The sequence below is a fragment of the Hetaerina americana genome, unplaced genomic scaffold (assembly GCF_022747635.1).
Source record: "Hetaerina americana unplaced genomic scaffold, ioHetAmer1.1.p SCAF_15, whole genome shotgun sequence".
In the NCBI taxonomy this organism is placed as follows: Eukaryota; Metazoa; Arthropoda; class Insecta; order Odonata; family Calopterygidae; genus Hetaerina; species Hetaerina americana.
The window spans coordinates 15,659,428-15,731,516 of NW_027286625.1; positions in this window are offsets into that span (position 1 = coordinate 15,659,428).

The window sequence follows — 72,089 nt, forward strand, 5'->3', positions numbered from 1 at the left end:
GAATGTACCAAGCAAGAGTATACGTATCGCACCTACCCACGAAAATTCAAAATTCGCGATACTTTTTGAACAGACCTCGTCTGACGCAGGGTTAGCACACAGCTACAGTTGTTCTCAGGATGATTAACACAAGGATAGAGAGCAGGAAAAATGATTGCTTAGGTGATGATCAGTCTGGATTTAGGAAGGGAAGATGCATTCCTGATGCCATCGCAGTAATGAGAATATTAATCGAGAGGAATATAGAACACAACCAGTCAATATTTAAAATGAGTATAAAATACAATCTGGGCATATTTTCCTGTTTCGTTGATTTCAAAAAGGCGTTTGATATAGTGAAGTGGGAAAAATAATGAGTATATTGCATAAAATAGGAATAGATTGGAGGGAAAGGAGGCTAATCCGCAACCTGTACATGCCTCAGACTGCTCAGGTGCGGGTGGGAAACGGGGAGTCAGGATGGGCAGTGTTAGGAAGGGGTGTAAGGCAGGGTTGCCCATTATCACCGTTGCTGTTCAACCTGTATGCAGAGGAAATGATCAAAGAGGCATGGGAAGAACTGGAGGTAGGAATGAAGGTGGGCGGGGAATTCGTAAAATCAGTTAGGTTTGCTGATGACCAGGCTTTAGTTTGTCGGTCGGCCAAGGGGCTGCAAGTATTGCTGAGTGAATTGGAAATTTAGTGCGACAGGTACGGGATGAGAATGAATATTAATAAAACAAAGGTTATGCGATTTTCTAGAAAGAAAAAGACCAAGCTTAACATTAAAATAGGAGGGCAAAAACTAGAGCAGGTAGAACAGTTTACGTATCTCGGAAGTGTTCTGGACCAACATCAGCGTCTTAAAATACTAGATAAAGAAACCCATATAAATTTAATGTTGACACAGGAAATAATTTTAGGGACAAACTACGCTAGTAGGTGTGACAAATGGGACTTAACTTCCGGAAATACTGATAAATGGAATTATTTTTCTATAGGCAACATTCGTAGTCATAAGTGCAGAAAATATCACCTAGATCAATTCGAACTACCTCATAGAATTCAATAAATATTAACAATCACCTGTTTCCCTGATGGTTGGTTACCTAGCAATCTCCGCCATATGTCCTTGTTGCAGTTCGCAGGGTAAGATTCAGATACAAAATGATTTTGTCCCAGAAAATATATTGGTAAACCTGGCTCCGTGAATTAAAAAACCCGCCTTATTTAATCAAATAAGAATGGAATTCACGATCATAGTAGGTATTCCGTTTATATTAAATTGCTTAACCCTAATAATACACAATGTTAATTAAATTTTAATATTTACTGCGATTATGTAAAATTATTTCCATGAATATGCATACATTTGAAATAAATTAATAAATTCAATGCTCTCAGTTTGAAAGTAATTGATTAATGCCATGGAAAATACAGAAAATGCAAGTTTAGGTATTTATTCATTAGTAAAAATAATTAAAGTAGTTAGTAATTGGCTTGTGCTGTAGTGTCAGTACTTCCATAGTGGTGGAGCAAGGTGGAGTCAATCAGCGAAAAATATAGTTGAAGCGAAGCATCTTTCTACTGTGGCATCATAAAGCAAATGGAACAATTTGCGGGGAATTATGGACTCATTAATCAGCGGGAAACGATCGTCTGCTAGATTTGGCAATCATTCTTCATTTAATTTTAAAATCGACGATGAATTAGGAAAACATATTTTTGATTTAATTCACGTTTATTTTACAGTGCGCTTTATTATTTTCTTTTCAGCGAATAAACAGTTTATTAACTAATTAAACAGACATTTAGTAATTACAAGGAAAGAAATTATTAGCTCCATTAAATTTTAACTTCACCTATACATGAAATTGGCAGAGGTATTGAGAATAATCATTAAAACGCCTCTGTATTCACTAGGGTATTAAAAATTTCCCTTAAGGTCCCCAGAATAGGTTTTTGATCGTTTCCATGACTGTATGTGATTTGGTTTCTGTCACATAATACGTACCAACATTTCTATTGTTACTGAATGAAAAATTCATTTTGAACATGAATAGTGAGGATAGAACAGTTTACCTTTTGTGAAAAGTGATAATAAATATCATTAGTAATTAAATGCTATCAGTAAACATAGTTATCAACCCCATGTGACTGGATCCAAGGGGGAGGGAACGCAATCCCCACTTACTCTTGACTAATTGTTTTGGTTTCATTGAAATTCCAAATGAATATTGCTTATTTGCCCGTTACTACTTTTAGATTTACTACCCCCCCTCCACGTGCAATAAATCGTTCAAGAGGCGGAATCAAAACCAAAGGATGCGTTGAAGTCTCCAAACTACTGTCATTATTTTCGGCTTTATCGTTATTTTTAACCATCTTTTTGGAAAAGGACTATAAAATTATTTTGTTAAAATATGTCTTTTAGAGTTTAACTTGATTCCGTAATCCTTCAATATGCCGCTGAACCTTAATATCTGGAAATCCATAGTAGGTTTTATTTGTAAAATACCATACATTTCATTTTAATTTTTACCAGTGAGTTTTGAAGTGGCCCCTCGAATTTTATTAATGTATCAGGGGAAATAGGAAATTTATAAAAAAAAATTAATTTTGATTGGTTTTTTCTATGCTGAAATCAATAAGAAGTGACTACGCTTAATGCGAGGGGTACATGAATTGCAATAGCGTGGCTAATTGCTACACCCCCAAGGTAGATACCCGAAAATTACGAAATTCGCCAGAAATAATCTCCGAATAGTCCTTTACAGGGTTCGTCCGGAAAATAAGTGTACTTAGCTCAGGAAAAAAAATTTATTACACTTTTACATATCTTAAGCTAATATTCCTCAAAATAGGACCCTTGTGAGTCGATACACTTGTTCCAGCGGCGTTCCCATTCCTGGAACGCTCCCGCGAAGGCATCATCGGGAACCTCTCGAAGACACGTCGTCGACCTCTTCTCTGCCCTCCACGAACATCTTGTGCCACCGAAAGATCATATTTCTGGAAATGGCTGACTCCCCGTAAGCCTGGTTAATCATACCGACAGTTTCGGTAGACGATTTCCCAAGCTTTACCGCAAATTTGATGGAATAACGCTGCTTCGGCATCGCGTTCCGTGACGTGGGTCGAGCGTGGAGGTTCGCGTTAACAGAGCTCCTCACTACACCACAGCTCAGAGCCGACTGCCTTTTTCAGCGTCGCTTGCCAACATACCCGCCTCCAATCGCAGCCCGTCAGAGCGGTGCTGGGCGTGCCTGGAGCGGCGGGAAAAAATCAGTACACTTATTTTCCGGACGAACCCTGTATGTATATGTATGTATTTATATATGTATATGTATGTATGTATGAATGCATGAATGCATGGGCGCGCCTGGAGCGGCGCGCCCAGCCCAGGAGTCAGTACACTTATTTTCCGGACGAACCCTGTATATCCCTCCGGTCAACTTTCAAGATGGACGATGTGTTGCCATGTGAAATCATAAGTAGAAAGTGACTCCTTGTGAAATTTGATGACCTGCATTTCACCTGAAAAATTCACCTTTAACGCGATGCCAATCAGATGCAACGAAACCATTTGTTATCACTTTTTTCGTCAGTTTGCATCCCATTATCATGTCAATGAGCATCCCGTAAAAACATTTTTTTTTACTTTAAACATGAAACTTAGGATTTAAAATATTTTCTTGTCTAAATTTTGTAAGTAATTGAGATTTTTTGGCCGATTTCACTTTATTTTTTTGCTCTTTAATGACCGCGATTTCCAGCATCGCAATCGCCATCGTCATTTCGAATTCGACCTGGAGACTTGGCCTATCAATAAAAGACCAGTAGGAGCCCGTCACAACACCTCGACACGGTCGAAATACCCGCTCAATAACTGTCATGAACCGTCGGCGCAGAATCTGTCATGATAACCGAGTTTAATTCATATGAATGAACTACTCGGTACGGCGGCGTAATGATTTCTTCAGGGTAAGACCATTTGGTCTCTGCCTGAAAAGTTCGGGGTGATTCAAATGATAGCTAAATAGGTAAACAAGTACCCAGATATGCAGCGATTTCATCACTATTGAGATATTTATTAGGAATTAATGCAGTTATTTGATGTGCTTAGCAACAAAGGAGACACTAGCGGGAAAGTTGTCATGAAAGTTCGAATTTCAGACAAGAAAGAATTCAAGACGAAGTGAGCTATGCCTCTCACTTGATGAACGGACTTTCGGTTAATGAGTGTGGTGTCATTTGGTTAAATATTTTTTTCAGTAGAAACGACTCTTCATAACGCATAAATGCAATTAAAGCATTCTTCCATATTATTGAATTGATTTACAAAGTTTACCTTAGTATTCACTACCCTTTCAAGCAAATTCCTGGCGTTCAGCAACTGTTTACCGGCCGCTTTCTGATCCCATTACCATTTACGGTTCACCAATGAGACATAAAAAATATTCAATATCGCATCGTGCGTTGACGTTACTGACAACCAAAAATCAACCACTCGGAGATTTATTAAATACTACTTCTATGTGATATGATTCTGATGAAAATTAATCAATTTGATAATTAATAGAAAGCCGCTGATCAAGAGGTAGTGGATGGAAAACGTTTTGGCAGAACCGGGTACTGTTATGTGAAATAATGTGCTATTGACTTGAATATCTTACTGAAAATATTTCCAAATTCCATTCCTCTTGCATTAGTGCGCATATTTACGCTTATACTATTTGAATTTTTTTTATTTTCTCCATTTGGATTATTTTCAAGAAATTTGCCTTTTAGGGGAGTGCGGCACTTTACCCAAAAGGAAAAGGCTGACCACAGATGAGAAGGAACCAGTCTCCAAAATGAGATAATACGGATGGTAAAAATTTACGAGAAGGCTTCAAATAATTGAATTGGAAGAAAATATCCTCATACATGATCTTGCTATATACAATATGTAGTTATAGGTATGAATGTCGCTGGGTCAGAAGGCTGTTTCGCATTAATGTTCTAGGCTAAAATGTCTCAATGGCGAACCCTTGGTTATAAGTTACATTCAAGCCACTATTTTTTTAAATGTAGGAAACGGCATAAACAAAATCGTTAAATTTTATTTTTCCTCTAAATACGCAGATAAAATCTATGAAACTGAATGGATTACATCGCTGTGAATGAGAATATTAACCGGGAATGGAAATACGGGGATTCTCAAGGGTTTTTCAAAGATTCACATCTACAAGAGGAATTAAGAGAATATATTTTGGACTTTTTAAATAAATACTTTTGCTCGATTTCAGTAAATGGTTAGTCCTTCGATTATCGCAAATATCCCTCAAGTTCGGTGCTACCATTACCAAATATTCAATACTTTTTTTTCAAAATAAAGTATTTTTAAAGTGAGAAAAGGTATTTGAAAGCATTTTTTTTTATTTTACTTGATTTTGTAACCTTTAATGGTCAAATACCATTGAATTTTTTTGTTTTCTCACATTTAGCCAGTTTTTATGATAACAAAGATTATATATAAGACGATAAATTTCCTTGAATTTTCTAAAAAAACTACCTTATAACCAACACTTCAATAAACTCTTCTTCAATTGCACCAACTTCCTTCCACCCTTTATTCTGTCCAACATACCTATCGTTTTCCTACCCCTTCCTCACTTGCCTGTCTCCCTATCATCACATTCTCCAACATTGCATGGCCAATCAAAATGTTGTGCATCCATCAATCCTGCTCCTTTGAATTTCGGACAAAAATCCTGTCTCCTTCCCCACCATGTTTATCATTCCTTCGTTTGTTTTCCTTTCTCTCCATGTTACCTTTCCATCCAACTCTACTCCCACATTTCAAAAGCCTCCAATCTACGTCTTTCATCATGTTCCAACAACCACGTTTCTGCTCTGTGAAAAAACACGTTCTATATCAAAGTTTTCCCAGGCAGATTCATTTTCTTGACATCCTTCCTCAACATCCCTGCATCAGTTCTCTACTTGAGGAAAATACTCAGTCTAACACAATTCTTCATCAAATGTCGCAACTACTTTGGCCATCTTGGTCCAAAAAACTGCCGAGATAGGTAAACTGCTCCACCTGTCCTAGGTTTATCTCTATTATTTTCACGTTTAGGTTGGCCTTCCACTTTCTTGCTAGCCTGGTAATCTTTGTCTCGTTTACACTAATTCTCATACCATATCCACACCTTGATTTTTCAATGCGATCAGTAAAGATTTTGACATCTTGGCTGACTCACTACCAAAAATTTGATCAACCGTGGACCTGACTTTATGCATTCCCCACCGGTATCTATTCCTGTATCCAAATTCTCTTCATATCTGTTTTACCATTTCTTCTACAAATATGTTAAAAACCTCCAGTGATTGTGGGCATCCATGTCTTTGCTCTCTTATTAATTTGTCTAATAATATTCCTAATTATTTATTCCTCTTTCACACTGCCCATCACGGCTCTCCCTCCATTCGCCACTAGCACCGGAGCAACCTGAGACGCGCAGATTGCGGATAAGTGGCTTCAATCAAAACCTTTCCTATTTTCTGCAGCACATTCATCCATTCAACCCAATTTACTATATAGAACGCGTTTCATAATCTAGGAAAGAAATAAATTATGATTTAACTCTTTCTCCTACATATCTCTAATGCTTGTGTAATATTTTAGACCAATTTAAGGTTTTAATATCAGCAGTATTTAAACTGATTCATTCTGTGCAATTTCGGAGGATGAAACCCCAAAACTATAATGCAAAATTTTTCATCGAACCACAGTGGCCTATATGACACCCATCTTTCTTGAATAGATTGGATATTTTACTCATTTCTAGCCATTAAAAACTATTCGATTGTAATGTGGGCATTTAGTTCCGACATAAATTAATTAATGTTTAAGAAATTAAAATAAAAAAGGAAGCTAATATGATAAATTTAAATAATCCTCACTCAGTAATCATACGACATGGTGCTCGTCGATAATGTGACTGCGAAACGAGCTCACAATACATCAGAGATTTTTATGGATATCTTACGTATCTTTGAACTAACATATATTATGTTTTTGATGTTAATCAGTTAATATAAATCAAAATTGTCTTATAATTTGACCGTATTATCAATTTTCGCGTAACATTGACCATTAGGATTATCACATTTTTATATAAATGCGGATTTTGACATGAAAAATTAGAAAATAATGCCAATAGGTCATAATAAGTGTTTTGGTACCATAGGAATCACACCGGTGTGATTTTTTTCAAAGTGGCTTGAAATTTATTTCCCCTTTTTGGAAACTGAGGAAGGATGAATGTGTAATATATAATATGCATAATATGCATTGCGCTATTTTTCAAAAGGTGATGAGTGAGCTGAGGAATAGTAGTGTAACCGGTCGCTGTCGATGGCGTTGCTATATGTTAGGCTTATCATTCTTACCTGTAGTTCACTATATTTTAAGTTTAGATGTTCAGTTCACTATATTTTAAATTCAATGGAGCGACGTCGCCGGAGAAGGTAAGTAAAACCCTGAAAATTATGTTGCAAATTCTGTATTATAAGAGGTGCTTTGAAAAATTAGGGATGAAATAGCTTGTTACCGATTAGCGCAAACGCCTGAGCTTTGTGCAAATCGTTTAAGGATTCCAATCCAGAGAATTCAAAAAGAAATTGATGGAGGCTCTCGTGTCGTACGTTTGGAGAAGGTTGAATAAAGTAAATGCAGAGATAAAGCATATTCTGGGGCGGGAGGAAAGGTAGCTAATGTGTTGAATTGATGCTACACCATTATTGAAATGGGAAAATTATTGGTTGGTAAGAGCCAGCCGGCTCACATAATTTCAGAATGTCACAATAGTGCACTTTAGGATATTTCTTCCGAATCCATTTGAATAGCCATAAGTTCAATCATAAATCAAGTGAGCTTATCATATGACATTTAAAAATATCCGTTTCCATTAATATTAAGGAAATAAAAACTCGCAAGTGAGATCTAATTGTATGTCTACACGTGTTAAAAGGTTACCCGCATGCTGCAAGGCTGGTGGAAGCCATGCTATCGGAGGTGATAATTGAGATCACTCGATATTAAAAAAATCGGCTGATGAAAATTGCTTCGAAATTTTCTTTATGAGCGTCTAAAAACTTAAATGCCTGAGATATTAATGCTACCTGACCATCAGCCTTAATTACCGTACCGTATTTGCTGTTCCGTAGAAAGACTGAGCTTGGTATTCACTGGCCTATTTTCATCCGCAACGCTATCTATTGGTCTGCGAGGAACATCAAGAAAATCCTCGATTTTTTATTCTCCCATTTGTAATCTGCGCCCTTGAATGATAAATTCTCATCATACAGAGTATCTCTACTCCACACGTGACTACGCCTACCAGACATTTCTAGCAGTAAAATGCAATTTGTCAACATAATTTTCTCAAACTCACTTCGAACTATAACTTAATTTCCCTCTAAATAACAGGTGTTCGAGGTTTTTATTAATATTAATAGATACCTTTACATTTTGGGAATCGATTTTTTCTCTACGAAGCTTAAGTATTATAGCAATGCGTTTACCTTTTCAATTACGGATTCGCTAGAGGAAAGAGGAATCAGCCGAAGAGACATGATACTCGAAGAGAGCAGGTAAGGCCGCCTATTAGAAAGTTGGAGGACCCCTGAATTTTCCCGCGGTACAGAGGGAATTTTTATGGTAACATATTATAAGTGTAGATTCTACCACCGCAAGGAATGTTAATACAACAAATTTGAGCTGAGCAGTCCGGAAAAAAATACATTACCTTAAATACAAGAATTTGATGAATTGTTCAAACCGATCAATTATTGTATAATGTACATACTCAGGTATGTGCCCGAGAAATTTTGTACTTGAATTGAATTATTATTAATTCATGTTCATATACCTATAGACTAATGATTATTTGTGAGTGGCAGGTAATCTAGCACCCCCAATACGCCCTTTTGGGTGCGTAAGGGGTTTTATGGAAACTAAATAATTAGTATTTCTTCAGGAAACGGATTGGCATATTGTCTTTTCAGATATTATAATAACTGGAGTGTTGCGGTTTGATTTTAGTGCTCAACTATTTTACTACACCTATTTTTATACTTCGAAGAAAAAGAACAAATGTGAGTAATGCTGGGGAATTTATCATGTCATAAAGGAATGTGAACTCTATCTGTTCGCTGTGAAACAAACTCTCCAAATTAATAATTGGTCATATCATGCAATTTCGCGTCATTCATCGGGAAGCGTTTTGACTCATAATATAAACGATACCAAAATTCTTATTCCCTAAAAATTTACCCAATATATCGTACGAACAATGGTTGGCCGATTTTCAGGGCATGGTGTACTCAAGTACGACTCATTTGTAACTTAAGTATCTTATTACTCTTATTCAGAGCGATAGGCGAAATATAGGTTAATATTTGTTAGATATTTCGAGGAACATACTATTATTGCACTTTCATCCAGTATCATACTTGTTTTTTTCTTTGATATAGAATTATAACTATTGTTATCGTATTACAAGGAAAATCAGAGTTACGCAAATAGCATGTGCGTCAATTTACCAAGTATTGTATAGGGAAGGCAGAAGTAACAGGTTGAAATTTCTCTATCTAATAAAAGTAAGAAAGGCTTACACTTACTAAATAAAATGGAGACTATGGTAAATTACTTTTCATTAATTACTCATTGATTGCAGAATTCCGTCGTATTATCATTTTGCAACTCAATTCCTTTACTTTTCTGCTTGGAGATTGCATAAAAAAATAAGCGATTTTACTATCACTATATTCCATATTGGTTGTTAAAAGTTACTGAATGTATCATCCGGCGCACAAAGGTGGGTCTACGACGACGCACAGGAAGAATTACGGTACCCAAGGAGAGTGAGTAAACATAACGAACAAGTATTTGTGGACATCAAACGGAAGTTGACGGAGGGTATGCAGGTATATCTATCCTTCTGAAAATTAAAAGGGAGCACAAAGAAATTCGGTGAAGACACCATTGCGTGTCGGATGATTGTCGGTAGTAAAATGCGGGAAAGCTGCGGCACTCCAAATAGAGAGAAAGTTGGGGCAGTGGATTCGGTGTAGGAGAACTCAGTAGACTGACAGCATTCTCGTAAAATTTTCTGAAGTTCTTCTATAGACCGAGAAACGGGAAGGGATACTATATTCTCGAAAAAATATGCAACGCATATATTTACCCTCTCGAATACGTATAACTTTCGAGCGATAAACCAATCTTCCATTCCTATCTGTCATTAGGAATTACAAGGTTTTACTGAAACGTAGAACAAACATTGAAGTGAGATCTATAGGTCATTTATGTCTTGCGTTGAAACCTGGGTCGTGATCAAATAAAATTTTTGTATGGAATGAAGTGCATGGAATTCTTAGGGAAAGTTTACTTTGAGAAGAAATTAAATAAAGAAAAATTGATTAACAAGAAAATGTACATGGCGTTTTCAATGAAACCGCCTTTTTTATTGAAGTCATCTTTAAGCAGAAGGGATGGATATACGAGAATTTTAGACCCAAAATAATGGCGAGCAATTAACCCAGTAACAAAAGCAGAAGAGACAAGACGAATGTTTTGGGAAAAAATAGCCCTCCTATGCAAGTATATACTCCTGCCTGAATATATTTCCCGTAGAATATAAATAAGCTGCAAAATTCCCTTCACCAGGTCCAATTTTATTTTAATAGAATCAAAGATGAAAGACCAGAATGACTAAGCCCTGAGAGTTGTCGCAGAGAAAAAAATGAAAATTTACCAATCGAATTTCATTTCCCATATGGATTTGGGAAGACTTTGTGAGATCAGCTTTAGTTCCTATTCCGAAAAAGGTATAGGGTTCATTATGCGAGGACTACAAGACGATAAGTTTGATATCCCACGCAGCTAAAGTTGTTCTCAGGATCATTAACAAAAGGATAGAGAGTAGGGCAAATGATTACTTAGGGGATGGTCAGTTTGGGTTTAGGAAGGGGAGAGGTACGCGAGATGCCATTGCAGTAATGAGATTATTAATCGAGAGGAATATAGAACACAACCAGGAGGTATTTGCCTGTTTCGTAGATTTCGAAAAAGCTTTTGATAGAGTGAACTGGGGAAAACTAATGAGTATATTGCAGAAAATAGGAATAGATTGGAGAAAAAGGAAGCTAATCCGCAACCTGTACATGTCTCAGACTGCTCAGGTGCGGGTGGGGAACGGGGAGTCCGGATGGGTAGTGTTAGGAAGAGGTGTAAGGCAGGGTTGCCCATTATCACCGTTGCCGTTCAACCTGTATGCAGGGGATGTGATCAAAGAGGCATGGGAAGAACTGGAGGTAGGAATGAAGGTGGGCGGGGAATTCGTAAAATCAGTTAAGTTTGCTGATGACCAAGCTTTAGTTTGTCAGTCAGCCAAGGGGCTGCAAGCATTGCTTAGTGAATTGGAAATTCAGTGCGACAGGTATGGGATGAGAATGAATATTAATAAAAAAAAGGTTATGCGATTTTCTAGAAAGAAAAAGGCTAAGCTGAACATTAAAATAGTAGGTCAAAAACTAGAGCAGGTAGAACAGTTTACGTATCTCGGTAGTGTTTTGTACCAACACGGTCAAGAAAGTAGGGACGTAAGGAGAAGAATTGCGCTAGGTAAAGAGGCTTTCACAAGGAGGAGGTCGTTGATGACAGAGACGCTGAGTAAGAATCGTAAAAACTTTGATATGGAGCGTAGCTATGTACGGTGCTGAAACGTGGTAATTGAAGCAGGAGGATAGACGTAGATTGGAGGCGTTTGAAATGTGGGTGTGGAGAAGAATGGAGAAGGTGAAATGGACAGAGAAGAAAACAAATGAGGAAGTACTTGGTATGGTGGGCGAAGAGAGGGGTTTGTTGGGTGAAATCCTATGGAGGCAGGAAAAGTGGATGAAGGGGAGTGTTGCCGGCAGTGAGTTGTTGAAGACTGTAGTTGAGGGGAGAATGTTAGGCAAACGAGGAAAGGGAAGGAACAGGATAGGGATGTTGGACGGGATGAAGGGAGGAAGAAAGTACTCAGAGCTGAAGAGGGACCTGATATAGAGTAGGATGATGGATTTTGTGTTTTGTTAGGAGTAGTAATATATTTGTTTGGTAGTTGTGTCCATCCAAAAACCTACCTTAACCGGTAGATTAACTTACCTTATTGTACCATGTATCATTATATTACAGATAAAGTAAGGGCATGTCAAAAAGAAAAATCACATTTTCTTTTTCTATTTTCAGACATGGGCATGGCACTCAACGGATGAGTGGAACAGTTAATAGGGAATATACTTAAGCCGTGTACTGACTCTAATACTCCTACATAGTGTTATAATAAATACTTTCTTTCATAGGGCTTTCTATTATTCCATTTTTATAAAAACAAGAAATCGTATATTTTTGAAATAAGTATAGAGTTGTAAAAAAAACGCAATACATTTACGCCTCTATGGAATGGATATTATAATTTTTATTTCGGTGCTTTAACCCTTTCATCGAGTTAAACATCAAGGTAGGTGGAATAAACTAGACAAGTTCACGTATTTGAACAGTATTTTATAGGAAAATGGGTGATGTAAGGGGGATATTTGGAGAATAATTCCGTTAGCAAGGGAAAGTACGAGATAAAGATAATGGATGACAGGTTAGCTAAGTAAAGATGTGAAACAATTAAATTTCAGAGTTTAAGAGGACGCCTCGGTAGCTTAAGTGGCTAAAGCACTCGACCGGATATTGAGGGATCTGGGTTCGAGTCCCAGTCAAGGCGAATGATTTTTACGCTCTGAAATTGTTGCATGTGAAACAATGATTAGTACTGATGTTGCTTAGCGTTTTAAGGATTTTAAACCGACCTATAAGTGTAGATTGGAGCCTTTTGAAGAAATGGGTAAAGCGTAGAAATGGAGAAATAATTGGGACAGAGAGGAAGATGAATACCGAGGTCTTAAGTCTCCTCGTCCACCGTTTGGTGGGCTAGGAGACGAAGCTGCCGGGGAAAATCTAAAAAAGTAGAGAAATAACGTGGAGAAAATGTTGAGTGGAAGTGGGTATTAAAATCCCATGGTAGAGGAAGCAATTTTGGGCTAGCGGGTAAGAGAAAGGAAGAGAGGACGCTTTCTACACAGCGTGAAGGCAGGTAAAAATTATGAAAGAATGAAGAAGGATATTGTAGAATAAACAAATTGAAGTTCTAATAGTACATAGGTGGCCGGGGGCAGACCAGAGGTAGACTGTGTAGCCTAAGGTCGTTGGATCGATTCCGGCGAAAATTTCTTATCTTAGAAAAAATTTGTTCATGGTTTTTGGGAACGAGACAACCACACATTAACAGAAAAAACCCAGCAATGGTATTTCGGAGCATGGCAACGAGAAAAATAGACTCCTACTAAAAAACTACCCTGTACCCATGATGAAATGCAGCAGTTTCACCATTAGGCACTGGTGACGAAGACCGAGTGGGTCGGCCCGGCACCAGCTACCACAGCTACGGGCGAGAGTTACAGGGTTCGTCCGGAAAATAAGTGTACTGACTCCTGGGCTGGGCGCGCCTCTCCAGGCGCGCCCAGCACCGCTCTGACGGGCTGCGATTGGAGGGGGGTATGTTGGCAAGCGACGCTGAAAAAGGCAGTTGGCTCTGAGCCATGGTGTAGTGAGGAGCTCTGTTAACGCGAACCTCCACGCTCGACCCACGTCACGGAACGCGATGCCGAAGCAGCGTTATTCCATCAAATTTGCGGTAAAGCCTGGGAAATCGTCTACCGAAACTGTCGGTATGATTAACCAGGCTTACGGGGAGTCAGCCATGTCCAGAAATATGATCTTTCGGTGGCACAAGATGTTCGTGGAGGGCAGAGAAGAGGTCGACGACGAGTCTTCGAGAGGTTCCCGATGATGCCTTCGCGGGAGCGTTCCAGGAATGGGAACGCCGCTGGAACAAGTGTATCGACTCACAAGGGTCCTATTTTGAGGAATATTAGCTTAAGATATGTAAAAGTGTAATAAATTTTTTTTCCTGAGCTCAGTACACTTATTTTCCGGACGAACCCTGTAAGTATCGGCCGGAGTACTGCGATGTGGGAGGCAACTGGAAACCACCACATTATTCTCCCTAGAATATGCAGCCTTGCATTTAAAAATAGTAGAATGGAGGGCCGCAGTAAACCAATCCCAGGATTGAAATACTGAAGATGATTATAGTACATAGAACATATTAGTCATTTGGATCGTCCATATCCTGCCCTCGATATCAGAATACCTTGAATTAAACGCTCTCATCGGTCATCTTTTTCCTTGGGCAAATATCCTTTTTATTGACACAACTGAAATAGACCCCGGGGCGTTTGGAATGATCGGTATTGACGTTACTCTGGTGGGGTTCGATAGATGTTCTCCCCCGAGGTCCAATTAAAATAGGTGGCGAGGGAATTGTCCGCCATGCATGTAATTATGCACACATTCTGGGGGGGGGGGGAAACTTCCCCCTTTATAGAGGAAGGATTGAACGCATAATTCCGCCCCGAGCCGAGAAAAAGTTACCGCTCCCTCTTTCCAGAATATAATCACCGTCGTTAAAGAGTTTTTTTTACACCGTCTCTAGCTCGTCATGGAACGTCCATTCGACACGCAAGGGAAAGTTAAAGAAGGAATAAAATAAATAAAGCAAACTTTTGGCTATTTAGTGGTCACGTAAATATCCAATAAAATGGCGAAGATCGTTCGGCCATAAAGCCGAAGGATGGATTAATTCCAAATGATACTGGCACTAGGCTCAAGCTGTGTAATTTTCGGGGTGCCGAACTTTTCGTGAATCCGCGGGCGGTTTAGGTAAAAGGAATCGGCGGCCCCTAACTACCTCGAATTCCTTGTGCCTTAGGGCTTCGCGCGAGGTGAGCTCTACGCTCATCTATCGGAGCAACAACCTTCCGATTGATGACTGTGGTTATGGAAAAATAAGAGAAACGTTTCGACGGTGGATAGGGGACAGCTAAGTGCTCCATTCCGGTCTCTGAAGGTTCCAATCCGGATGCAGTGTAAATGGGTTGCGGGAAACGATTTACGATGAATGCCATTGTTCTCGTCTATTTTTCCATCTCGCTCATTGTGGAGCAAGTCCTATTCTCAGACTCCATGACGCCGATTCCGCCAAGGTACATATGTGAGCTATTCGGACGTGGCTTTGGATCGAAGGAATAGAGCACGTTTTGAAATGAGGATCCAGATTTTGATCCTTGTGATGCGAGTTTTAATATCATTCCAGTTCCTCGCTACACGGGTGTGCTGCGGAGATCGCTAAGAGTGTCGAACGCCTACCATCCATCGTTAAACTATTAAACCCCAATGGGCGTGACTTTGTGCTCTTCGTGGAGACTATTGTTAAGCGGGCGCCGGGTGGTTTCTCTCCTCCGTATGCAGCATTTTGTAAAAATCCCTATAATCCATATTACCAAAACTCCTGAACTAAGCTTCATGAAAAATGATCCCAAAAATCTTAAAATAAATACCATAGGTTCCTAGTAATCATGACATAATATAGGCTCGTGTTTTCAAAAATAATTTATTTTGTCTAGCTATGATATTTGTGACATAACAAAGTGCATTTTCATTTTGTAACGTGATGAACATAGATTTTAAAACATATTTTCAAGGAAGACTAGTTTAAATTGGGTAAATGCGTCCGCTACACTCATAACTACTAAAACCTGTGCATAATGATCTATGCATCTATGAATAAGAAGAATAAATTGAAAGCAGGAAAAAATCAGTTAGTTTTGCGAAAAATTAAGCTCTACTCGTTTAAGATTTACCATGGCTAGAGGTAGGAGTGAAGGTGGGGAAGAATCTATAAAATCACTAAATTTGCGGATGAGCAAGCTTTAATTAGTTTTTTGTATAATTAGAATTACAGAATCAGAATAAATGTTAGATAAATCAGGTTTTTGAGGTTTATTGAGGAACAGAAATTATGAGTCATAATAAATAAATCTTGTAAACGCAAAAGTATCCGTTTTTGCATTTTCGGTGGCCCGACCAACTTCCTCAACGAAAGGAAAAAAACTTAGGATCCAAGGATAATATATGAGGGACATGTGGCCATTTTGAAAATCTGGCCAAAAACCTCAACATTGTGTCATGCGATACGGCCTACCATTTCCATTACCACCCATCAATTCAGCGTGGATTTTCGGGGCACTATAACCTCTCAAATGAGGAAAATTAATCACACTACGAACCTCTTTATGTTCTTCATACAACAAGTTGCTTCAATCCACGCATTTCTAAAGCAAAACGGATCAAAATTAATGGCTGCAACTTATAGTATTGTCTGCACAAGGCTCAATTAATCTGCAGAATAAATGTTATCCAAATATATTGGTCATTTTTTAGTAATAATTACTTACAAATGATTCCCACTCGTGTGTGTGTATATAGATTTAATAAATAAATAAACACACACACACACACACACACACATATATATATATATATATTATATATTTATATATATTTATATTTGTATATATTATTTATAAACACATCTGAGGATGACTGTCGTGCCGTCGAAACGTCAAAACTATATACATATGTGAGTGACTTTCTTTTTGTTTCTATGTTTTAAAAATCTACGCCTGTGTTTATATATATATATATATATATATATATATATATATATATATATATATATATATATATATATATATATATATGTCGTAATTTATGTTTTTACGCACGGAATATTACCACCTTACGCGTACATAAAAATGACTTTAATACGAATAAAATCCAGTTATGGCTGTGCTGAATTATTGGTCCATAAATATATGCATATACATTTATAGCAGCAATGCAAGACTTTGACGGACCAATAAGTCAGTACAGCTACATCTGGATTTCATTTGAATTATTGGCCTTTTTATGTACGTGTTTAAGGTGACAATATTCCGGGCGTAAAAATATAAATAACTCTTAATAAATAATTGCTTTCATTGATTATTTTGAAATACTGCTATGGTGACAAACATTAACCCATGTAATTTGATTATTACTCTAATAAATTTTTACTTACGACATAATTTGACCTTAATAGGAATACATGCATGATTTAATATTGCCAGAAATAATAAATACTGAATTTTAAATACCTTACCGATGCTCTTCAAGATTGAACCCTTCAAGAAATAATTATTCTTCTTGGTGATGTTCCGGTTATTCACTGGGGCATATTCTTCGCCTTCCTAGATCAATGCGATCTGCCAAGTCAACTTCTCTCGATCTCGAGATCTCTTCTACGTGTTCTCTTGGCGTCTCTTGGCTGTGAACTATTTCATCTCTGCTGAGACCATCGAGTTTTTTTAGTAATTTACCAAAACAATTTTGCACTTTTAAACTTTATCATTTAAGGATATATCTGATGATATTGAATTGTTCAGCAACCCTTTAAAATGGCAGCATACAAACGTTTGTAATTGATGTTACGAATGGAGACTGGATGCGATAGTTGGTCTCTCATCGTCGAAGTGAATGGATTTAAATCTAAATTCTGAGTGAAATATGTGCAGCCATCTTTGCGTGAAAATATTTTTTTTGCAAAAAATTGAGTTATCATTCTCAATAATTTCTAAAGAAGTATAAATATCCAAATCGGACCTAGCCTACGTTACTTTTCGTATTTTTACCCTATATTTGCCAAAACAATAGAATCCCTTACTCCATATCTTCTTGGAGTCTCCAAGTAAAAAATAAATAAATTTTCAGATTTAGATGTCATTTTAATAGACGCGTCTAGTTTGGCATAAATAATTCACCAAAAGCTTGTGAGATATTGCATGATGAATAAATAAAGAGGCAACGATTAATCTTCCATTTTTACGATTACAACATACATATTCAACCTTAGTATACTGTACATTTTTACCATTACCATGTTCTATATATACCATCACGTAAATAGATGACAGCTAATGTCGCAAAATAATCACATTATCATTACAACAGGGGCTCCTCTATATTATAGAGTTTGAAAGAAGATTTGCTCTTAACTTTTTGAATCCGCATGCAGTACATTGATGTGGGAGTTTACACTATCAATAATTTTCCTTATACCCAGTTTATATCCCCACAAACTTTATTATTTTCATATATCAAGGGCTGATGCTTATAATAGAATATCAAACGTACTCTATTACGTAGGAACAACGCCAAATAACAAAACTTGTTTCCTGGCAAATCGAAGTGTCCATGTGTTGTCTCTCAAGATTATATCGAATAATTTAGTCGACACACAGCGACATCCGGCATGAAGGAAGCGCCCCTAGGAAGAGTCCTATGAAGACATGAGAGACAGCTAGTTGTGGAACTACGCAACAGCCGTCCTGTGCTCCTACATCGTCCAGGCTAACGGAACCGCTGCGCGATACCTTTAGAATATCAACTATGGTCGAAACAAAGGAATGACTCAACAAGCAATATTTCCATCCAGTTCAATGACACTCATTGGCTAAGAGGGCTTTCACATTCCCGAGTTCTATTCGGCTATTCCCACTGAGTATAAAATTGTTATCATCAGCACCTTTGGAGCCGCATTGAAAAAACACGTGCGTGAAATTACAATTGCTCAGATAAAAAGGGCAGGATCTTTTATCGAAAGCAAGGACTCATAAAACCATAAATGAACTATTAATTCCTGCATTGCTAATACCCAGACAAGTCAGCAAATGAGGACTTGTAATATGGAACCATGTTTATCCTTAATTCCCTCCCCTGCCGGCCTGCTCATGACCTGACGCTTGGGATTTGGAGCCCGTACATCTCACGACTACGAGGTTAGGCCGGGAACAACCTAAATCTAAAAAGGCCTTTTGTTATATCAGTCCAAAGTATTTTGTGCTATTGTGAGACAAAGTGTATTGGAAACATGCTTCTGAATGAAACTGAAACATTGTTTTATACAATCAAACAACGACACACGGTTATACACGATCACATTTGATGAAATATTTAAGCATGTTACAAGACCCACGTACACAATGCTTTAGCCACTAGGCTCTTTAGAGGCCGTGGTTTTTTTATTCATTTTCAAAAATAAATCCTCATTATAAAACATATTTCAACATAGAAAAAATATAGTTTAACTTTATGGAGTAAATATTAAGTATTATTTGTATTCAAGGTATCTTTACGAAGGATAAAGACTGAAAGTTGAAATATTTCCTTGCGTTTCTAAACAAATTATGAAAATATACGCCTCGGTGGTTGTGAATTGTCAGAAATTGGTTAGTTTACGTAGCATGTGATTTTCTTCGGTCTTACGGGTGGCCTAAGAAATACAATTAAATTAAGTGACTAACAGATTAAATAAACTAAACTAAATTACAGATTGAATCTCCGGCATAAATTTATATGGAATATCTTTAGCAGTGATCTCTTTTATTCCTTCTTTACTTAACAACATTGACTCAGTAGTCTCTAGTAAGATACGCTTATTTGCCGATGATGTTGTGGTTTACCGTGATATCCCTGATCCTGAGGACACAGCAGCTTGGTCAGATGACTTTAATGCCATACAACGCTGGTGCGCCACTTGTCAATTAGAATTAAACTTAAAAAAGTGTACAGTCGTACAGTTTTGGAAAAAGAGCAATTCCCACCCGAACGCCTACTGCATTGGGAACACCGAAATGGAATGTGTAGACTCCATCAAATATATGAAATATATATTGGTTACTATAAGTTTGATATCCCACGCAGCTAAAGTTGTTCTCAGGATCATAAACAAAAGGATAGAGAGTAGGGTCAATGATTACTTAGGGGATGATCAGTTTGGGTTTATGAAGGGAAGAGGTACGCGAGATGCCATTGCAGTAATGAGATTATTAATCGAGAGGAATATAGAACACAACCAGGAGGTATATGCCTGGCATGGGAAGAACTCGAGGTAGATATGAAATTGGGCGGGGAATTCGTAAAATCAGTTAAGTTTGCTGATGACCAAGCTTTAGTTAGTCAGTCAGCCAAGGGGTTGCAAGCATTGCTGAGTGAATTAAAAGTTCAGTGCGACAAGTATGCGATGAGAATGAATATTAATAAAACTAAGGTTATGCGATTTTCTAGAAAGAAAAAGGCTAAGCTGAACATTAAAATAGGAGGGCAAAAACTAGAGCAGGTAGAACAGTTTACGTATCTCGGTGGTGTTTTGGACCAACACGGTCAAAGTAGCAGGGACGTAAGGAGAAGAATTACGCTAGGCAAAGAGGCTTTCACAAGGAGGAGGGAGTTGATGACAGGGACGCTGAGTAAGGATATTAAGAAAAGACTCGTAAAAACTTTGATATGGAGCATAGCTATGTACGGCGCGGAAACGTGGTCATGGAAGCAGGAGGATAGACGTAGACTGGAGGCTTTTGAAATGTGGGTGTGGAGAAGAATGGAGAAGGTGAAATGGACAGAGAAGAAAACAAACGAGGAAGTACTTGGTATGGTGGGCGAAGAGAGGGGTTTGTTGGGAGAAATCCTATGGAGGCAGGAAAAGTGGCTGAAGGGGGTATTGACCGGCAGTGGGACTGTGATTGAGGGGAGAATGTTAGGCAAACGAGGAAAGAGAAGGAACAGGATAGGGGTGTTGGACGGGATAAAGGGAGGAAGAAAGTACTCAGAGATGAAAAGGGACCTGATGTAGAGTGGGACGTTGTGTTTTGCTGGTGGTCACAAATTGTTGAATTAGTAATTTTCTCCATCCAAAAACCTACCTTAACCGGTAGATTACCTAATAATAATAAAATATAGGGGTTACTCTCACTCACGTTCTCTCCTGGGTGGAACACATAACAATGGTCACATTCACAAACACCCAAGCCCTAGGTGGAGGAAAACTCACCCAGGCGGGAATCGAACCCGCGACCCTTGGAATGGTAGACGAAATAATAGGATACACTTTGACCATCGCCGAACTCCGTCCATAATCACGCACTCTTCAATTTCATATGCCGTTCAAAATCACGCACCGCTAATGCATCATTCACTTTTGCATTATATCTTCTCACGCCGTCTACATCACGCACAAGCAATATTTTAATAATTAAGATAATATAATAATTACTGATCAATGAAGTTTTTCCCCCAGTGAATGTTTTACACTTATTCTTGAAACTCCTAAAATTGGATGAAAGTGGCTCAAACAAACCTCCAGGCAGCTGTTTCCATTCAACAATAGTTCTGCTTACGGAAGAGTATTTTTTCTTATTTGTTTTTGCGTTCTTATTTTTATTTTAAAACTGTGGTCGTTTTTTTCCTCAAATTTTTGTTTTCCTATCTCTTTCCATAAATCTTCCCACGCTTCGTCATTTTTAACAATTCTTTTCATCGCACCTAACCGAATCCTTTTTCTTCTTTTTTTCAAACTCTTCTATTTCAGTATATCCAACATTTCTGCGACATTATTTGTTCATTTGTACTTTCCGAGTGCATATCTTGCTGCCCTTCTGTGAGCTTTTTCTATCTTTTTAATAAGTCCCACCTCATATATATCCCATACCATGGACAACTATTCTAGGATAGGGCTAACCAGTACCTTATATGCTTTTTATTTTATAGATACTGTACTTCCTTTTAAATTTCTCATTACTAAATGAAGTTTTTTATTTTAAATGCCTTCCTTGTCATAATATGTACTTGGACTCCCCACCCAAGATCCCTATTTTCTTGTCCTTGATTGATCCCTATTCTCATGTTCAAGGTTCTAATTCTCATGTCCTTTCAAACGTATTTGGATAACGGAGCAATCCCAAATTTCCACCCTACAACGCCCATTTTCATCTTAAATGCTGGCAAATACATGAAATGCTGCACCTATTCTAGTTAATTCCATTACTTCAATATTTAGCCTTATTTCCTGTTGCAAATCATTTTTTTAAAACACTGCAATTCCACAAGTCACAATTTATGGAGATACGACCATGCTTTCGTTGCCACATCGTGTGTTAATAAATTGTTAAAAGAGGAACTTAAGTGTTTTTTTTACCATTCCTTGCAATATGAGAAATTCCATATAGTTGAGCCATAGATAAGCCAGTGTCCTAAATTACCTTTCCCATTTCTCGGGATTCCCATTTAAATTTCGGTTTCTTGTTTTCAATTTTCATCACAAAGTAATGCTTCCGTAAAACAATTAATAATAACTGCAATCCCTTGGCTCCCTGGTTCACTATTGTTTGATCATCTGCAGACCTAATTTTCTTAATCATCCCGCCGCCCACTGTCATTTCCAGCCATAGTCATTCTCATGCTATTTATAACATTTCCTCAGCAGAAACATATATGAAAGAACCATTAATAGTAGAAAACCAACTATCACTCCCCTTTCACTGTCACATTTACCCAATACCTATATATTTATACACCGCAATACTTCAATTAACTCTGCCCACGATCGAAGGCCTTCTGAAAACCCATGTACAAATGCATCCAGATGCACCCAAATTTGCAATGATAAACAAATATATATATATATATATATATATATATATATATATATATATATATATAAACTTACTTTGATATAATTATATATATTAAATACATATGTGTGCATATATGCTTTCGTAGACGTAACACGGAAGTGCCGAATAGTACAATACACAGTAACACACAATATAGAAACACAAAAAAAGAAGAACACTCACACGTATTTTCTTGATATTTCGACGGAAACAATCCGTCTTCATCTGAAGACATAGAAGTAATGATAGTAATGAGTATATATATATATATATATATATATATATATATATATATATATATATATATATATATATATACCCACACACACACACACTCACGTTCAGCGGCTTCGCACATTCTAGGAATGGCGATCAAAATTGACGTAAAGAATTCTTTAGCCTATATTTTCCTTGTAAATTTGTAAATACTCTCTCAGTTCATACTAAGTTCAAATTATTCCTTCCTTTCACATTTCCCGATACCCTTTAGTAATTCTGCTTAGATATTACATGTATCTATGCCTACAGACTTGTTCGACTTCATCTTCAACAACTCTTTTTCTATCTCTATTTCAAAAGAGGCCATCTTAATAAACATTACCTTACCATTACGCTCTTCTTGTATTCCCTCCACTTTCTCTGAATCTCTTCGAGTTCTAGCTCTTTTGGCATTATAAATTCGTTGTAATCTTTTAATGGTTTCTCTTTTCTTGTGCATCCAGCCTTTATCCAATTTAAGCTATAATACCGGTCCCGTTGGGGGGTAACGTTCTCGCCTGACAAACCAATGGTCGTTGGTTCGATTCCCGCCTGGGTGAGTTTTCCTCTCTCTAGGATTTTGGTGTTTGCAATTGTGTCCATTTTTATCGTTTTTTATTAGTCTAATGTAAAGGTGAGAAATATGCGGCTATTGAAGTAATGCTAAATTAATAAAATCTTCTAATTCGGTCATTTGACAGTTGCTGAAATTTCATCATATTCTCGGATTGACCTTTCCCTCAGAGTTATTTGATTTACTAGTTAGATTGCTATTAGTTTCCTAGGTACTTCTTCCTTACTTCTCTGTTTAAGCCTTTAAGATTTCACTTAGTAATTTTCCAGCTCCTCCTTATTCTTTTAAAAATTGAATTGTATTTGATGACAGTTATATTGCCTGACCCTACGTGCCGAGTCCCTAGTTGCCAAAACTCATTTTCATATTAGGTTTCTTCATCATTTCTTAGGATAATAAAATGAGTTTAAACCCCGTTGCCTTCCTCAATAGTGTTTTTACGATGACACCGCTACTAAAATGGGCACTTCACTAGGATCAAAGAGCTTTTGCTGCCGCCTCACTAAGAAATGGACGCTGCGTCAACCACCTTACGTCTGGTTACTACCCTTCGACCTAAAGGGAATGGGTGACTTCCCAAGGGGAATTATTATTGCTCTTGCCAGTATAGCGCTACCTTTCAATGAAACGCACAAGCCCGGCCACCACGTCAATAGCCCATGGGAAGAATAATTATATTAACTTTGTAAATAAAATTCCGGAATGAATTATACTTTTGTTTTTGGCTATTTTTAAGAATAATATTTAATGCAAGTAAAATATAAATACGAGTTATTATCTTCCGTTGCTATTAGGAAGAATGATCGTAGGATATGTTTTTCAAATATGGATTTTAATCTTTTCTTTTTCCCTTTTCTTGGATGAAGACGGCTAGCCCAATCTGAAAATTAAATTTGAGCATTAATTAAAGATGATACTCAAGCGAACAAAGTCTAACCGTCCATGAATAACGTTCAACCTCCCGCAGATATTCCCTTGATAAATGTCTACACAAATGTTAGTACCCTGTATTACATCTACCGTGTGGCCCTCGTAAGCCTTCCAACTGCTGCGAGGCATGGTATCACCGATTTTGCAGAACATGACGTCGAGAGGGTGGCGCGTGCAGGAGAACAATAATAAATGGCTCGCTCGTCTGGGGAAAAGTTGCAGAACGGGTGGCCTCTCCGCGCTTGAGTAGTACCATCCAAGTCAATTATCAGAAGTGTGGGAGGGGGATAGGTCTTGTGGACAGCGGGCACTCACGCTCGAGAGTGGGTGGACCGGTCACGCAACACCACCAACCTGGTACCGCGATCATTCCGGCATTCCTCTCTCGTGATCTCTCATCATCTCGTGGGAGCTTCGCCACAGCTTGATAAGGATTATATAAAAAATTATTTACGTGCAAACACCATATATATGTGAATTAAATAGTGTTCGCTAGTTACGATGCTCACACGCTGATGAGGGTAACTGGGACCACCGAAATGTCAATGAAGTCATTTTTTATTTTGAGTTTATGTATTTTTTCTTTCGTCAGTCGAAATATATATGTAGGCATAGTGCATATTCATCACCAAGGTTTACAACACGAAGATGGGTGAGAGTGGAGCTCACCAATACTAAGCCCACGTGCGTGTGAAATTCACACATCAGGGTAGGGGATCAATTTCCTTCACTGTGCCATCAATGGGTATCCACAAAGAGCAGGTGCTCAAAAACTCACAGCTTGGGTGAAGCTGAGGGTCTCCAGGGGCGTCTTCGATAATCGAGCCCGAGCCCTCCCGTCAGAAGCCTGATGCTCTAATAATTACACTACCATATGTATCGTGCCAGCCAAGTTTCAAATGTGATCACTTCGTGAGTCGAGTGATGCTAGATTATTAGTGTGTATAGCGACCTATATTTCTAACCTATATTTCGCCAATAGAGGAATCGAGAGAATATATTTTGGAGTTTTTAAATAAATATTTTTCTTAGATGCATATTTATTCGGTTTATATCGCAGATTAATTGGAGCTTATATTTCAAACTGCCATATAAAATGTTATTTTGCCTGCATGTCTATCCAAAGGGACAAAATATCCTTAATAATTGCAATGAAACCCCAACTTTTTAGTTGCAGAATGCTATAAACACAACCATATATTCTTTAATATCTTTATTATATAGATTTTTTCTACCACCTTTCGAGAGATTATTGAATGTACTTTAACATTGGGTGATGAAATATATTTGATGTTCGTGAAATTTCAAAATTTTTCAAATATCAACTTCTTAGGAGAGTATAAATTAGCCATTTCGGTCTTAGGGAAGTATATATTAGTCATTAGTCAGAAAATGCGCTCGAAGAAATGTTTGCGTTACCGCAGCTACGTAAGCAAGGGTTCTTTTCAAGTATGTGTTCATGGGAGGACTCATTATCGAAATTACTATCCCTATCACCTCCAGATGTATCGCATTTAGCTGACAAGACAACCTATATATTCGCACTCATACACCTGTGTGTGCGTGCCTGGTATTCGCATATTTTTTATCACAAAAAAGGAATGCCAAAGGCGTCGACGTTGAAATGGAGTTCGAAAAAAAATTATGATCACCCGTATGGGGCGAATGACGCAAGTGGATTTAAAGCTTTCCCAGGCACCCAATGAGGGAGGACGACGGGAACAGGAGTGTGGGGGAGGGAGGGGAGCAGGGTGGGAGGCGAAAAGTTGTACCCTTTTCACGCGGGAGAGGGGATGAGTGAGGGGATGAGGCGGAGGGTGAGGGATGCCAAAGGGCGAAAAGACCGGGCGCCACTGTTAGATATCAAGGACTCACGTAAGACTGTCGCGGACGCGCAGACGCAGGAGGGGTGGGCAATGATGTGATGGTAGCGACGCGAGAGTCGGCTGACGACGATGCACCAGCGACTCAAGAATTTACCATTCCTCCACCCCCCCCCCCCCCCCGTTCCCTCAACCCCAAAGGGTCGATGCTCTAAGCCTGAAGGTCACGCCGCCTAAAGGAAAAAGGGACCCCGGCGTATCTGGTGGAAACACGGAAACTTTGCCAAGAGGAAGGAAACTAGAAAAACAAGGATTCTTTTCTCTCTTCCCCACCGCCATTCGCCAGAAGTGGAATGACGTTGGACGGGAAGGGATTGGCGGGCATTAAATGCCCGGCAGCCCAAGCGTCCAGATGAGATTACTGTTCTTTGTCTGTCGTTTGAGGCCATCCGGAATTTCTGTGTTCGTGTCCCTCTCTCCAACCGCCACAGCCTCCCTCCGATTTAAAATCGAATACTTTTTTATATTTTCAGTATATGCAAGACCATTCTTATCTTATAGCTATGTTCCCATGGCGAGTGCGTCCTCCTATGTGTTGTTATTGGATCCCTCTCTAGATCTATCCAATTAATCGACGGAATTACCAAGGATAATCAACGTATGAGCAGTACCGTTGAGTGAGTGGCGTCAATCGGGAAGATGTGACGGTCCGCCTTCGGGTAAAATAGACTTATCAAAAGAATACAGAGACCTGTGAAGGATTCGTGACTCGGCGTCTAGAATCTGACAGAAAATATGCCTGCAATCATCTGGAGATGGGAGCCGAAGTTCTTCGTACGAATGAAGATTAAAACTGCGGAGGTCAGTACGGCAACACCAATCCAATTACTCGCGTTCATATCGTTTCAAGTATTAAATAAAACAATAAAACAATTCAACTGATATTTACTCTGGCCCGGATCTTCTCCATACCAGCAGCAGTCTAATATTAGAATTAATGGGGATTTGTAACAAGATGGGGATGCAGTGAGGGCGGAGGGAAAGGGGAGATGTTTTGATGTTTGAGGTAAGGAGAGAAATCGTCCTTGGATAAGAGTGGTCAGAAGATGCTTTCGGTTGAAGCGAAAGAATGGATGCTATTGTGCAATGTTTTATTTAAAGCTTGCAAATGTTTATGTAAAGCTCAGAGTGAATTGATACCGCTTTTAGACTTTTTTGCCCATTAGATTTCGTTATATTTTGCCTGATATCAGGCAAAGATCAGATGAGATCAGATCAAAGATAATAAGATCAGATGAAAATGTGGAAAAATTCTTTTCAAGTTTTTTTTTAATTTTCACTTTTATGTCTATATTTTCAATATGTTTCCGAACATTTTTTCATTTTATTTACATATTTATAATCTATTCTAGGCTCGGTTGCCATGTAGATCAATTATCGTCGTGATGTATTCACCCTTACGGAAAATACTAACGCGATTTATTAAAAAAATACACATATGATAATAACCGATCTTTTCCCAAAAATTTAAGGTCACTAATGTACAACAATATGAAATTTAATGGTAGACGTATTTTCTCAGGATAAAAATATATCCGAATCGTCCTGTCATCTACGCAATAGTAAATTAGTGAATATTTGAAGTACGCACGGCATTACTTTGAAAATATTATAGATATATACGGGAAGCATGGCGTTATACATTGATGGGCACAGACAATAACAATAGTGCTAGATTTATATAGCACCTTCCCCCTTACTCTGGATCCCACCTTTGTAAAATCGTTTTTCAAACGTGAAATTCGGCTGTCCATATAGTTGTCCTTTTGTCTCGGCCGAAGGTACGCTTCCTCGGACACGTATACCTGGGCCATAAATTTCAAACTGGAAAAAAGGTTGGCACGGTCAATGGCCATATCAGTGCTATCACCGGAAATGACTTGCGCATGTGAAATTTTTGTTCATCGGCTTTAAAATGTTTTTAAATAGAAAAAATAAATAAATAAAGAAACAAACTTAACACCATTCGATCACTAGGGTGTGTAACTTTGTTTTTACCTCACCCTTTAAACAAACCTAGTGCCAATCAAGTTTAGCAATGTATGTTGGAGTGCGAATAATTTGTGAGACCTAGGCGCTGAAACATGTAGCTCTGAATTTGTTTAGTAAGTTTAACCTGGCATCGAATCGTCTTTCTTCCAATGATTCTGACTCCAGCTCCAGAAGTATTTCAGCTGCCCGGCGTTGAACCTTTTCAATTTCCCGAATGAGGCCTTTTTCGCTCAGATCCCATGCACTACATGCGTATTCTAAATGAGGCCTTACGAGAGCGAGGTAACCACATTCCTTGGAGTCACTTCTGCCGACAGTGCGTCTAATAAATCCCAATCTATTATACGCTTGCCCGCAGATTTTACGTATGTGGGACCCACAAGTTAAGTCTTTAGTGAATGTAACACCTAGGTATTTTACCGTCAATTCTAGGTCAACTCTAGCTGATTTGTTAACAAATCCCTTTGGTCCTCTAAAGAGATTTACCACCGATAACTTATTAAGGTTTGATGACAATCCCCATTTTGAACACCAATTAGTAATACAATCTAGATCCTGCGCTAGAATTAAATGATCCTCATCTCCAGATATCTCGCGATAAATCACCGTGTCATCCGCAAACATCCTCATTTTACTTTTCACTGTGCGGTTCAAATAGTTAACAAAAATCATGAAAAGCAACGGCCCGATTACACTTCCCTGAGGTATCCCGGAGGTCGCTCGTAGGCTGTTGGAACCAGCACCGTCAAGTACTACCTTCTGTTCCCGCTCTGACAGAAAGTCTTCAACCGAATATATTGCATCTTTATTTATGCTTGAAAACTACAGTTTATGCATTAATTTACTATGGAGAGCCTTATCAAATGCCTTTTGAAAATCCAAAAAGATCCAATCCACTTGCCTACAACTTTCACCCGATGAAATTAAGTCATGTGTGAATAATCCTAATTGGATCTCGCGTGAGCAGGTTTTCCTGAACCCGTGTAGATTGTTACTTAAAAAGTTAATGTTATGAAGGTATCTCATTATGGAACTGACAATAATGTTCTCTAAAGTTTTAAAAAAAATACACCTTGCAATAGACTGAGAGCTATTAGAAGTACAAGGGCGGTTCAATAAGTACCCGTGTTTGACGACGAAGGGCGTTCCTGAGGGAAGTTTATGTTATCATCGTGTGCTGCCATCTATCAAACGACGGTGAAATAAATTTCAGACTGATTAAAATGTTAGTTTGGATATGGCAGCCATTCGAGTAAGACGTGTTTCGTGATTTTCGCTAGGATGGAAAAAGAGCAGTATCGTTCGGTAATTCGCTTTTTGTTTTTGGATGGGAAGAAATGTGAGGAGAAAAAAGCAAATTGGATGCTGTTTATGGGGACACTTCGCTATCTATGACCCCAGTTAGATATTGGTTCAACGAATTTAAACGTGGGCGAACATCTGTTTATGATGAGGAGCGATCAGGACGCCCGGCAGACGTTGTTACCGAGGAAATCATTCAAAAAGTCAACGCTGATACTTGCTGATCGACGAACGAAAGTGCGCTAAGTAGCAGAGGCCGTGGGTGTGCCGACCGGAACGGCAATCAATATTTTACATGATAAGTTGGCGATAAAAATTTGTCGGCCCGATGGGTGCCGCGATTGCTGTTTCACCACGATAACGCACCAGCACACTCATCCGGAGTTGTCGAGCCAAACCGCATGAACTACATTTTGAATTGCTGCCGCACCCCTCGTATTCACCCGATCTGGCTCCCTGCGACTTTTCTTGTTCCCTAATATGAAGAAATGGCTCGTGAGAAAAAAAATTTAGCTCAAACGAGGAAGTTATCGCCGAGACAGAGGCGTATTTTGGAGAGTTCTACAAATCCTGTTTTTTAGAGGGGTTAAAAAAATGGCCGGAACGTTGGAAGAAGTGTATCTTACTAAAAAACTTCTTCATTTCTAACACGGGTACTTATTGAACCGCCCTCGTATTTTAACTGGCGACACATATTAAATTTTGTGAGATAAGTTTTGAAAGCGACAAAAAGTTGAAAGAGAGGACACAATGCTGTTAGCATCAGATATTCATATGAAAGTGTTATTTTTTCTCATTGATACTCATATTTTGTATGAATTCACGCCTGACTCTATGAATGCTGCAAGGAAAACTATAAAATGACGTGGGCCCATATGACCATTATAGTTTTTTACTCCATCTTCCGCTAGATCTCTCTTTTGGACTTATTTCTCGCATTGCACTATTTGCCCCTCCCATTCTCACACCCTCTTAGCATTTTTATTTCCTTAATTTACCCGAAAAACTTTGCTTTTCTTGATACCCTTTTTTTTCAAAATTCGTACCATAATATACAAAGTTTTGGCAATTGTTCTTTACCACTGATGATGATGATTACTTGGTAGTTAACGCACATGGGGATTAAAAACATTCTCGTTCTCGCATGTCTGGCCGTGACCCTTCGGATCCATACGTTCTCGTGAATGAAAGAAATTCTTCTAGGGCAGAGTATATCGAATAGCCAACGTATTTCCTACAAAGCACATGAAGTTCACCTGCTGGAAAATATAAGCTTGGATATTATTCCGGATGCTTAAAAAATCTCTTTCCACTGACAAAAAGTCCTATTGTTTGGATAAATTCACATCTGGACGTTATGGATGATGTTTCCTGGCTCATTGCCTCCAGATTGATGCCTGAAAAACTAATGGAAAGAGGTGATGATTTTTTCCATTTTCTGAAGCAAAAAATATTAAATTTCTGAATTTATTGATCGTGATATCGAAGCTAAAATGTTGAAACATAAAATATTTTTTAAGAAGCTGAGATTTAAATAATTTATTTACTTTGAAACATTCACAAACAGCAGAAGCGCCAATTTACAGTGAAAATATGACACACATGAAAGAGCACAAAATACAATAACAGCATAGCATTAAATAACAAGAACCGAACATTGACAGTGGAAAAATTTAATTTGTTGAAAGGTGGGATAAAGCTTGGGTGGTGAAATTAGAAGGGAAGAAACGCGAAATAAAGATGAGCGCTTAGTGAGAGATATTCTAGGAATAGGCAGATGGAGAATGGAGTGGGTGCGGGTGGATATATATATATTATATATATATATATATATATATATATATATATATATATATATATATATATATATATATATATATATATATATACACTCGATCTACCCGCACCCTCCCCATAGCCTAAGGTTAGGAGCCAGACGAAAGGTAGACCACGCTGGCAGCGTCGGTTCCTCAGTGAGGCGGCGGCAATGGCGTCTGACCCCAGTGGGGCAATGGTGTCAAGTTAAAAAAACGATTGAGGAAGGCAACGGGAAACCACCTTAATTATCATTCCCAAGATTTAAATGATTGGCAACACAGAGATTTTGAGTCCTGGCAACTACGGGGCTCGTCCCAATTGGCCGTGTGTCGTGCACTGCCCGGCAGCGGGGGAGGCAAGGCTTCCTCGGTCTTCATCCCACGAAACCCTAGCGGGGGGAAACCGGCAGCAGCAGGACAGAAGACGCAGGAGAAGAAGACCACATTAGTAAGAATAGGAACGTGGAGTGTTAGGACGATGATGAGGACAGGGAAACTGGAGAATATTAAGCGAAAGATGGAAAGGGGAAAAATGAATATTTTAGGTCTATGCGAGGTGAGATGGAAAGATAGCGGGGATTACTGGAGTGATAATTATAGAATAATATACAGCGTCGGGGACGAGAGGTAACGAGGGGTTGCCATAGTATGAAATAAAGAGGTAGGAAGAAGCGTAGTCAACATAGAGCAATTAACGGATAGAATACTACTAGTAGAGATGAAAGCAGAACCGACGAACTTGGTTATTATTCAGGTGTACATGCCACCGAGCAACCATAGGGAAGAAGAGGTCGATAGGATATACGATCAGTTAGAGGACATAATCGCGTGTGTTCCTGCAGGGAAACATTTGATAGTGATGGGGGATTGGAATGCAACGGTAGGCGAAGGAAGAGTTGGTGATGAGGTCAGGGGCCACGGTTTAGGCACGAGGAATGACCGCGGGGAGAAAGTAGTTGAGTTCTGCAGGAGACAGGGGTTAGTCATCTCCAACACTTTGTTTAGACACCACAAAAGACGTAGGTACACATGGAAAATACCAGGTGACTCAGAAAGGTATCAACTAGAATATATCCTGGTTACACACAGATTTAGGAACAGTGTGATAAATTCCCACAGCTTCCCGGGAGCGGATGCGGACTCTGACCACAATTTAGTTGTTATGAAATGTAGCGACCGTTTCAAAAAGATAAGGCAGGGGTGGCGAGTTAGAAAATGGAATGTAGAAGCATTAAATGGGTTGAAAAGGAAGGAATACAAACAGGCGGTAGAGGAAATAATCAAGGATGGTAAAGAACTAAGTACTATCGAAGAAAAATGGGAAAGTTTCAAGAAAGGGTTCTCTAAAGCCGCAAAAGACACTATCGGAACCGTTTACGCTAAAAGGGCTAGGAAACCATGGATCACGGATGAGATGATTACAAAGATAGATGAGCGGCGAAAATGGAAGAATATAAATACAGAGTTAGGCAAAATGAAGTACAAAGAATTGAACAATACATTGAGGCGGGCAACAAATTAAGCAAAAGAAGCATGGTGGAAGACTCAGTGCGAGGATTAGGAAAGTCTGCAGAGGAAGGGTGAAATCGATGCGCTGTACAGCAAGGTTAAATCGTTATCGGGAAGTAAGAAAGAAAGTACTATGCTAACAGTTAGAGATAAGGCGAGTAAGGTAATAATTGACGCAGGAAAGATCCAAGAGAGATGGAAGGAGTGTATAGAAGAACTGTAGAGTAAAGAACTTAGACCAACAAAGTTAGACATTGATACAGAATATGACGTAGGGGAAGACAGCTTAGGTCCAGGCATACTAGACAATGAGATAGAAAGGGCATTGGAGGAGATGAAACTAAATAAGGCCGTGGGGGTGGATAACATTCCCGCGGAACTATTGAAATGTTAAGGGACATGTGAGAGGAAGAAGCTATATGGGCTGATCCGTCGTATTTATGAGGAATGAATCTGGCCGAAACTTTGTGAGATGTTTTAGTTCCTATTCCAAAAAAGGTAAAGGCTACATCATGTGAGGACTACAGGACGATAAGTTTGATATCCCACGCAGCTAAAGTTGTTCTCAGGATCATTAACAAAAGGATAGAGAGTAGGGCAAATGATTACTTAGGGGATGATCAGTTTGGGTTCAGGAAGGGGAGAGGTACGCGTGATGCCATTGCAGTAATAAGATTATGAATCGAGAGGAATATAGTACACAGCCAGGAGGTATATGCCTGTTTCGTAGATTTCGAAAAAGCTGTTGATAGAGTGAAATGGGAAAAACTAATGCGTATATTGCAGAAAATAGGAATAGATAGGAGGGAAAGGAGGCTAATCCGCAACCTGTACATGTCTCAGGCTGCTCAGGTGCGGGTGGGAAACGGGGAGTCCGGCTGGGCTGTGATAGGAAGGGGTGTAAGGCAGGGTTGCCCATTATCACCGTTGCTGTTCAACCTGTATGCAGAGGAAATGATCAAAGAGGCATGGGAAGAACTCGAGGTAGGAATGAAAGTGGGCGGGGAATTCATAAAATCAGTTAGGTTTGCTGATGACCAAGCTTTAGTTTGTCAGTCAGCCAAGGGGTGGCAAGCATTGCTCAGTGACTTGGAAGTTCAGTGCGACAGGTATGCGATGAGAATGAGTATTAACAAAACAAAGGTTATGCGATTTTCTAGAAAGAAAAAGGCTAAGCTGGACGTTAAAATAGGAGGGCAAACACTAGAGCAGGTAGAACAGTTTACGTATCTCGGTAATGTGTTTTGGACCAACACAGTCCAAGTAGTAGGGACGTAAGGAGGAGAATTGCACTAGGCAAAGAGGCTTTCACAAGGAGGAGGGAGTTGATGACAGGGACGTTGAGTAAGGATGCTAAGAAGAGACTCATAAAAACGTTGATGTGGAGCGTAGCTATGTACGGCGCGGAAACGTGGTCATTGAAGCAGGAGGACAGACGTAGACTGGAGGCTTTTGAAATGTGGGTGTGGAGAAGAATGGAGATGGTGAAATGGACAGAGAAGAAAACAAACGAGGAAGTACTTGGTATGGTGGGCGAAGAGAGGGGTTTGTTGGGAGCAATCCTATGGAGGTAGGAAAAGTGGATGAAGGGGGTGTTGACCGGCAGTGGGATGTTTAAGACTGTGATAGAGGGGAGAATGTTAGGCAAACCAGGAAAGGGAGGGAACAGGATAGGGATGTTGGACGGTATGAAGGGAGGAAGAAAGTACTCAGAGATGAAGAGGGACCAGATAAAGAGTAGGATGATGGATTTTGTGTTTTGTTAGGTGTAATAAAATGTTTGTTTGGTAGTTATGTCCATCCAAAAACCTACCTTAGCTGGTAGATAACCTTAAAATATATATATATATATATATATATATATATATAAATATATATATATATATATATATTAGTATATAAATAATATATAAATATGTATATATTATATATATATTATATATATAAATATAAATATATTATATATCTATATAAATATATATATATATATATTTATATATATAAATATATATATTATATATATATATATATACCATAAACACAGTTATCAACCCCAAGGTCGGTTTGGTAGGTGATTGTAGAGTTCACCCAATATTAAGCCCTATACGGCGTGTGAAATTCAGGCATTAGGGTAGGGGGGCCAGTTCCTTTCCCTGTGCTGATTATGGTTTCCCAAGACGATCTGGTACCTGAAAAAAGCTTGGATAGAGCTGAAGGTACCCAGAGTGCCTTTCCCGGGATTCGAACCCGGGCCCGTCTTGTTTTGAATTCCAATGAATCATTTAAATACTTTCAAATTATTAATATTTTATATTTTATTTAGATTCACAATTGATGTGTTGCTCACTTTTGCTTAACTTCCCTTTGCCCATTGCTACCTCTTTAATACGGTAGGAATGGTGTAACAGTCAATATGTGACGCACATGAAAATATACTCGTGCATAGGTAATTGTAAAGAAACACCTGTAAGAAGCACTGGCTTGATATATTTAACCTGTTGATGAATGTAGAAAATGTATATTTCAATAATTTCTGCTCTAGGGTTAATTGAGCGAATCACATTTCTACTTTATGACTGCACTATGTGCTTCCGTTAGATCTAAACGAGGTCCTGGAATCGTATTTTTCGACCTCGAGTGAAGATAATGGTGAATAATTTATCGGTCAATTTTTTTGGCAGCGATAAGATCAAGCGAAGCCCCATTGGCTAAATAATTAGGTAATTGGATGGTTGATTGAAATTTTGTGCTCGTCTTATCGCACTTACGGTTTTCCCTTTTCGGATGGTTTCTTTTGATATTTTTCACGATTTTTTCTCATTTTTGTATAGATTCAGGCTACATATTTTGTTGAGCGTTCCGACGATCCATTTTCTGCATTTTTTGTGACCTTTTTTATTCTTATCCAGGGGGAGGTGATGCTTTTGGATGCAAATTGTTAAAAAGTGGGGAAGCATTAACTTTCAGCTTGAGTGCATCTAGATCATTTGCTTCACTGCCGTGTTTCTCTCGGCAGCTATCACATAGCACAAAGTAGGTTAAAAGAAAGAAGGCGCTAAACCAAAAAAATTGATAGTTTCTGTAGAAATTGTTGTAATTAATCTATCACACCCTCTTATATCCTCTCATATTGCACAATGCCGACTACAATTCTGGTAAGATCATTCACAGTTTGATTTCCTGTACCCATAATATTCTTTATACCCCATTATAATTCATTGATATCACCTTTTCACTGTAATTGCACGTCCAAAATTAAGTTTTCCATTGCCGCGATGCCACTCAAGCCTAAATATATATTTTTGAATAGTATTTATATTGAATATATCTGAATAATATTTACATTTAATTGAATATCCTTAATAAATTTTATAAAGAAAAATCACACGCACTGACTTGTTAATGACTGCAGTATTACTTAAAAGCCATGCATAATGATGGTGGAATGCATGCATATTTTCTACATGAAGCAAACAGCCTACAGATTAGTTTTCCTTGGGATGTTAAAAGAGCGTGTTCCATGTCACATGGAATTCTGAATGCCATTAGTCACCGCGGGAAGTAAACGGGCCCTGTTCTCATACTCTTGATTTCGGAAAAGTCCAGATGAAAAAAAATTTTTCAACCACGCACCAAGCGTAGACCAGTTTGACACCCAAACTTCAGTAATTTGCCATTGGCAAAAAATGTTAAATTTGGCTCAAGATTTTTACCCTCAGAGATACCAAGAATGACGAAAGTGCATTAAATTTTGAGAAAGTAGCATTCAGCATGTCACAAGGAAGTGATTTCAGTCACCTCTTAATATTAATTTATGTCGATGACAATTTTTAAATAACCGACAAATTTAGGTTATCTGCTTGCGATGCAGTTATCTAACGATTTATATGTTATATTTGTCCTCAAAAAGACCAGGAAGTGATCTCAGCAGCAGTGTCAATCTGATTGCTCAAGAGAGGTATCCAGGTAAACACATATAAAAAGTCCCCCGAAACATATGGATGAAGACACATGGATGGGAATGTAGGAGCTTAGGTGATTGCATCCTCTGCCACACACCTTTTTGGTGGATTGTGGTTAGTTATGCAATTTTAGAAGAGGGATCTGAACCTAAAGGTGCTGGAGATTGCCTTTACTATTGGACCTTAAGTCGGGAACACTCCAGTTGCCTTTAAAAATATATTTACGGACAGAGAACCGCAAGCCGTTTTTGACAAAATTGCATAGGAGTACTTAGGGGCACAATAGTGGATAAATACAAGGAAAATTCATTGAAGATTGAAACCAAAGGAGTACCTCAACATTATTTTGCAGGAATTTTACCATTATTTTGATAGACAAGGCTACAATGAGAAGTGAAAGGTAATCGAGAGTCCTAAAAACGGATGATGAAACTTCGCCTGATTCAAATACGGATTTATAGAGAGGGTTGAGGGATAAAGGAGACATTCGTTAATTTTAGGACGAATAGACACATGGAATACTGAAAATAAATGGAACCCTGAAGACGGTAGTGGGGGGGATGCCAGGAAAGCGACGTAGATGAAGGAAAAAAATACTAATTTTGACTGGAATTAAGGCAGAAGATATGAATTAAAGCTGAATTAAAGCAGTTATCGTAATTCTTAGTATGACGTTTAAGTATATATTATGCCTTGGTAGTTACGGCTTTTAAGTACAGTAGGATGCAGTGCTATTATTCATTGAAAATATAGCCTTAGCCGATAGACTGCTGCTAATAAAAATGAAATGATAGTGACAATTTTTATGCTTCGTAAAACGTTTGGATCACAAATATATAAATTAATAGTCCAAACTGTTCAAAATACTTATAAAAATTTTAACTGATTGCCTTTAAAATACATGGTTTTTCTCCTTTATGTCTGATGAGCTACCTACGTCATATTTCTTTATCTACCATGAGTAACTTCCTGCCGAAGAGCGGCAAATTTACGGGAGACAATCTCTGCCGTAAAGTTCCTTAAGTACTATGGGGATAACAACGGAAGGGGTTTTAAATACACTAAAACAAAAACGGGGGAACAGGTTTTCAATACGAAAACATATAGTGTTAACTGGATTTGAAAGATGACTATCAGGACCTATTCGAAGGCTGTGACGTACTTTGGCAACGTTGTTTTTCTTTACGTCAGTGGTCCTACGTGAATCGACCTGTTCCGGCTGCTACTACTTGTACGCCGGTTGTTATCGTAGCGTGAGGGAGGCAGTTGAGACATGTTTTCATACCATATCTTTGGTAGACTTGAAAGTAATGGCATGCCATTTTACGCACTGTATCACGGTGGAGGGATAACGAATATAAGATTAGAGAGATAAACTGCAAGACTGACAGGTTTAAAATGTCATTTTTTTCCAGAAAAATAAGAGACCAGAATGCATGCAATCGAAATCCCCCAGGAGTCAGCTCGACAATATAAGTATTAGCCTACAAAGTAGAGAATGCGCATGGTTATACGAGTGTAAATTGATAGTTATTGATAGTAGTGGAGTTTCACATTTATTATATACGAGTGTATATTTATAGATATTTGAATGTGTGGGTATGTATATATATATATATATATATATATATATATATATATACATATATATATACACATATATATACACATATATATATATATATATATATATATATATATATATATATATATATATGTATACATTCACACGAAACGAAACACGTAATCCCGCCGAACGGCGAACAAATACTCATTCACATAGAAATATGCTTTATGCAACCAAGTGCCGCGATTCTTTGACCAAGAGATGGGGGGTTATGGCGTTATTTGTTCGCCGTTCGGCGGAATTTCGTGTTTGAATGTGTATTAGGCCAATGTGGCTCGTCTCTTCTTCTGGCTATGCGTGCCACGGAACGCACTGTTCCTATCCTTTATGATGTTGTATGATTGCTAAACTACTATCTTTTCTTCTTGTGTGTTGTCTATTTCTCCTTTGGTGGGTGAAACAGCTCCCAAAGGGACTTGTTTTTATTGATTCTGAGTCAGTTTATTTGATATGTGATATTTTCAGGATTGTAATAGCTCAATCGAAAGGACACCCAAGGAGCACGTGGGCCATTCAATAATCCCTTTGAAAATACAAGAAAAAGCGCTTATAGTATCGGAAAATATTCGCATTTAGTGTGCCTCTTTCTATCTTCCATACAAGATTGCTGTTAAATTATCAGCTATATCCATCTCGTAATTTCATTTTCATAGTCAATTGAAGCAAAAAACGTTAGTTTATTTAGAAAAATGTAAAACTATGAGTTTCTTGCAGTGCTTTAACGCATCTATAAAAGGCTTAACGCCGAAAAATATCAAAGCGGAGTTGATTGAAGATTATGGTCCATTTTCTTCTGTTTGTGACTGTTTATAATTGGGTTAATGTGTTTAAACGTGTCTGCACATCCACAAATGATGAAAATCTTTCGTGAGCAACAATGGAAGTGACTTCCTCCGAAATGATTCGAAATGATTGACGAAAACCACGATATTGTTTTCAGTGGTCAACGAATCTAAGCTCGCGCAATAGTTGAGGACATTGGTATACCGCTAGGTACAGTATTTTCAGTTTTGCACGAAAAATTGCGTGTGAAAAAATCTTGGCTAGAGTGCCGAGTCTACTCTCAGTGGAGAATAAACGCAATCGTGCGGTCGATTCGAAGACTTGTTTTGCTTTTTTCCGCGTTATGGCTCCTAATAAGGAGAAACGGTGATATTGGTTGACAATGTGACGGCTTCGGTTAATTGAGATGCGCGCAGAATCAACTACATGGATTACCTGCAAAAAGGGCAAAGGATTAATTAACAGTAATGTGCGTCATTACTGCGCCGGTTGGGCCAAGAAATTAAGAAAAAACTTCCTTATTTGGCAAAGCAACCAATCTATTCCATCAAGACAATGCGCCGGAGCAGTTTCGATGACAGAAATCAAGGAAATAAAGTTCTAATTACTACAATATCCACCGTATTCAATAGATTTGGCACCAGTGGTTTTTTCAAACTTGAAAAGATGGTGGAAAATAATTCACGTCCAGCTAGGATGTAGTCGCCAACACAGGCGCCTATTTTGAGGACCTCTCGAAATCCTACCTTATGGACGCCTTAAAAATGTTAGAAAAACGCTGTATACCGTGAATCGAGCTGAAAGGAGACTATGTTGAAAAATAAAAATAAAATCTACCCGAAATAATTTTTCTTTTTTGTAAGAAACTATTGAACGACCCACGTATTATTGAGCTTTAAATCTCTAACCAAGTAGGCATATTAAAATCGACAAAGTCAAAGGCGATATAAATATATATAACAGGTAATCCAATTCAAAGAGTGAAACTAGAGCAAGTGGAATCCTTCATCTACTTGAGCAGCAGTATAACTTGGAATTGAAGAAGCTCGACCGACATCAAGCGAAGAATAGCTCAGGCAAAGTAGGCGTTCATTGAGAAGGAAGGGACATACGCCAAATTAAGGAGGACGTAAAACAGAGAAGGTATCAGGTATTGTGGGAATAATAAATAGGGAAGAATATGGGGCTGCAGCAAACTAATATTAGGAATGAAATACTGACGGTGATGATGATTATCAACAGATAATCGAGATATAGCCGAGAAAAGAGCGACTAAGGGAAAATCACAAACTCCCCAAATCTCAGTGAAAATGCTCCAATTCATATGGAAATTAATATTACGCAAAAGAAGCGAGAAAATTATAAGACAAAAATCGTAGCTGCTCTTTAAGTTATTCGAATGATGGAAAATATTTTCTTCAGAGTCACCATACTATTTATTTGAAGAGAAAAAGAATATAATATTAACATAACAATATCACGCTCAAAACTTAAAATAACAAGTTTAAAGAAAAAAAATTAGAAATGTGACTGTTCATTTCTAAAAAATACCTTCCTGAACCTTCCATTGCTTTGTATTATCGGACAGCCTACTTTTATTACCCTTCATAGCCTCTGCGTAGTCCTAAATGAGGTCTGAATCGACTCATTTCTGCACAACATTTGTATGTCCGGAAAAAATGCAACTCTATTCTCTTCTCCTCCTCTCCTTCAGAGGGTGTCACAGTGAAAATATTCCCAGGAAGGGGCGAATTACACTTGGAGTAGTACCAGGGGACGATTGTAGGCGATCCAACTCCCACTCTTTCAAACCTTTGTCGAAACGCCGTTTACCCTACGTCCTCTTCTCTTTCACATCCCTCAACGTCCCATCGTCACTCAAAATGAAATGAAGTAATTTTTCATGAAGTAATTGTTTGGATTTCTCTCAACAATTATCTTTTGTACCCCACTATGCCTAGTTTCTCATTTGTTTTCTTTTCAGTCCACTTCATCTTTTTCATCCTTCTCCACACCCACATTTCAAAGCCTCCAATCTACGCCTATCGTCTCGTTTCAATGACCATGTTTCCGCGCCGTACGAAACAGCGCCCCATATCAAAGTTTTAGCGAACCTTTTCTTAACATCTTTACTCTGCGTTCCGATGATTAATTCTCTTCTCCTTGTACAAGCTTCTTTGCCAAAAGCAATTCTTCTTCTGACGTCCCTAATAATCGTACTTTGACCGTTTTGTTTAAAATGACTTCCGAGATACGTAAACTGTTCCACCAGCTCTAGTTTTTATCCCTCCTATTTTAACATTTATTTAGTGTTTCTCTTTTTGGAAAACACAGAAACTTGTTTTTTTGCATTTATTCTTACCCCATATCTATTGCACTGAATTTACAATTCTCTCAGCAGTACTTGCAACACCTTGGCTGACTGATACACTGCAATTTGATCATCAGCAAATTTAACTGATATCATGAATTTTCCACCGACTTTCATTTCTGTTTCCAGTTCTTCCCACGCCTCTTTTATCATTTCCTCCACACTATATATATATATATATATATATATATATATATATATATATATATATATATATATATATATATATATATATATATATATATATATATATATATATATATATATATGTATTAAAAATTGCAGGTGATAATGGACACCCCTTACTCATTTTCCTAACACTACCCATCCGGGCTTCCTTCCTTTGCTTATCCCTCACTCGCACGTGCGTGGCCTGTGGCACGTGCATGTTACGGGTAAGTCACCTTTCCCTCCAACCTACTCTTATTTTCTGCAATATATTCATTAATTCTACCCATTTTACTCAACCCACAGCCTTATTTGATTTCATTTCCTTTAAAGCCCTCAGCATCGAGTAAGCTTTAGACCTAAACTATCTTCGTCTACATGTCAAACTCTCTTACTATGTCTAACATTGCTGGCTGAATGTTTTTACCATATAGTTCCTCTATAAATTCCTTCCATATAGAAACCCTTTACAGACTACATTTTGTCTGGCTCCTACCATATATGGATGGGTGACCCCATTATGAGCAAATATCATTGCTCCCGCCAGCAGAGCTATAGCGATCATCAGATTGTACAAGCCCTTCCACCTTGTCAAGTTTGTAACCAATAATTACAGAAATGATACTTACCTCGATAAAAGTTGGTACCAATAGAAATCCATCATAAGTCTAACTTTTAAGTCTGAAAAATATAGGAATCGAAAAAAAACTCAGTTAAACCACATTTGGCAGTGGTAATCCAATTACCTAAATGACGGAAGCCAGTGCTGAAAAAGCACAATGCATCAAATATTTGCGCAATACACTACTATATGCCCGTGAACGATGGCATGCTCATATTTTATTTTAAGAAATATTAAAACAAACCTTGTTTTCCAAATAAAATTATTAAAGAATTATCTGAAAGCAATCCACTTTTCTGTTTCCTACATTAAGATTCCACCAGTGTCCCGTGTTCAATTAAAATAGTGTTCAAAGGGAGTATTTTTTCGACACTCCGATCAAGTTTCCTTCTCGCATACAACCTTGCTTTGAGACCCATACAGTAGGACCACTCCACAAGGTTGGAGCATTTCCATGTCACGTTCAGGTTAAGAACAGGCCCTGTGACTACTTATAATGACCGACCGATGTTTGAACCAAACCCAAAGAACCCAATGAAATGAGGATTCTTTTTATTTTGGCCATTACAATCGGAGACATAAAGACAAGCAGTCACGTTTGCCCACACCTTCAGATCCATCAGATTCGGCCTCGAAACACCTATGCCGTAGGCGTTGAAACATTCTGAGCAATCGTAGCTCATGGAATAGCTTACGGCGCTTGAAGCGGCTAAAGAAGAGTTGGGCGTTAAAGAGGAAACACGATAAATTTCTCTCCCTGTAGGGCCAGGCCTTAGTCTCCTGTAAACCTACGTCAGTCGCTTGTTCCGAAAGAGGTTTGACCTTTCGGTCCGGACCTCATGATGTGAACTTGAGCGTAGAACTGGGGGTTTTATGCTGTTCAGGGGTGCGAGTGCGAAACTTTCATTCATATGGACGGCGGGAGAGGGGCTCTCTAATAATATGGGGCAATGACCCATGCCATATTTAGTCTCCTTCTCGTGAATGGCGACATAGTTATTTGAAAGTGTGATGAAACTTCTTGAAATTCCAAAATGTCCAAACCGCTCTCCCTGTACGTGACCTAAGTCGGCTTAAAAATGCATGGATAGGTCATCCACTTTGTATTTTAATTAACCGAGCAAGGACATTTTTCGACGTTTGAATTATGCTTATATTGCTCAAATGTTAAAGTTTTACGATTGATTATCCTCGATTTAATTTCTTTATTCATTACTTCTGATACTTTTATTTCTATACTTTCTAATTTATCAACTCCAACTATTTCTATTCCACTAATTTGAAATATAGTTGATAGCTGGAAATTCGCCATGTTTATTTTGTTTGCGTTGTGACTTCATCTGATTTTTGCTTAAAAAATTACCAAAATCCATATATTCCTGAAATTATGAGCAAACTTGGAGAGATGTGTATACTATGCATCGTTATTTGGTATTTTGAAAACCGAGCTGCAAGAAAAAACTACGAAAAAGTCATTTTCCATCCCGATAACGCACCAGCTCACTCCTTTCAGCTCATTCCAAATCGTTTCCCACTCTCCTAGTCCACAGATTTAGGTCCCTCGGACTATTTGTGAATGCGGAAAAATGGTTGAAGGGAAGGAAATTCAATTAAAACGAGAAGGCGATTGCAGAACCATTTGATTTGCAATGGAAACACGGTATTCATGCGACAACACTGTACCGTACCTCCCTTGTTCGACAGTCAACCAATTCTTTGGAAGCAACTTATCTTCATCCGGGAGCGAGCATCGTGAAGGTATCTAGAGAGGATCCAGATGTTTTGGCGAGTTGGACTTCCGATTGACATCGTTTGCTCCATTCGCGTTCTCAATTTACCTGAATTCTTGGAAATAGTCTTCCGGTATTTCTCGCGTGTCTCTCATTCTTTAAAATTGCGGGTAAACACTCGTTAAGCATGTCCGCATTTCACCAGGTCTCCTTTTCTGTAACCTTGAAGTCACTCATTCAATGATAATTGTTCGTATTTCTGTACTAAAACTGATGATAATAATCCTAAGCTCAACCGTTATACATGCATGCAAGTAGAAACAGATGTTCTGAAACGGTAGCATACTTATCTCGCTTTTCACTCAGTCGCGCTTACTAAATGCCTTAGGAAAATGTGCATCCGAAACAACTATGTACATACATGCGGCAGCCTAAATAAATCAAAATAAGAGACAGCAAGTTAGACCGGTTTTTCAACGGTATACCGCTTCGGAAAAGGGCGACCACGAAAATTGCGATGAAAGGCAGTGCCTTAAACATGTAGATGGCTTTATCTATTCCGTTTGACAATGATATTGTGACTTATTTGTGGTTCGTTATTGACGACGGCCTTAACCTTAGTCCTTTAAGGATTTCTACCAATATAGATGTCTTAGATTTTTCTGTTAGCGTGGTTTTGCGTGATGATATTTTTCTGAGCAATTATCATATTCATACGGGACACCACACCAATTACAATAGATGGGACAGTTTTTAGCCTCGTGGAAAGTGGTAAATTATGGTCGGAGGCATCTACTCCAACATATACCTGTATGTTTATGGATTTTACTTCCCGAGAATGAGTAAATCAAGATTTCCAGATGTCTTCCATAAAATGCAGAATAGCTTTCCTCATAAATGCGTTATGTTCAATATAATTAATGTCCCCTTTCATTACAAAATAAATTGAAAATAGATGACAATACGACATATGCATTGCTAAATTGGCTTAGGCTTAGCCCTCCTGTATATTCGACATGAGGGCTAAGAGAATGTCAATATAGGCACTATCCGTTGCATTTTGAGTACATTATGTGAATTCCGCATCGCACCAAAGATAGAAGAAAAATAATTGGAACAGCTTCACATAGCATAATCAAAATTTTATGACTGTTTAATAAGGCCTAAGTAACTACCAGGTTATTTTAATTTTACCATTAAGTTTTACCATGAGCCCTGGCAGGAACTTTGCAATCGGCATCGTTATATTTAGTCTACTTCTGCACTCATCTTTATCTACATAATATCCCGCAAGCCGTCGCAAGGAAGTGTGGCAGAGGGTGGTAGATCAACAGCCATTGTACATTTATTCCCTCTATTTCCTCATGCACCTGGAACCCCACGGTTCACTAAAACTGCGTGGAAAGGGGGTGACCGAGCACTAACCATGCAACATGCGTGCATATATTATGAGTATTACATGGTTAGCAGCTATTCTTATGCCCACACAAAGAAGGCAAGGAAATACGTTAAAAGAGGAGAGGCAAATATGAAATTGAGACACTTATCGGTTAGTATTCTACGCATTCCAGTTCACAAATACAATAGGCTTAATATACATTCACCTATACCCCACCTTGCACGGCGGGGGGAGTTAGGACTCCATACTTGGAGGGTGGATCACTCTTTTATTAATACAATGCAACCAACAAGTCTATGATAACATGATAATATTTCTGTAGCCTTTGAAATTTTTCTCTCGTAGCCTTAGAGATTTTTCTCTCGTAGCCTTAGAGATTTCCTATGCCACACGCTCTTTCGGTGGCTCACGGAGTACGAGGAAAGGTAGCGTTGTTCCATCAGTGTCCATCCAAAACCTACTTTTACTCGTAGACTTCCAAATAAGGGCCTACAAGATGATAGAAACTTAATTCTTTAAACGGTCAATGACTCCCACTCAAACACCTTCGACTATGTAGGAGTGAGTTTCCTGATTTTTTCTTTAAGAAGTAGGGGTTTTATATTTTTACCAATCCTAGAATTCATTTATTGAATCCTGAAAAATTAATTGTATAAAATTCGCTATAATTATGTCTTGCTATTTGTTAACAGATTGAGTTATCGTCAGCAAAAAGTCATTTGCTGTATTTTGCTTTCAAAGTATTATCATTTATGTTTAGATAGGAAAGTAAAAGCCTCATTACACTTCCCTCAAGGACACCAACACTTACCTAATTACCTGTACGAGATTGGTACTTGTGCTGTTTATTACGACCCTTAATTTGCAGTGAGAGAGAAAGTCTTGAAACCAGTTTAATATAGTTTTATTTGTTTCACATCCTTGCACAGCTTACATATATATCACTTCTGAGTGCTGGCCTCTATGAAAAGCTTTCTTAAAATCCAAAAGAATTGTATCAAGTTTTCTGTCCCTTCCTCTTAATGCTATAGCATCACGAATGAAAGCCCAAAAAAATCTCCCCTGATATATTCTTTTCAAAGATTCTCTGATAAAATATCATTTTTTGCCCAAGTACTTATATAGGATTAATCTTAAGGCTTCCACGATGTCTGTCTGATGAAGGCTACGAGGCTGATGAAGGACAACAACTTCGCCCCCAGTCCTGCAGGCATCTTCAGGTTGAAGTGATCTTCGTTGTTTCAGTTTTTTTTCAGTTTAAAAGGTTTTTATTACCGTCATGTACAGATATAGTGAAATAGGAAATAAACTTTGCAATAAAATAACAAGAACATAGCAGAAACCCCGTTTTAGGAAAACATTCCTCTACGGAGTGGAAATATAACAATAGGATAGCAAAAGAGAGAGAGAGAGAGAGAGCGGTGGTCGTTGCAATTTGGCCGCTATTTATAGGAGACGCTGGCTGGCCCGGAGCGCTCTGATTGGCTGCTTCTTGGCGTTAAGGTGGAACGACCCTTTTCCATGTCGAAATAAGGGCGTAGTCGCCCTCGCGGTTGAAATTATTTTTCATTATTTATACCACTTGTCTTATGGATCTCGGGAATTAGCGTTTTTAACTTTAGCCAGCACATTTGTTTGGTCGAACTCAATTGAAAATACCCCGAAGAGGAGCCTACCCTAAAACGTGGTTTCTGTTGTGGTGCTGTTATTCACTTTAGAGAATATGCCTTCTTTAGATGTGTATCTCACGGCAGAAATAAATATCCTTAAATCGTAAATCAACGAAGATCACATCAACCTAAAGTCACCTCCAGGATTGGGGATGAAATTGTTGTCCAACAAGCCAACCTTACGCGACGGAAAATCCCGGAATTAGCATGGAACCTTTACGTAAGTACTATGTTTACAAGTGATACCAATATGCTACGGGCTAGAGAGGATATACAATAAAAATACGGTAATTGATATGCCAACTATTATTTCCACCCTAAACGATAGAGAATCTCCTAGTTCTGCGAAATTATTCATTCCAAAATCGGTATACTGAAGGAGCATGTGAAAAAAATATGTACTAAGGACGATCTCTATGAGATCTCTTACCTGCTTTACTCCTTCCCGAGGAATTTTGTAATGAATTCTAAGGGATCGGATCATAACTGAGGGTATCAGCAAGTCATCAGGATAGGTATGGAATGAGAATCAATGTATCCAAAACATAAGTGACGCTTACAGCTTTCGAGAAAAAAGAAAGCCAAAGTAAACGTCAACATTGAAAAAAAACATATATTAGTCGGAAAAATGTACGTATCTTGAAAGCATTTTGGGCCAAGATGGTCGAAGTAGTAGTAATAGAAGAAAACAACCTCCTCAAGTAAAGAAACTTTGGTAAGAACGGGGAGAACTGATGAAATGAACACTAAATGAGTAAGTTAAGAAAAGACTAGTGAAAATTTTGACATGGTAAATACTAGTTTTGTGAGGATCGAAAACTCTGACTTTGGCCAAAGACGATTGGTATAGATTTGAAACTTTTTAGGCGTGGATGTGGAGGAGGAGGGCAAAGACCAAATGGACGGAAATGTCATTTACGCCTAGTACCGTTAAGTAATTTTCGACTTCCCCATCGTGTTCCACGTGTTTCAATCGTTTTGAGGTAGGAACACATGGCTTTTCTCGTTTACCCACGATTTTTAAGGATTTTTTTGAATGATTTCTATGAAGGTACTTGCATCGGACCTTGATATTTTTTTTAATTGCGAATTCAATCTGCTGTCTAAAGTCTTATTAACGGAGGAGCAACATATACCGTTTCCGAGTAGATATTTCTTTCATTTTCGTTTTACGATGATGATTTATGTAGGTAGAGGTGTTGGGAAAATGAAATATATTTCCAATCAAATACATTTATTCAGACCTAGATGTATGCTCGAGTGCCTATTGTGTAGACTACTGGACTACCGATTGTATTTTGCCAAGTTCAAATCCTACTTTATGCCTTTTAAAAGCCCTAAACAATCTACCTACTAAAAGTCCAAGCTGAAAGCTAGAACTTTATGGGAAATAGTAGGTGGTGATAGGGAAAGGAAGTGCAATTCTTAGATGTGTGAGCTTCAAAGCCAATATGGTCTATTTCTAGGTAGGCCCATGGCCTGATTATAGTGGGATATTCAGATCGGTAAGAGCTAATTTATTATTAAAAGATCTATGAGGTCATTCCAGCTGCTTGTTTCAAATTAAAGACATCATAAATTTGGTGATTACTAGGACCTTTATTTATTACGAGAATTAATTCTCTTCCATTACATTAGCTTGAAGAAGCATTTTTCTATTCTAAACGATATTTTTAATGATTACGAAGTTTAACGAAAGGAAAACCTTATGATTTAACTGTGAAAATAATAATTTATTTCTTGTAAACATTTTACCTTAATTCATACCATTTCATTTTTGCGCCTTTTTTCCTTTTTGTCTAAAAAAGAGAATTATTTAATTGAAGTAGGTCTTATTCACATGATTATCAATTAAATACGGAGTCATGAGCAAAATTTAGTTTTCTAAATGTGTTCTAACTTTGGTATAACACTGTAATAAAAGTGATAATAATAATCAATTTCTATGACAATGCTGAGTATTCAAATTTATGTTTCTCGTGTCATTTCAATACCTGGTAGGTACCACTGCTAGTTCCGATAGTGTGGCGGATAATATATCGAAATCTCTTATTATTCCGTGAGCATAAGCCACAGTAATGTTCACGCTGAAAGAGAACTGAGCATAGAATCTCATGCCCTAATAGTTTAGGGTGTCCGTAATATTTATTGAATGAGACATAATTTAATGAAAGCTTTTAAAGTGCCATGTATCCCGTTCACCGCTTTAATTTCGTTGATTTTGCAGAATAATCTCCGATGGGTGTTGTGCCCTGACATTTAGCTCAGTCACGAAAGCCGTGGTTACAAAAAAGGCATTCATATTAGAAAAACTGGCGACAATCCTTTGCTAGATAAACGTATGTCCACTTAAAGAATGAGCTTTCACCATTTTCACGATTTCTGGCAGCTATATCAACGTATGTTCACGGAACTCGTTATCTAGACACTTTTGTCACATCAGTGTGAAATCAATTAAGAGAGGACCCGAATTTTGAACAATTTGAATGTTTCTTTTTTACGAGCAATAATTACGGAAGCTACTGGGAAAGGTGGGTCAGCGCGCCTGTTCAGATGTACTTCGAAAGGGTAGTTAAATAAAAATTACGGATAGAGAGCAACAAAATATGGAGTGGTACCTAATACCTCCTCTGCTTTCTTCTCCCCCCAATTCATCGGAAATGATGCATGAGGTAGCGCTTTGAATAGTACTCCGGATTCGTTATTTGATATTTGAACGTGAATCATAGAATATACTCATATGAAAAAATAAACAATTGGATCAGTCACACTGAATTCAGTGGAATAATATCTCCCTTTTCTTTACTTTGTTCTTGTTATTGACGCTTTATTTTGATTCAACGCCGACTTCTCATACATTAAGTTTATTACCTGAAAAGTTACATTAGAAAACAGACATGTAACGCTTTTATCTTTTCCTTTACATTAGAGGTCTTAAAAATGATGATCTTTAGTATCATGAAATTGATTTATGTAAATAATCAAAGCAGCTTTAGGATAAAAGTATTCAGTCTGATGAATTCACACATACCATCTTACTCATTCCATTGTGTTAAATGTATTCTACTTGTTCCTCTGTTCAACCACTGACCATAGAGCTTTTTAACGCCTTATGCATCGTATAAAACGTTTTATATTTCCCTTTGATTGGTGGTTGAGCAAGGGAAGGGGCTTTTTTTGGGCAGTAAATAATTGGTATATTGAGTCCTCCGTAGGTTTTGGGTGACCTCCTAAGGTGAATCTCTTTCCTTCCCTACTGCACAATTGGGACAGAACTGAAAACAAGAACGCCTTCAGGGAAAGCAACTTCCGAAATAAAATGCCTTCACTTTAATGTTCCTTAGGGTTTTCTACATTAAGGGAGTGAGTAATTTGATTAATATCTTATGAGGTTTTATTAATATTGAATTTAACCGTTCATCTGTTAAATAATCACCATTTTGGCAGCCGTATAATTGAAACGTATTTTAAAATGAAGTGTTCTTAACCGGGCGTGTAGTGAATCTTCAGATTTGTTCAAGTTGTGTGAGTTTTTGACTAGCTATCTCCCTGGGAAACTGGAGACGGCACAGAACCTTGAAGTGTGAAATTCTCAAGGAGTTGGTCTTAATACGAGGTTAGCTCTAGCCTCTTCTGTCAATAGAACATCTTTGTGTATTATTACCGAGGACCAGAACGTTTCGGCCCCATGAATATTGATTATCATTCAAACTACTGCAAAATTAACACGGCCGCGAAAGAACTGTACTCACCGCTCTAGACCTATAATTTTTATTTTCCTCTAACATGCCGCTTTACTAAAATAACTTTGTTTTGGAATAATAAAAATAAGGAGCGTAGTAGTCCAGTGGGATAAGCTGGGCTACTACCGCAGGATCTGGGTTCGATTCCGGGTGACGGCTCTGGGCACCCTCAGCTTTATTCGAGCTTTGTGATTTTTCGAGTACCAGTTCTCGCTGGTAAAGCACAGACGGTGGGTGAAGGAACTTACTACTCTCCTCTGAATTGTCAATTTTACACATCTCTGAGCTTGGTATTACGTGAGCTCTACCCTCATCTACGAATCAAATAAACTCTCGGGTTAATGACTGTGTTTTTGAGATGTAACATAATATATTTATAAGAGAATTGGCATTTTGAAACGGGGTGGAGAAAGTATACCAAGCTATTTAATTTAATAAGGTATTTAAAGATGTAGTTTGCTGCCTGAAGATATTTTTGTCATGTTATTTAGGGCTTAGATAGTTACAGTAGTAGTGTTTAGTCCTACGTTCCATCAAAATCTACGCTTCTCCGGTAGATTACGGCTAATACTTAATAAAATATATTTGGAGAATTTTTTCCAGCTTCAAAATAGGAATTATTACCGTTAACTCGACGTTACAGTATCTTTTAAAGAACCATCATTGAACATCCTGTCCATAGATCTACATTTGATGCTCTTTTTTGCCCTTCTCTTTACTATCATTACACCAAAACAGGTTCTCTTTATCTCCTTTCCCGGAACCAAATCATGGTCCATTTAAAAGTAATTTCCTTTATTATTTTGAAAATAATTCTGCTCCAGATATTTGTTGCTTATCGTCACAGTTGTAGTTTGACCGTTCGCTTATTTACCTACCCCTTTTTCTGTGATTTTTTCCGGTGAAACATGTGGTTCAGATTAGTTTGAGAACTCAATCTACGAGTGTATTAAACTTTATTTTTCAGAGTATATTGAGCAAATTCATCGATTCGGAGATTATTTTCACGGACCTCAATGTGAAAACGAATTCAGCACTTTTTGCAATGTCTACTTTATGCCTTTTCTACTTTATTCCCAATTCTACACTAATGGCATATTCTTCTCTTTTTGTACTCATTCAGATAGGTTTAAAATATGTTTCAAACTTCTTCTTTCATTCAATTTACCGTCATCTTAAATAGTATTCTCCCCTTCTCCTTACAAATTTCCTCATATTTTTTTCCGGTTTACCTTGAAGTTATCTCTCCCTTATTAACTCTTACATTCAATTAGCCCTAATGATTCCTCCATAGTTCATAATTTGCTCTTGTATGTGCTCTTGTACACTCTTGTAGGCTCTTTTTATATATGAAAATCTTTATATCATTCAATAATATGCTTTGAATTTTTTCCATATTACTGAAGCTTATATCGTGTCATTTTGTGTTTTCATTCCTGTTTCCAGCATCAGTTGGAAGGTTTTCTTTCAGTTTTTCTGTATTTATGACATTCAATATCTTACTGTATTGTTTTCAGAAAGTAACTAAAGTCAATATTCATCTTTCGTAGCTTTTTATACCTTTTCCCTGATTAATCAATCTATAAATCAGTTATATATTTAGTTTGAAAACTCTTTCTGCCACTAGGCAATTGTCTGCGTCTTTTCTCTTTGGTTTGGTTACAAACAGGGTTTTTCAATGCAATTCACATTTTATGCAGCATTTCTTTTGCCTTTGTTATCTTGTTTTACGTATATCTGGATTATAATACCCAATCCTGCACTTTTATTTAACATTAGAATGTATAGGATACAGTTTCCACCTCTTCGAAAGTCTTTATCTTCGGAGATGTCGAGGAAAAATACCTAGCTAAAAATATATAGACCCCAACTCAGTGTCCCATCCGACTTCCAAGAATCTTTCGACTCTCTGCTTCGTCTCTTCCACATATCTGAGAAAATCAAACGTTCGGGGTTCTGAATCTAAACTGCTAATTACACTTGACTGATGTTCAATTTGAAATACTCCCAGCACTAAAATCAGGGAAACATCACATCGAGGACTATTAAAGATGAGAAGATTCTGTCAAACCATGTGTCAATAAATATTCCCGGAGAAATTGTTTTATGTGGTGTTACTCTGAATAATACTTAGGTTAATTTCTATGACCCTCTCCATATCGCTAGATAGCACAGACGCTGATGTATCTGTCACCATGAATAAAGTTTGATAATTTTTGCTTTTTACAGTCTCAACCTTCATTGATGTCATGAATTAAATAAAATGAAAGAAAGAATTATAATTCGCCATCCTTTATTCGGGGTAAACTGGGAAATATATATACAGGGTTGCACCCAAAAGTGGTAGGACTGATTTTCTCTGGCGCGAAGCGGTGGAGGGGGGTCCGCCTGGCAGGGTAAGGTGGAGGGGGCTCTTAGCAACATACCAACACCAACCTCAGTCGCCTGCGGACTGTCGTTGAGTGAGGACACCGTTTTTAGTGATGCAAGTTTTTTGTCCGCGTCGAAAAACAAAATGAATCTGAATTTAGAGAAACGTTATTCCGTGAAGTTTTGTGCGAAACTCGGGAAGACGGCAACTGAGACCCTCTATATGATCAAGCAGGCTTATGGGGACGCTGCCTTATCGTTCCACAGTATTTTAGTGGCACAAGTTGTTTAAAGAGGGTAGGGAGCTCGTTGAAGACGACCATCGCTCCGTACGGCCGTCGACGGCAAGAACCGACACGAATGTGGACAGAGTGAGGACACTGCTGAACACAGACCGACGCTTAACCAGTGAAGAAATTGCAGACCAGTTGGGTCTGTCTGCATCCAACATCCAACGCATTATTTCACAGGATTTGGCCATGCGCAAGGTGTGCGCCAAGATGGTGCCGAAAATTCTGAGTGTCGACCAACAGGCAATGCGTGTGCGCATTTCCGAAGAAGTGTTAGCCAATTTGCACCGAGATGAAAAATGTTTGGACAATGTGATAACTGGTGATGAAACATGGGTTTTTCAATATGACCCCGAAACGAAAAGACAATCCGCGGAATGGCACACTTCCGCGTCCCCACGTCCAAAAAAGGCTCGCATGAGCCAATCAAAAATCAAAACGATGTTGATTTTGTTTTTCGACCGTCATGGAGTGGTTCACAAGGAGTTTGTCCCACCAGGGGAGACTGTGAATGCGAACTTTTACGTGCAGGTGCTCACCCGCCTCCGAGAACGCGTGAAAAGAGTCCGACCGGCCATCGCAAACTGCTGGGTGCTTCATCATGACAACGCGCCGTGCATGGCGCGCTCGTCGTCAGACAGCTCCTGGCCAAATACGGCGTTGCCACGTTGCCGCACCCGCCCTATTCTCCCGATCTGGCACCACCGGACTTCATCTTCCCCCTGATGAAAAGACAGCTCAAGGGACGACGTTTTGACTCGATAAAGGCCGTTCAAGAGGCTTCGACGAGGGTCATCAACGGCATCCCCAAAAAAAATTTCCAGCGGGCGTACGGGGAATGGGAGCAACGTTATACTAAGTGTGTAGCAGCTCAAGGAGCATACTTTGAAGATTATTAAGTCGATGTAAGTATATCGTCAATAAAATTCTTGTAAAAAAGTCAGTCCTACCACCTTTGGGTGCGACCCTGTATATTCTTCGGATATTTTATCGTCCAATATCCATTTCAGACGACCTGTTAGAACCCTCATTTGCGCAGCCGAAGTTCACTACTGCCATCATGGTATGATTCCAGCTTATGTTTATAAACACGAATTCTCTACCTGCTTTTCCAGGGTCTCCATCCGAGTTTCTGGACAACTAAATGCAAAACCCGTGAGCTTTGTGATAACCGCATTTTTTAATCGCGGGGTTAATTACTAGCGTTACTGTCATTTTTATCTTAACAGGACTAATCCTTAAATTCATCAAAGCACGGAACTTTCACCCTGAGTACCGGAACATGCTGTTTACAGTTTCTTATTAGTGAAAATCATCCGCATACTATGCAGCTACTTAGCCTCCATTCTTGAAGTAAACCGTCCGTCTACAATCCAGTTGACCCACTTGGTAGTATTAAGTGTATGATGAGCTCAACTCAATGATCTCTTCTGACCACAAACTTCATACTTGTAAATATACGAAATAGTCCAGTAACACGTTTTCGTGGCCATTTTTCCTTGTAAGTATGCTGCAGAGAAACTATTAAATCCAAATAATTAAAATAACTGGAATTTCAAACAATTATCTTGGAATTGCAAAGTGTATGTATTAAATGAGTTCCGTATTTCGAAGAGTTTAGGTTTCAGTAGCTATTAAGTGCAGTATTCATGCACATCATTTAAAGTATTCTATTTTTAAAGGTAGCTAGGACGGTCGATTTCAAACTTTTTTTGTTCCCCATGTATTGCAAGAACTTTCTCTTCTTTGCCATTCATTATTTCTTACTTCAACCTGCTCATATACTGTCTAAAAAGACTTTTCTTTTTTCCACCCATATTTTCTGAAATACTCCCTTCTTTCACGACCTTTAACACCCCCTTATCTTTTTATATTCTTTTCACCCAAATTTTTTCCTTTTTTTGGATTTTACCTCTGTAGTCATATTTAAAACTCCACCATTCGTCTTTCTATCTGTCCAACTTAATTTTTCCATTTTTCTATATTTCCTCTCAAAAGCCTCTACTCTCATCTCTCTCTCTCTCTCTCTTTCTTAAAGAATCAGTGCAAAGTCTGCACAACCTTACACTCTATGCACTAAAATGTAAAGTCTTTGCTAATGTTTTAGTAAAATTCTTTAATAATCACTACAGACTGTGAAAAATAATGAAACTGATTCAACACATCTCAAAGTCAATTATTCCTACCCAAATCTTACGTGGAAAAATAGGTATTAAATTCCATCTTTCTACCTTACGTTTTTTCACATGTACTTATTTTTTAACTAACTCCGCCCTAGTTTTTAGTGTTCAACTACCCTCCAAAATGCCAAGCTGTCTTAAGTTTAAGTAAGATATTTAAAGTCTCCATCTTAACATTTGCTATGTGAAGGATTCCCAACCCAATTCCGCCGCAATGTAGTCACAGTCATAAGTTTAGCATAATTTTCTTACAATACAGGTAGCTCATTATTTCACTCGTTGGATTCCAAAATGAAATCTTCCTCGGAAGGATGCGTCGATTTTTGCAAGCGAAATGGCAAATTTATTTCTTCAAATCAAACGCTCGTCTTGTAAGGATCTAAGTTATTCTTTTTTAGTTTAAAATATTAAATGGCAAATAGTATATTAAATACATATTAAAGCGTTTTTTTCTATGTGAGCAGTGGTCTAATGGGTCGAGATAGGTTTTTCAATGACCCCTGGCACTAATCACTCTCCCACTCCTGTTTCCTAACGAACAGGGCAAACAATATCCTGAATCTTCATACTAAATTTGACAATAACTCGTTCTTTAGCCATGCGTACTCAATATCCCAACCTTAATTCAGCCCAAAATGCCTCAGATTTTTTCCCCTGACCTCGCTTCTTCAGGGTTCTCCCCTCTTCGGTATTCAGTACCTGTTTTTCTCTAATTATCTACTTGTCCTTCCTTCTCCGTGATTCTCCTGGCAATCTTCTCTCTTCCTCTACCATTCCTAGAACTACGAGTACATAGTTTTTTCCCTTTCCGTCCATTTTATTTCGCATTGAATTATAGAAACTTAAATATTTTTCACCGTGTACAATAATAATTCAGAATACTGTCTTTTCTTTTTACTAAACCATAAAGTGATCTATTTTGGGCGTTATTGGGTTTGACTCGAGATGTTATCCACCCACAACTTCTAACGCCGCCCGTAATTTCTCCCTCAGCCCCAATATTTGATTCCCGTGGACTTTTCGTAGTCTCACTTCCCGGAACCCAAATACGGGTCCCTCTGATTCAATGGTCGATGGAAGGCAATTTTTTAGGCCAAAAATACGAGTTTTACTTTTCCCATCAACGAGGCTCGCTTCCAAATCCCAATTCGCCAACCGCCAACACATTGTCTTCACTCTCCAACAAGGAAGTGAGGTCAACTGGTGTCCTATAAAGGGCAGCGTGAAAACAAAAAGAAAGGACGCCAAGCACAAAAATTACTCCAAAAAAAGAGGTTCTTAAATAGATTAAAAAGCGCCCAACCCGAAGGAGAAAGTTTGGTCGAGGCAAAATGGCGTCCATCTTCGGAATGCACTCCGATTTCCGGTTAGACCACTACTTATTTGGAGCAATTATTGCCTTGCACCAAGTACCTTTCAAACAAATACTCGTCCACCAGTTTTTTCAAGAGGGTCTGGAGTGCACTTTTGCAAATTTATCGATAGTGCAAACAAGTTCTCGAAAGCCGAATTTTTCCCGAATGTATTTTCATGCAGTAGAACCGGTTGTTTCGCTTGTGCATTCCACCGTCGTGAGTGCATGAGATGTTTGAAATAATTTTTGTATTTCGGCGTTACTTTCAAATCCCAATATGCAACTGAGGGACTGCACTCTGGAATCAAGAATTATGGGATTACCAGCAGTCACTTCGTTAGCGAGAACATTGTGCGAGTAACAACCTTTCGGTTAAATATTCCGGAGTGGTTTCCCGCTTTGGCATATAAAAGAGGAAATATTTTAAGGTTGCAGCTGGATTTTTCTCTGTAAAAGACACAAAAATAAACTCAATCGACTTGATGAGATACAGTCAACGATGCCTTCCCTCTCTTCCATGTGGTGGTGGAAGGTTCCAAAATAATCCCGAATGCCATAAACACTGCGAACGAATTGCGGACGCCTTAGATTATAAGGATCCCCGGTAAGTGGGAATCGAAGGGGAGAATCGAGAAGGGAATGGGATGCTAATCTTGAAATTAAACGCGCATTAACCTTTGTGAATCCTATTTATAGTTATCAAATAATCAAGAGTTATCAGATAATCATCGAATAAGTTTCTCGGAGACCGTTGTAATGTTTGTTATGGGTTTAGTACAGCGAGTCCCATATGTTAATATCCGATTTTATTTTCAGAATTACTTCTGCTTAGTTATTTCCAAAATGGATCCTCTAAAGAGTACTGCGAGTTGTATATTGCATCCGCCGCGCACCACTTGATTAGCCGGAATGAGATAAAATGGCGACCAGGCCATAGAAACCATTCTATTAAAGAAGCTTTTCTAAACCAAATCTATATCTACAGCGTAGCGACAGTTTCAGTGAAAGTAAAAGAAGTTTCCCTCGAGTAAACTTTCAATTCGTGTTTGGTACGTGGGCCCTACTACGGGGGACTGTTTGTGTGCAGCGTCAGAGCCTCAACGGACGAAAAATGACGCAAAGCTTGAGTATTATTGTTACAGGTAATAAACCGGTTAAGGAAGGTTTTGGATGGGCACAAACTACCAAACAATTCTCTTATTTCTTCCAAGAAAACAAAACCCAACATCCTACTTTATAACGAGCCCTTCTTAAACTCCATATACTTCCTTCCTCTGTTCATTTCGTCCAGCATCCCTATCCTATTATTGCCCTTTCCTCGTTTGCCCAACATGCTCCCCTCTATCGCAGTCTTCAACATTCCATTACCAATCAATATGCTTACCGTCCATTTTTCCTGTCTCCTTATGATTTCTGTCAACAATCCCCTCCCCTCCCCCACCTTACCTAGAATTTCCACGTTTGTTTTTTTATCCATCCACTTTACCCTAGCAGGTATTAATCAATAAATTTTGCAAAGGAGCGTGCATACTTTATTATATTTTTTCAGAATTGAGATTTCAACTTGGAGGTTAAATGTATATTACATTAGTGGACCTTATGGAGTTTTGATTGAAAATATGATAAAAGAAGAAGCATGATTATCGACGAAATTATTTTAATGTTTATAGTATGTAGTTGTGGTAGGAAGTCCGCTGATTGAAGCTAGAGTTTTGGTGGGTATTGGTAGGTTGATTTTAGCCTTTCCAAGAAATATTATGAATCTTGGCGATAGGAAGTGGACTGTGGACTGCAGGTAGCGGTCTACAAACGCAGAGATTCTTTCCTCAATGGTTTCTCTTTCAATTTGTACCACATATTTCCCTAGCCTAGAGTCTCTGAGATCAATCCTGAAAAACCTCTACCCTATCCTCAAAAACCAAAATTCCACCATCAACTTTTTTCCCAAATGCCTCCCCGTTACTTTCAAATGGCCCACCAATTTATCAGTTCTCCTTGAATCAACCAATCCACTCCTTAAATTCCGTCCACGTCTCAAATTCATTCCCATGCCCTCTATAAACTTACATAAATGCAAAACATGTCCTTTTTTAAAACCCGAACCCTATTCCTCTTCCACCCGCTTTTTGACTCTCTCCCACCAATTCCCCAATTCTCATGTACTTCCAGCGATGTAGTTTACTTTCTGAATTGCCAACTATGCCCTAACTTTTTAATTGGACAGTGTATAAACCCCTAACTATTAGAATCAATAATCACCTGGCCTCATGCAAGAATTCTTCCCTAGTTGGGATGCACCCACTCCCAAAACACGCCTCCGAACACAACACTTCCTCTGATAAATGCTATAGTGTCTCCATTTTAGCATCCCTCCCAGCCTCTGGCCCTCCACTGAAACTCAAAACAATAATAGGCCAGGAGTTCATCTGTTTCCTCAATTCCTGGAATGAACCAGGTATTAATATTAGCCATTAATCACCCCAATCTTCATATATTTTCATCCCCCCTCCGCTCCCAAAACCTTCCATATTATTCCCGCACTTCTAAGCATTCCCCTCCCAACTCTTAACCTCCCAAACCTTTCCCCACCTTCTCCTCCCATGTGTCTCCGTACTCTCTGTTATAACCTTCTCCTCAGTTCTTTCCATCTCTTCCCTGAAGAAGGTGGCTTGGCCACCGAATGTTCGAAAACGCGAATTTATTTTCTTTTTTGAGTGTTGAGTGTTCCTGTTCTTTTGTTTTTGTTCGCTAGTTTAGTGCTAACTTGATGAGCATAATTATTCACATCCGTGAGAATTTCCCATAGTATAATTTCCCATATATATATATATATATATATATATATATATATATATATATATATATATATATATATAATACACAGTAACACACAATATAGAAACACAAAAAAGAAGAACACTCACACGTTATTTCTTGATATTTCGACGGAATCACTCCGTCTTCATCGTAAGATATCGAAGTAATCACTGAATAAGTGTAAGTCAATAACGTGCGAGTGTTCTTCTTTTTTTGTGTTTCTATATTGTGTGTTACTGTGTATTGTACTATTCGGCACTTCCGTGTTACGTCTACGAAAGCATATATATATATATATATATATATATATATATATATATATATATATATATATATATATATACACACATACATACATACTTTAAATAGAATTTGAAATGTTCTACATATTTTTCACTCCACGAAGTTAACTTCTAAAATAATTCAAAAATAAAGTTTTAGAACTGACACAGTAAAATAATAAGACTTTTAAAAATGGATAGGGATAATTGTGCATCACTACAAAACAGTTAACTCTCAGAGCGAGAGAGCTACGGTAAATTAGTTCGCGTGCCTCCGTTCGTACCTATTAAGATTAATCCAAAAATGTAAGTTATGGGTACGGGTTATGGAACCAGTGGGAATAAACAAGTCGTTTTTCCGCTTGATTATTATTTAAGTAACCTGAGATTGCCGATTTCGGGGGTCATAAAGGTGAGTTAACATGGATTGGTTGTTTGGTAGTTGGATGGTTGATACGAAAAGAATGAGGTGCGAGTCATACACGTTGACGCTTACCGTGGATGGCATGAAGTTGAACAAATCGATAAATCCGCCGTTATGTCATGGTTTCACGATAGTTTCAAATTTTATGATTAATTTAAAATATAAGGGAAAAGCATGTTCGAAATATTTTGTTTTTCAGCTTATCACACACGACCAGCGGAGTTTTCTGAACGTATTTCGTGATGGATTCCGAGCTATGCGCTCGGATTTCGGTCCCGGCTGGTGTTGTATTATCTATTGTGACTTCAATAAGGAGGTAATTTTCAAATCTAAAAGGTCATCGAGTTCTTCGTATGTATGTACTTGACTTTCTTGACTTCCACCATCGTCCTCGTAGGTCCTTAGCCCTAGATATATTGGTTGCATCAGTAGATTCTTAGATTCCCTAAAACTATTATAATTCTGAGTAGGATTAAAAGACTTCGCTGCCCTTTGTGGAAATTAGAATACCAATTGCATAAAAGAGAGCATCTATTTCAACTAATATTTTTTTTCATTTCACAACCGAGTGTCGACGAAGCATTATCATTATCAGGTGTCGAACGTGTATTTCGGACGTCATCTTCAGGTTTCATTATAAGTTGCTGACACCTGATGATGGCAATATTTTATTGAAACCGGTTTGGGCGATAAAAATACAGTGGTTAAATTGAATGCTAAGGCACTTTTACCCTATTCTCAACTCTAGTCTTCACCAATCTCATAATTCCTTCACATATTCTTGCGTTGACGTCTATCGTCGTATGATGCTTGTAATTTATCGTTAGCTCTGTGGTTCATTTCCTTCATTGTGAACAAGACTGAATGAACTCCTGTTTCTCCGAAAGGACCCAATTAATGTGCCTCTCATTTTTCGCATCTTTTCCCATCACCTTGAATGACTTTTTTCATTAGTTACCAGAACAATTGTTATTGTTTTTATCTTATTTCTGCTGCACATTTACATCGTTTCTATTCTTCTATTCTCTGTTACTCCTATCATTAAGTTTTTACAGTCATATAAAAGTACAACACGAGAACGATTGTATTTTTATCGATCGTTTCCTTATAGTCTAGCATAATTTGTCAGATTTTAGCCCTGATATAAAGACTACTTCTGTTTTTCTATTTTACAATGACCTCTTTGATACTTTCATCGCTGAAATATGAACGCTGACAACTACTCTCGTGGTAAGATTGCCTAATTAGGGATACATCTCAACCGCAACCCGACTAAGTGAGCTCGAAAAGTAAAATTTTCTCTCGTGCATGAAATTTATTTCAATTTTACTTCTTCCCTAAATATCTAATTATTTCATCGCACCACAGCGTTCGAATACAATCAATTTCTTTGAATTCTTCGACTAAATTTCTTTGAGATTGGACGTACACTGGTTCACCATCACACACGATAAATCATTATCGTTTAAGAATCAAGTTGTACATGGTTATGCTTACTTAATTATAAGCATAGTTACCTCCACTGGTTAAAAAGAGAATAACTATGAATGCTAGTTAAATAGGCAGTAGGCATTACTGTTTAAGTCTTGGAAGAATTCCGGCAGTTGAAAGTTGGCCTTTGGACGGTTCCCAAAAATTACTTTACGTGGAGTCCTAAAGCAATTCCTAAAAATAAGAACACATATTGTTTCCTGGAATTTTCTTCTCCAGCTACTCATGCCTCCTACCTATCTTCACCTCATCTAATATGATTATTGCTCACCTTCTTTCCAGTGTTTTCTTCATATCCTGGTGTAAACTCTCTACAAAGCCTACTTTATTTAATGTATTCATTTCCTACGTCTTTACTAACAACAATTCTGCAGCAATAAGTGGTATCAATTTTTTTTCTTTATAATTGTTTTAATAACTTATTTCTTACCTTATTATTTGTAGTCTTTTACCGGCTTAAGATAGATTTTTGATGGATCCTGGCCATGCACAATACTGTGCTCGTAAGTTCTAAAATTATCCTCAAATCCATACTACATATTGCAAGAACTCATTCTTTAGATCTGCATCATATTGCAAATTAAATATGTCTATTCTTTCCCTCCATCAACCTCGTTTTCCTAGAACACTACCATCAATTAGGAGTTAGTTGGTAGGACAGACTACATAGTCTCAATCTCGCCCCAAAATAAAGACGACTATCAATCTATCAGATAGTCTTTAGCATTCCATTGCGTCTAAATATCTCCAGCATTCACTTGTACTGATTTCTTCCAATTTTTCCAAATAGACATATCTCTTCCCATACCACGTCTTAAAACTTGTCGTTAGTTTTTTCTGTCCATTTCATTTTTTCTATTCTTCCCCTCTCCCACATCTCGAAAGCCTTCAAATCCACGCTGTCCTCTTTCCTCGATGACGTAGTTTTCGATCCATGAACTGCGCCCCATATTGAAGTTTTCATTGGTCTTTACATCGGTAAGCTTATGTTTCTACGTGTACAGTCCTAAGTTGTTTTTACTTTCCAGGTTTTGGAAGAAGGATTTTCAAGATGACTCATCTATATTTTTCCTTCCCACCTTTTTCTTAAAAATGCTCAAATTTAATACAGCAACAACAAAGTCTTTCTTTTTGTTCCCTCTTGCAGAAATATTGTCTGTTCCAATTGCTTTGCATTCCTTTACTTCCTCAAATATACTTTTTCTGGGCCTATACAATATTCATACACGCCGAATATTCTTTGCAAACGTATTCCACTCGTAATTATTCTGATTACTTCACCGTCAAGCTCTTCCACGCATTATTTGTGTGCTCCCTTAATCTCTTCCAATTGCGTTGATAATATTCCGGTTTGCTCTTTCTTATGTATCCTAACATTAATTTCTCCTTCTTATGGAAAATCTGAAATTTTCTCTTATTTTAATGTTTCCCCGCTGTTCTTTTCACCTCGTTTCCTGATGTCTTCTTAACTGAATTTATTCAATTACCAGTGACTCATTACTATCGGTTCATGTTCATATCCTTTCAATACCTCTTCTCTTCTATTATCCTAATCAACTTTTCATTAACACAAAAATTATCGCTTTTATCCTGAAAATTTATCACCTTAGCGTAGCATTTCATATTAATGTTTTAATTACATTTCATTACCATTCTAACTCTTCTTCTTTTCTTTTCTAGAGAAATTAAATGCTCTTTTTTGAATTTAATTTCCCTTTGTCAAGATATATTAATTTACATCGTAAATTTAAATGTGATGCGCTTAGTATTATGAAAAAATGGATCAGCACTGCTTGTTTGCCTGTCATTTACGCGACTTTTCTTAGTCTAAAACCACAGAAAGCTGGCCCTTGTCCATTGCTGATTATGACCCATCTATCCCGTGCTACTTGAACATTAACCAACTTAATATCACATAAATATTATTGACCACCGCCAACTGGTCTCAACCTCTATACGGCAGACGCATTATTAGCTATTTCATTAGCAATGATTGATCTACCTACTATGGATAATTAGAGAATTCGATTGACGTTGAAAAACAACTTGCTCGTAGATCGTATAGCTATTTGTACTTCACCGACCGGTTTCGATGATTCCTCATCATTCTCTAGACACGGATATCCAATTCGTCAATCACTTTCAATGTTCTGCTTTTGTTTGTTCATTTGTCGAAGAGTAGCCCGCAGGGGTTCTCGACACGCAAGCCAACCAACCCCCACGCTTTCACATGTCCAATCACTCTCCAAGCCTCTAAATTGCCTATCAGCACAATCCCACCGCCATGGGTCCCTCCCTTCATTTTCCATAATGTAAAACTTTCGCGGTCAGGTTATTTTATTAATTTCTTGACTTTTATTGGAGCGATATTGAGGCTTTACAGTCCCTTCTTCCACCTAACCCCTACTTACTCGTATTACATTAAAGACAATTACTAACACCCAAGTCCTAGGTGGAGGAAAATCCACCTTGGTGGGAATCAAACCCGCGACTTCTGAGGTGGCAGACGAGGACATTACCCCGTCGCCACCTGGGCCGGCGGGGTAATGTCCTCGCCTGACAACCCTCACCGCCCACCCTCCCCGCCCCAAGTTTGGGTGGGGAAGGGTGGTGGTGTACGTTTTGACGGTGCTAATGCGCCCAACGAACGTCCTCCGACTCTGATCTACGTAATCGGGATACGGATGGATCCCAAGGTGTAAGCGTGTGTGAGTTGGTAGACCAAAATTATGTGCTTCTTGGGCCAACAGCAAAAATGTTGCCCTCAATCCCATATAAAAACAGAAAAATGGCTTAGTACGTCCCTTTTTGCTTTTTTTCGTTCTGCCGTATTTTTCCCCCTGTACTCTTTGGCCTCACCTCTCATATATTAGTCGACCGAACCGGGCCGGTCAGCCAGGTATGCACGCACGTTCGTCCTACACCAATGTGGAAGGGGAGGCTATTTTATCAGAGGTAGGGGATAAGTGGATGAAGAGGGACACACGGAGTCGGGGATGGGGGGTCCAGACAACAAGCCCTCCATTCCTGGCCGTCCCCTGGTGACGCTTTCGATGTCCATGAGATTGAGCTGGGTTTCGGGCTCCAGCTATGACCACCTCGCTGGTGGAGAGCGGACATTGCGGCGGTCATTTTGAGAGACATCCCCGGCCACTTGCTCAATCGTGCTTTATTTATCGCCATGACAGCGAGAGATTAGCATTTAAATGCTCGCATAAGAATAATGGTGTCCACTTTCCCGAGTGCACCGTGGAGGGCATTCTTACTCCGCGTTCCTTTTTTTCCGAGATTATTATGACGGGCGGAACCGCCGCGCAAAATTTTCCGCGTGTTCTCCTTCCTTCGATCTCCCCAATGCTCTCTCCCAAACGCGCAAAAAATAGGTCTAACATCTGCTTCGGATGTTTGTAAAGTAAATAGTTGTAGGCATGTTTAGAATTATACGGAGAGATGGAGATCTTTACGGATCATTTCCTCCAAGAGAGACTAGTCCCGACACCACAATAGGTTAATTACTACGAATCTTTTAAAAATGTATTGTTAGAATAAGGGAAAGTACTATGCATACTTTTTATGGAAAATGATAGTAATCATTTAACTAGCTGGAGATTTTCTGTGCTAGTTCCAAATAGCATGGACACATGGAGTCATTAATATGCCATTACTACTCGTATTCTTCGTAATTATAATTTACCTTAATATGTCATGAATATGTCATCACAATACTTTGTAGTTATACTACACCTAAATAATTATGGGTTGGCATTTATCTAGACCGTTATAGCCTAATATTTGTGATAACACGACCCTCTAAAGTGTTACTCCCACCACATGATTGCTCTCATGAATGATATAAAAGAATGAATATTTGAGTGACTAAATCAGTGTTTGAGTTGTTAAATGTAGAGTGACGAAATATCTCACTTAATTTTTGTTTTTGAAGATATTTTTATCGAAAAAAATAAAATAATCTACCCTGAGGTTTTTTTTGGTGCTAAGGCTAAACCTGGTTTCTAAAACATCTAGAAATATTGGAATATCCAAGGAATGAAATGTTTACGTTTAAGATTAGAAGTAAAATTTCCTTCTCTCTGGCGTTTGAAATTTCCTGGAAAGGAAGCATATGAGTAAAATTATAATGGCTGGCTTCAACCAGGGAGAAAAGGAGGATTTGACGCGGATTGTAATTGGTCAGGAGTCAAAGTCTTTACAGCCCAAGCCACCACGTTTCTTATGTATATATATATATATATATGTGTGTGTATATATATATATATATACTACTATATACTGGTGCAAAATCCACGAGTTTTCTGCCCACATTTCTGGTCTCTTTCGGCGAATTGCTTCACGCAAACGTCTCATAACGCCCAAATAATACTCTTTGTTTACTGTCTGGCCTTCTGGCAAAAATTCATGATGCACTACACCGTTATAATCCATGAAAACCGTCAGCATTGCCTTCTTTTTTGACTGAAAACGACGTGGTTTTTTTGGTCTCGGCTCATTTGGTGAACGCCATTCACTTGCCTGATGTCTGGATTGCGTGTCGTACTCATAAACCCACGTCTCGTCTCCAGTAATGATCCTTTTGATGAATGTGGGATCGGATTCAGCCTCGCAAATCATGTCTTTTGCGACGTCAACACGGTCTCTTTTTTGCATGAAATTGAGGTATTTTGGCACCAACTTTGCTGCTACACGACGGAAACCCAAATCATTAACCACAATGTCTTGGGCGGATCCATAGGCAATGTTCAAGTCCTCCGCTATTTCTCTGATGGTTAATTTGCGGTTATTGACCAACATTTCTTTTACTTTATCAATTTTTTCACCGACTTTCGATGTCGATGGTCTGCCACTGCGTTCATCATCTTCGATTGACTCACGACCACTTCTGAACCGCTCGTGCCACTGGTAAACGACCGTTTTTTTTAGAGAATCGTTGCCGAAACACTTTTCCAACATTTCCAACGTCCGTGCGCCACTAAATCCGTTTTTTACGCAAAATTTAATACAAGTTCGTTGTTGCAAATTTAAATCCATTTCTGCAATTGTAAAAAATCGCCAACACACACAGAGATAGATGTACTCTTGGCTACGTAACTTTTGCAAATGTCAAGTTATGACACTAAGATTTAAAGGGAATATCAACAACAGATGTACCAATTTAACAAAAAAAACAGAACTCAAATCGGAACGATGGGAGCGCCACACGGTGGTTATTCCGGGAACTTTTTGATCAAGGTAGTATATATATATATTTCTATATGTATATATTTCCTACGGAGAGAAACGACTTTTTTATGAAAGGAAATTTTAAAGAATTCATTGATATATAGATGCACAGGTAGAGACAGAGGGAGGCATAAATATTAAACGTAGACAGAAATTAATTTCTCAAGTGTGATTAATGGATTCCACTGCACTCTTCGCAACGGTTCGTCGAGGCTGATGTCCCTTTCGAGGTCATACCGATTCCTACCCGTATGTATTTCGTTATTTAGCTTTTGAAGCAAGATTCGAAAATGTTTTTCGGCGTTGAAAATTGTTTTCTGCCTCGACAGCTCAGTCGGGAATTAGCATTTTTATCTAATTGAACCTGCAGTAGTAAACGTCCTCTATTTTTTGCAAAACCTTACCGAGGAAAAAAATCAATTGTGAAAATTACTACCTTATGATTAGATTGTTACAATTGCATCACATTAGCAGCAGTGGGTGATTTTCGATTAAGTAAAATAACAAGGACTCTCCGAAGTAATAGCACTTAATGTTAAGTTAATTTCCATGTTAAGGAATAGAAAACATATTTGATAGCGCAGAGCCACACAATAGTTTCCCGTTGTAATTTTAACAATATTTGATTTCCGGTGCGGTTAATTTCAGTACTTGAAGAAAAACTCAAAACAGCATTCAAGGTGCAACTATCGAAAGTTGCATTTATTTATAAAACTATTTTTTTGACTTTGATATCAATTAATTTAACAAAGCAGCCAAAAACAGTACTAGGACTTTTACATTGACTGAGATCACATCAAGTTAAATTTGACAGATCATTTTTCTATATGCTGAGATTTCTTGCTGTATCGAAACTTTGTCATTTGTCATATTTACTTAGTCATTTGACGTATTAAATAGAGGTAATGGTGACGAGAAAATGCAATCATATTTGATTATCCTCTCGTAAGTCTTCCAAATATGGTACAATAGCAAGTGTGAGTGTCTTCGTTATACGTAATGTTGGTAATAGAAGTAGCAGTAGTTTTAGGGGAGGCAACCTACAGTTAAGGTTTTTGCGCCACTACAGTTTGATGGGAAAGGAGGAGGATGGACGAAGAGAAACCCGGCTTCGGCATTTACGTGTTCTTAACGAAAGACCCCGAGGGGTCCGCAATTTTAAGTCCCCTCCCACGGATGGGGAACTCACTGAAAGGGCTTTCCACAAAGACCCCAAGTAGGGATTGGGTTACCACTGAAAAATATCTGTCAACTCCAGGATTCGAGCCCGAACGTTTTGAGTGGGAAGACAGGACACTCTGTCTCCACCTCCTACCAACCCGATCCCTATGGTAATAGAATTTGATTAAAAACTATAAAAAGTGTTTCCTTTATCCGTCAATTTTTTCATCAGATACTTGAAAGTTGATTTTTCGTATTACTTATCTAAATCATCCGAAAACATCCTAATGATTTTTTTCTAGGAAAAAAAGCTTTCTAAGCGTTGTTGTTATATTTCCAAAAGGTAAAAAATTGTTGCGGAATCTATTACCATCGCCAACGACCAGCTCAAGGCATTTAAAGCTGGCAGTTCCTGGTAATCAGTGATTCTACATGCGCACAGAAGACACTCATCCCAGCGATGTTCAATAAGTTTGATACCCTTTTTATGATAAGAACTGTCTTGCTTCTCAAAATAGCTGCTAAATGCCGACATCACTTCTTCACGGTTGGAAAATCTTGGACCACCGAGCCATTTTTTCAAGTTTGCGAAGAGAAAATAATCCGAGGGTGCTAAATCTGGCGAATATGGTACATGAGGTAGCAATTCAAACTTTAAATAATGAATTTTGGCCATTGAAATAACGGATTTGTGAGCTAGTGCATTTTCTTGATGATACAAAACTTTCTTCTTAGCCAAATGCGGCCATTTTTGCTTGATTTCTTCGCTCAAACGTAGCAATAAGTTTGCATAATACTCGCCGTTGATAGTTTTTCCATTTTTAAGATAATCAATGAAAATTATCCCGCGCGCATCCCAAAACCCATGACCTTGCCTTGACATGAAACGGTCTTCGTCTTCTTTGCAGCCGGTTCTCCCTTTAGAATCCATAGATCCAAATCCGTTCTTGTGTCTCGGGTGTGAAGTAATGGACCCATGTTTCCTCCATGGCTATGAAACTGCGCAAAAATTCGGCTTTGTTGCTGTGAAACTTTGCTAAATACTTAATTGAAACATCTTCACGACACTGGTTTTGTTCGAGTGTGGGCAAACGCGGTACCCATCTTGCGCACAGCTTTCCCATGTCCAAATTTTCAGTTAATATGCGATTTACCGCACTTTTTGAAATGCCTACTGCCTGCTATCTAGCTAGGAGAGGGGGGCATGGAACATCCCTCAGTAAGGATATCAGGTGGTCTGGAGAGTGTTCTTGCGAAATTTGACAAGAGCGACGGGTGGTATAAGTCGTGGCACCATACTGTTGAAACCGAAAGGCTTCTGTGTCATTTCCTCACCAAACCCTTCCATTTTGTGGAGTAAAAAGTGCTCCAATATCTTAAAAGAGCGTACAGAGTTCACAGTGACAGTTGAGCCTCGAGATTCAAAAATGTAATGCCTAATAATGCCTATGGAGGACACAGCACATCAAACTGTCACTTTGGGGCTATGAAGAGGTCCTGAGTGAAGTTCATGAGGGTTGTCAGTCGCCCAGAAACAAAAATGTTGCTTATTTATTGAGCCGAAGAGATGAAAATGCGCTTCATCGCTAGCCCACAGAATAGTTCAAGGTTGCGTTGAGGTTAATATTACCTTGCAAGCATCTGTACGTTTCACCCAGTCTTCTGAACTCAATTCTTGAACAACCATAATCTTTATGGGGTGTAAGTGAAGGCCATAGTGTAAAATTCGCATTACCTTTTTGGGCGATATTCCAAGAACAACAGCATGTTTCCGCGCAGAGCCCGATGGAGACTGTTCTCTGGACCCTCTCACTGCCACGATTTTTTAGGTGTCCTCTTACTTTAAGGTCGGCCAGGTGGTTTTCTAGGAAGTGCATATCTTATCGCCCGTGCACTAGTTTTCTATTTCCTAATGGTTTTAGTATCAGAAACCCTGTCATGACGAGTCAAACCAAACCGCCAACAAAAATGCCTCTGCGCCGCCACCACACTATCATTATTTTTAAAGAACGTTTCTACAACAAAACCTCGATGCTTACCAGACCATTGCATGGTAATTCCTAAATATAACGTTGTTTTCCCCAGCTAAATTTACTATTCTCACTTCGCTAATTTACTTGTGCGCCCTTCAGTGATTTTTTAAAACTAGGGAGTCCATTCTGCTTCACCCTCTATATGTTTATATACATATTGACATGAATTAATCTTCATTAATTATGTCATTAATTCAATAAATAATATTCTATACCGCAAGTAGGCACACCCTTATAACAAATGAATACAAAAAAGGAGGTTCGTTCTTCATTTGAGAATATTCCGGCGGCACAGCCACTTACGTCAGTGAAAGATCCGCTCTTATGCCGTCTACTTAAACTTGCTACGGAAATATTACCAGAAGAAGAGTAGGTAACATTTTTTGTACCCATTGTCTTGAACGTTCGTTTAACACCTGTGACTTAAAATCGCTTCCATCCTCGCATTCATGAGTATTCGTTCATTTGTATATGCCTTTATGCATGAACACGGGCAAGTGAAGTTATGTACAGTAATAAAGTAGTAATAATGTGTGTAGTAAATAGCATTAGCACGCATAAACGTAAATCTCCTTTCTAATACTTTATGCAAACAAAAACGTAGTAATCAACCCGAAGGTCGGTTTGGCAGGTGATGGTAGGGTTCACCCAGTACTAAGCCTAACGCCGTGTGAAATTCACACATCAGGGTAGGGGGGCTAGGTCCTTTCCCTGTGCCGGTTATTGTTTCACAAGAAGATCTGGTACCCGAAAAATTACATTGCTTGGGTGGAGCTGTAGGTGCCCAGAGAGGCTTTCCACGGAATCCAAATCGGGCCCTCCAACAGTAGTCCAACACTCTACCCCTTGACTACGGTGACCCACAGTATTAACACGAACATAATTATATACAAGTATATTTTTATAATTCTGCATATTTTTTTATTGAGCTTTTCTTTCATTTCCTCTGGACTTCCGTCTTATCTCACCCCGTTGCACAAATTACAGGAGCAATAAAATGCACGTGGAGCGGAGGAAAAGAAAGCAGGAGAAAGCTCTGGGGGGAAGGGGTAGGCGCGACGTGACGTCAATAGAATTTCGGTCAGACGCCTGTTCGCGGCGGGTCGGTCACCTGTTGGACGGTGAAGTCATGCTGGTTGCAGAACGACCGGTTTTCCTAGGCGACAGACCGCTCCGCACCGTGGTGGGAAAAATACAAAAGAAATGGGAACAGAGTCGACTTCACCGGACGTCTTAACACCGCTTCATTCGTAAGAGTTTTTTTTCCGAAATCCACGATCTTGTTGTTTTCTCTGAGACTGTAAGTACTCTGATGGGCAGGAAAGGAAAATAATAGGCATGTTGGATGGAATGAGACAAGGCAGAGATCATGCGGAACTGGAGGCGAGTTTAATGCATTCTATGACGACTGCACAACAGCATGGCAGCAAAGTATAATGAGACAATAGAAAAATATAAACAACTAGCCATAGGAATAGAAATAAAATGGAAGCCAAAAAAGTAGTCACATTACCTCCAATTTTGTCCTCCACAAACATTACTACGAATGCAAATAGAAGATAAATAAAACTCCACAAATATACAAGCAATCACGA